The sequence below is a fragment of the Oncorhynchus clarkii genome, chromosome 6 (genome assembly GCF_045791955.1).
Source record: "Oncorhynchus clarkii lewisi isolate Uvic-CL-2024 chromosome 6, UVic_Ocla_1.0, whole genome shotgun sequence".
Taxonomy (NCBI): Eukaryota; Metazoa; Chordata; class Actinopteri; order Salmoniformes; family Salmonidae; genus Oncorhynchus; species Oncorhynchus clarkii.
In genome coordinates, this window is record NC_092152.1 from 27,779,038 (window position 1) to 27,839,985 (window position 60,948).

General features: G+C 42.0%; 1 protein-coding gene across 1 annotated transcript; it reads right to left on the reverse strand.

Moving 5' to 3' along the window:
- Nucleotides 1–8,865: 8,865 nt before the first annotated feature.
- Nucleotides 8,866–60,258, reverse strand: LOC139410896 (bone morphogenetic protein 1-like). The gene is made up of 20 exons (XM_071156543.1): nt 59,903–60,258; nt 36,138–36,251; nt 35,369–35,512; nt 34,973–35,090; nt 33,399–33,577; nt 33,135–33,240; nt 25,643–25,767; nt 22,328–22,443; nt 18,459–18,561; nt 18,189–18,305; nt 17,274–17,419; nt 16,920–17,115; nt 16,455–16,580; nt 15,508–15,668; nt 15,106–15,286; nt 14,812–14,937; nt 14,254–14,381; nt 13,598–13,811; nt 12,003–12,253; nt 8,866–11,110 (listed from the first exon to the last, which is right to left on the reverse strand). The coding sequence occupies exons 1-20, from the start codon at nt 60,045–60,047 to the stop codon at nt 10,976–10,978; spliced, it is 2,931 nt and encodes a 976-aa protein (XP_071012644.1). The 5' UTR covers nt 60,048–60,258; the 3' UTR covers nt 8,866–10,975.
- Between the last annotated feature and the right edge of the window lie 690 nt (nt 60,259–60,948).

A 60,948-nucleotide genomic window follows, 5' to 3' on the forward strand; every position in this document is an offset into this window, starting at 1 on the left:
CATTGCATTGGTGTTTACAGTGTACTTGTTACCCCTCTCAGCAGATTACTTTCACTGTAGAACATTGTATTGAAATGTAGATATAATCCTATGAAAGACCAAAGAACTTTAGATTTAGAACAACAGTGTTTACAAGGTATATCCAAAAATTTACTATTATGAAAGCAATGTTTGCCATTTGATGCAAATGCTTCATTCTGACATGTGTTTTATGGCATTTTGAATGCAGTGTTACATTTTGAAGGAGATGTGAGGCATTTTGTGTGTGCAGTTTTGGGAATTGTGTGTAGAGTTTTGAAAAAAAGGAGACCGTTTTGAAAACTTGTGTAAGCAGTTGGAAAAAACTGTATTAGCAACTACTTCCAATTTTTAGCTACTTTGCAACTACTTAGCATGTTAGCTAACCCTTCCCCTAATGTTAACCCTTTTAGCTAAACCTAACCCTAAACCTTTAACCTAACTAATAACCTTAACCTTAACCCTAACCCCTAGTCTAGCTAATGTTAGCCAGCTAGCTAATGTTAGCATTAGCCAACTAGCTAACATTAGCTAGCTGGCTAATGTTAGCTAGGCTATGGGTTAGGGATAAGGTTAGGGTTAAGGGAAGGTTTAGCTAACACATTGGAATTTGTAAAAATCATAGGTTTTGCAAATTTGTGATTTTTTTTTTACATATCAAACTAGTTGTAATTCATAACATATCAAACGAAATGGATGATGGTCATCCACAAATTATTACATAACATACGAAACAAAACATATCACACTAAATGGAGTGTCTCGGATTGGCCCACAATACAGAATTCTACAAATTATTCACACATCGGCTGTTTTAAATGCCTCAATCCTGAACCAATGCTAAGATATGAGCATTTGAGAGCCTCTCGGGTGAAGGCACTCAATGCCCTTTGCAAAGCACTTGACAGCACTTACTAAAAGTCTAGTGGCGGCCGCAGCATGACAGAAGTATATGATGCCACGTTTTCGAACTACTGGTAGTTTCTTTGAGAAGATCTAAAAAGCGATCTGTGCATTTGAACAACAGCATAAATACAGTTGAAGTCGGAAGATACACCGTAGCCAAATAATTTAAACTCAGTTTTTCACAATCCCTCACATTTAATCCTAGTAAAAATTCCCTGCCATAGGTCAGTTAGAATCACTACTTTATTTTAATGTGAAATGTCAGAATAATATTAGAGAGAGTGATTTATTTCAGCTTTTAATTCATTCATCACATTCTCAGTGGGTCAGAAGTTTACATACACTTAATTAGTATTTGGTAGCATTGTCTTTAAATTGTTGAACTTGGGTCAAACGTTTCGGATAGCTTCCCACAATAAGTTGAGTGAATTTTGGCCAATTCCTCCTGACAGAGCTGGTGTAACTGAGACAGATTTGTAGGCCTCCTTGCTCGCACACGCTTTTTCAGTTCTGCCCACAAAATTGCTAGGGTTTTGTGATGGCCACTCCAATACCTTGACTTTGTTGTCCTTAAGCCATTTTGCCACAACTTTGGAAGAATGCTTGGGTTCATTGTTAATTTGGAAGACCCATTTGCGACCAAACTTTAACTTCCTCACTGATGTCTTGAGATGCTGTGATCTGATTTGCCGAAGGGGGGCGGGGGAGGGCCTTGTAGGCATCCCTGAAGGTCTACTTTATTGTCCAGAGACTGAACATTAGCGAGTAATATACTCGGAAGCGGTGGATGGTGTACCCGCCTCCTGAGTCGGACTAGAAGTCCACTCCGAAGTCCACTCCGAATACAAATGAGTCATAGTAGGCAGGACAGGCAAGGAGGCGGTAGAGCCAAGCACGAGCTAGCGAGATCCTATTGGCGCGTTCTAGCATGTATTTGCATATTTCCATTGGGGATCACCTACTCGGTGAAGTGTGCGTGTGCAATCATGCAAATTGTGTGTTGTATGGATTGAAACAACATAGGACCTTATGTTTCACAAAGCATGATCGAATTAAGTAGCTAGCTACAATAATTTTGAGAAACACAGACATTTTTTGGTTGATTTTTGGGTCAAATTAACCAGTTACCCACCTTTGATAAGCAGCTTGCTAGCTAGTTAGCTCCCATGGCAATTTCAAGTCTTTCTAAACTAATATCTGACTAACTCGTACATGTGAAGTTATTTTAGAATAAAAGTTAACTGGCTAGCGCATCATGCTTCGTGATATTATGTTAGCTATCTATCACCAGTTAGATTATGTGTTTTCACTTATTGCATCCGCATGCTTGTTGCGTTCTCCCTTGTGCACGCACTCATGATGTAAGCTCATTCTAAATAGTAGAATCTAATCTGTTCAAAACAGTGGATGCATGTCAGAGGTGATTTTATTTTTTTGCCATGCAAAAGTGAAATATAGGTGTACAGTTGAAGTCGGAAGTTTACATACACTTAGGTTGGAGTCATTAAAGCTAGTTTTTCAACCACTCCACAAATTTATTGTTAACTATAGTTTTGGCAAGTCGGTTAGGACATCTACTTTGTGTATGAAACAAGTCATTTTCCCAACAGATTATAGCACCTATAATTCACTGTATCACAATTACACAAAGTTTACATACACTAAGTTGACTGTGCCTTTAAACAGCTTGGAAAATCCCAGAAAATGAGGTCATGGCTTTAGAAGCTTCTGGTAGGATAATTGACATAATTTGAGTCAATTGGAGGTGTATCTGTGGATGTATTTCAAGGCCTACCTTCAAACTCAGTGCCTCTTTGCTTGACATCATGGGAAAATCAAAATAAATCAAAAATGTGTAGACCTCCACAAGTCTGGTTCATCCTTGAGAGCAATTTCCAAACACCTGAAGGTAGCACATTCATCTGTACAAACAATGGTACGCAAGTATAAACACCATGGGACCACGCAGCCGTCATACCACTCAGGAAGGAGATGCGTTCTGTCTCTTAGAGATGAACGTACTTTGGTGTGAAAAGTGCAAATCAATCCCAGAACAACAGCAAAGGGCCTTGTGAAGATGCTGGAGGAAACAGGTACAAAAGTATCTATATCAGTAAAACGAGTCCTATACCAACAGAACCTGAAAGGCCGCTCAGCAAGGAAGAAGCCACTACTCCAAAACCACCTTAAAAAAAGCTAGACTATGGTTTGCAACTACACATGGGGACAAATGTTGTACTTTTTGTAGAAATGTCCTCTGATGAAACAAAATTAGAACTGTTTGGCCATAATGACTATCGTTGTGTTTGGAGGAAAAAGGGGGAGGCTTGCCAGCCGAAGAACACCATCCCAACCGTGAAGCACGGGGGTGGCAGCATCATGTTGTATGGGTTCTTTGCTGCAGGTGGGACTGGTGCACTTCACAAAATAGATGGCATCATAAGGATGGAAAATTATGTGGATATATTGAAGCAACATCTCAAGACAGTTAAAGCTTGGTCGCAAATGGGTCTTCCAAATGGACAATGACCCCAAGCACACTTCCAAATTTGCGTCAAAATGGCTTAAGGACAACAGTGTTAAGGTATTGGAGGGGCCATCCCAAAGCCCTGACCTCAACCCTATAGAGAATTTGTGGGCAGAACTGAAAAAGTGTGTGCGAGCAAGGAAGCCTGCAAACCTGACTCAGTTACACCAGCTCTGTCAGGAGGAATGGGCCAAAATTCACCCAACTTATGGAAGCTTGTGGAAGGCTACCTGAAACATTTGACCCAAGATCAACAATTTAAAGGCAATGCATACCCACTGGGAATGTGATGAAATAAATAAAGTAAAGTGGTGATCCTAACTGACCTAAGACAGGGAATTTTTACTCTGATTAAATGTCAGGAAATGTGAATAACTGAGTTTAAATGTATTTGGCTAAGGTATATGTAAACTTCCGACTTCAACTGTATATACTGTATTCTATTCTACTGTATTTCAGTCAATGCCACTCTGACATTGCTCATCCTAATATTTATACGTTTCTTTATTTTACTTTTAGATGTGTGTATTGTTAGATATTACTGCACTGTTGGACTTAGGAACACAATTTTGCTACTCCCGCTAAATATGTGACCATTGGAAATGACAGTCTGTGGTCTACTAACTAGGCAAGACAGTTAAGAACACATTCATAATGACGGCCTACCCCAGATGACACTGGGACAATTGTGCTCCGCCCTGTGACTCCCAATCACGACCAGATGTGATGCAGCCTGGATTTGAACCAATGACTGCAGTTTAGCCTCTTGCACTGAGATGTAATACCTTAGACCGCTGCACCACTCGGGAGCCTAAACATCTTTGCTACCACTTTACAGATCCACCAAAGATTTGTATGATTAACCCATATAGACCAGAGCCTGTCGTTTCCAATGGGAGCAAATGAATCATAGTGGGCAGAACAATAAACGACGTGGGCAGAACCAAGCACCAGCTAGCGAGATCCAATTGGCGCGTTCTAGCAGTTATGTTCTTCCACTGCCGGTTAGTGGGCTTCCTCTTATCACCATATTTGGTGAGTGGAAAAGCCAAAGGGATGCTTCACATTTATATGCTATCCAGTGAAATATCTGTCTCATTGTTCTTGCGCATGCACACCATTTATTTATGGGCCTAATAATGACGTAATTTAAAAATGAATGACCTTTTAATGTGGCATGAGCACAACTAATTAGGAATTGCCATTGATTAGGCCTACATTAATTGATGCGTCTTGCTGACAAATGTACCTTTTTTGTAGTCTGAAAAGTTGGGGCTGAAACTGTCCAGGGAAAATGGGATGGTCACTAACACACTATTTACTATACTAGGCTACAATGCGTCTCACCATGAACTTCAAATAGGCCTACCAGTAGCCTCTGATGTAGTGGTAAAAAAAAAAAATGGGTAAACTCTGATTGTGGTAAATAAAAGTAAAGCCCCCTATACTTTTAATGCATTTTTCTGCTAAATGTGGTAAAACAGCGTTAACTTGCTTTTACTCTCCACTAGACCTATCCTCTCAGCCAAGGCAATTTTACACATGAACACACGCAGGACAGGTAGCCAACATTCAATAGAATATGAGTTGAATCAAAACATGTTTTACACCCTAGTTCATGAGTTGTCCATAATTCAAGAGTTAATGCTAGGCGTCTTCACAGATCATGTGATATAAAATACTACCTTTCCTTACGTTAATGTTATTTGTCATTATTGAGCATTTAACAATTGAATTAGGACACTGAATTTAAACCCTGTACCAACTATGGATAGTTGGTACAGTAATAGTTATCTAGTGATATTGTCGACCATCATCAGCTGATCACGGAAAGAAAACAAATATTGATTAAAAAAACAATAAAGGTAAATAAATGGTCTACTACTGGCCAAGTATGGCACGAAGAACAACAGTACCCTCGCACGCCTGGGAAAAAAAGCAATGAGCGCTCTAAACAACTGACTGACAAAAGCAAACAATGATAAATCAACAGATACATCTAATGCATTGCAATAAAGGCATAGGTTATTTTTTGTCAAGGACGCATGGAAAACAAATAGCGACAATTAGGAAGTACAGAGCAAAATGTATGCATAAAGAACTCAGTTGAGGCTGAAATTCAACACTACTAAGTGTACAGTGCTCCACATAGAAATGCATGCCTTAATCCATAACAGAGAAGTGGGGGTGTTCGTTTAATTTAGAAGCTTTTATTTTCATATTTACCAATGTAAAACATACACTATATATACAAAAGTATGGTGGATTCGGCTATTTCAGCCACACCTGTTGCTGGCAGGTGTATAAAATCGAGCACACAGCCATGCAATCTCTATAGACAAACATTGCAGTAGAATGGCCATACTGAAGAGCTCAGTGACTTTCAATCGCACCTTCATAGGAAGCCACCTTTCCAACAAGTCAGTTGGTTAAATTTCTGCCCTGCTATAGCTGCCCCAGTCAACAATAAATTCTGTTATTGTGAAGTGGAAACACCTAGGAGAAACAAGGCTCAGCCTCAAAGTGGTAGGCCACACAAGCTCACAGAACGGGACCGCCGAGTGCCGAAGCGCATAAAAATTGTCCTTGGGTTGTAACACTCACTACAGAATTCCAAACTCCCTCTGGAAGCAACGTCAGCACAATAACTGTTAGTCGGGAGCTTCATGAAATTGGTTTCCATGGCCGAGCAGCTGCACACAAGCCTAAGATCAACACGTGCTATGCCAAGCGTCGGCTGGAGTGTTGTAAAGCTCACCGCCACTGGACTTTGGAGCAATGGAAACACATTCTCTGGAGTGATGAATCACGCTTCACCATCTGGCAGTCCAACAGACTAATCTGGGTTTGGTGGATGCCAGAACACTACCTGCCCCAATGCATAGTGCCAACTGTAAAGTTTGGTGGAACAGGAATAATGTTTTTTCATGGTTTGGGCTACAGCATAAAATTACATTCTAGACGATTCTGTGCTTCCAAATTTGTGGCAACAGTTAGGGGGAGGCCATTTCCTTTTTCAGCATGACAATGCCCTCCCTCGTGCACAAACCGAGGTTCATGCAGAAATGGTTTGTCAAGAGCAGTGTGGAAGAACTTGACTGGCCTGTACAGAGCCCTGACCTCAAACCCATCAAACACCTTTGGGATGAATTGGATGCCGACTGTGAGCCAGGCCTAATCAGTACCCAACCTTACTAATGCTCTTGTGGCTGAATGGAAGCAAGTCCCATCAGCAATGTTCCAACATCTAGTGGAAAGCCTTCCCAGAAGAGTGGAGGCTGTTATAGCAGCAAAGGGGGACCAACTCCATATTAATGCTCATGATTTTGGAAGTTGTTCGACGAGCAGGTGTCCACATACGTTTGGTCATGTAGTGCATTTACCACTACATTTTAAAGAATGGTTAAATTAGCATATTTTTAAAGCCCCCCCCCCCCCCCCCCTAAATGTTGACTTCTGTTGCATTTAGGGGAGCTAACATCTCATTCAGGGGAGCTTGGGACTGTAAGTTTATATCTACAAAACGATGATTCTGAGATAATTGGCTTTAAAGTTCCAAACCCTCATTGGTTTATCAACATCAATTGGGGTTATTTAGAGTATTATATAACTAGAGACCATTTAACAAAACAAGGCTTTGTCTATAACTCAAATTTGACAAAAATGCAGATAGAGCCTTAGTCAAAAACTCTCTAAATATCCTACCAAAATGTCGGAAATTATAAGCAGGAACATTTCCAAATTCGGCAAAAAAACAAAAATGTTCAGTCTTTGACTGTAGACTACAGTGTATTTTCTATATTTGCGGGTTAGGGTCGGGTGCGGGCCTCAGATTTTCACTTAATCATATAGTCTAGTGGTTACGGAGAGGTTAGGCTATTAGCAATTGTGGGAGGGTGTGAGTGAACAAACAGCTAGACCGCACAACATTAGTCTATGCCATGAGGCGAATGACCAGATCACAGCCATGATAAAAATGTCATAACACATGGCCTCATGTTATTATTGCTTAAATAATGTTTTTTAAGTTAGCCTACATGATGAATCTGTAACTGGATTAAGGACTCTAATCAATCCACATTGCTGAAATTTCAGCTTTCCAGCGTGCTGGAATTTTACAGGCAATATTCCGCCTTCAATGGCGACTGCATTCACTGTAAACGTTCCACGTCTGCTCAATTGGAATTGACCTTATGTCGATTGTGGAATCTTTAACACTGCAGTACATTTATGTGTGTAGACCTGTTGCTGTAATCGTTAAATAAAAAAGGTATGAGAGATGATACTGATGATAGTGGTTATTTTAATTCCCTTAATTTCAAACTGATTTAAGAGTGATACTTGAAATTATATAGGTTTATGTTGCATATCTAAGGTTCTAAGGCACATTTCAACTGCACTGCTAATGCACTACCCACTTACTCTATCTGAGGAAATTATAGACGTTCTTGAAGGGCAAACATCCAAAAGAGATGTTATTTCACTGTTATTTTGATTGCAAGTATACTGCTCTTAACTACGGCTCAAATTTTTACAATCACACCTGTGTGTGTCCTTGTCCTTGGTTTGCAGCCCTTGCCTCCGATTTTGCTTGGTAACACCATATCTCAGGGGAGCAGAGATACTAAGAGAGATGTCACAATCAGTTTAGTGTGACGCTTAGTGAATTCGAGTGTCACACTAAGTCGATTGTGACAGCTGGGACATGTCTTCTCCTCTGGTGACAGTTAATAATTAATGACAAATAGCTCGAGCGCAATTCATTTTTCATGTAAATCATTAGGAAAACAAAGAACTGTTATTGACATAGATATCCACAAGCCACCTACTGTCTGATGACGAGTGTCTCTATTCAATCCAGACCGCGGAAGTTCAGCTTTACAGCGCGATTAAAATTGAAAGACAATGTTCCCGCTTTAGCGAGGCTGCATTTACCGTAAACGCTGCATATGTCGGCTCAATCTGAAATTACCTTTACATTTCTATTGCATATCTGTAAAGCAATTCAATAGAGCACTAAAGCACACAGCACCCTGACAGCTTATGTTCAACATTGTTTTGTACCTTTATTTAACTAGGCAAGTCAGTTAAGAACAAATTCTTATTTACAATGATGGCCTATCCCGGCCAAACCTTGGCCAACGCTGGGCCAATTGTGCGCCTCCCTATGGGACTCCCAATCACGGCCGGATGTGATACAGCCTGGATTCAAACCAGGGACTGTAGTGACACACTGAATTTCAGTGCCTTAGACCGCTGTACCACTTGCGAGCTCAATATGGAATATGATTAGATGTCTGTGCTTATATATCCTACTAGAGCTGTATGAGACAAGCTGATGTGATCATTTCAGAATGTGTAATTACTGTCCATCAACCATGGCAGAGAATATAATATTTAGTTAATTAAATGGATTCCAAGAATAATTGCTTTTTAATTTTACTGAACAGAACCATGTATTTCCTGCTGAGCAAGAAAAAAAAATACAGAAATACTTTTCATATTAGCAGATTTAAAATGCACAAAGACAGGCTATGCTATTTGTTACTGTTAAATGTACAGATTTGGTTTCCAGTGAGCACAGCTAGTGTGAGCTCACAGTCTATTTGGTGCCACCCTGAGGATTATTGCTTGATAACATTATCACTCATGCAACATGAATAATAAGGCAGTATTGTACAGAGCAAAACAGTGGCTGAACCATTATGTCAGAGGTCACTGGATATGTTCACAGGTCATCATCATTACAGATATGTTGAAACCAAATGTAGCCTGAAACTCAAACTAAACCCAGGAAATCATTTCAGAAGATGAAATGGTTAGCCTTTTTGCGGAGCTAAGAGTGTGTGATTGAATAACTGAAAATGCTTGGTCTTCATTGGTTTGTGGAGCTTGGCAGTCTCAGACCAATGTGCTTCAGGCTATTAGAAAACAATCAGTTCTGACTCCTGTGGAAGTATTCTCTCTCTACAGTGCCCAGGACTCTCACCTAACCAGCACATGCTAAACACAGACAGCTGAAAAGAGACAGGAGCATATGGCAGCATACATAGCACTTACTTTGTTATCACAAGCACATCCATTGGTTTTTACAAATCCAACCATGCTAAACATCTGCATTGATTGGTTATAAAGGCAAAGACATTAAGTGACACAACTGGAATTGTCAGTCAAATGAAAAATAACCTGAAAATAGAGTGGGATAACAGTAATTGACATGTATTCAACATCAGTCTTGCTGCAAAATACCAACACTTTCATACTAGCATGGACTTCTGCAGTGCTCCACCATAAACAGATGATTATATTGTGCAATGGTTGCTATGACAATGACTACTCAGACTTGCCAGCACCCAGAGCCTTCTATTACAAGAAAGGAGGCTCTGGCTTGCACCTGGATATTGTACTATCTATGGAGAGTTTTAGTCTAGTGGGAGAAAATCCTGCACATTAAACCTGTAGATCAACACTGAAACAGAAACCATATCTTTATTCCCCAATGTTACAGGGTACAAACAGATCTCCAGCACGCCTGAGAAACTAAATGGAGCAATGAAAAAATAAATCAGGGAATAGAGGTGATTTGCATAACAATGCATAAAAAATAAGTGAACTTGCATTTGACAAAATCTCATTAGTTCATGATTTGGAACAATTCACTGTAAAGTGCTTACTGATTTGAGTTGAGGAAAGCATGTCACTTCCCTTTGAATAATCATACTCATTACAATTACACAGAGAGGTACAGCAATAGTCGCTCAATGGGCAAGCAATTACCAACCAGAAGACATGGGTCACATTTTATTTATTAGATAACTGCTTCCTTAATTTCCTTGTTAATGGTAATAATGAGAATCCTGTACTGGTTGCCAGGACAATTCCAATTACACTTGCAATTCTCTGACATACAGTATCAAAACCTCAAGTCAAAGGTATTCCTCTAATCCTCTTATGGATTGGAATCCTTGAACAATAGGGATGGGAATGTGAGGAGAGGAGCTCTAGTATTCCGGAGGAGTGCGGCCAGGAGGTTGGGGTTGGCTAATCCCTCTGGAACTCCCTCCGGTCTCCTCCTCTTCTCCTTCTTCCCCCCTGGCATGGTGGGCTGGCCTGACAAAAGCAGGGATCTGTCCAGCTGATGCCTGCCTTCCTACAGGTCCTGAGAATCCACTGTTGTTCATTTAGCTCTCATTAGGAGGCATTTGTTTTTAAAATAAAATAAAAAACCTGGGGATAGATAAACTTTCCCCCTGAATCCGCCTAAACCGAATATCCACCCACCCACCCCAATCATAACCATAAAAAAGGTAAAAACAAGGTCTACTGCAGAATGGCTTTACTCCTCACAGTCTGTCGGGAGCTTGAGCCCCTGGGAACTGAGGTGCGGTTGGTGGTCTTGCGGCTGTTCTGTCGTTTCTGAATGATCTTGGTGGCCGAAGGTTTCCGAGTGTCAGGCTGGCGCCTCCCCTGTGGGCCCCTCCGCTTGCCCCTCTTCCCCACCCGGCCCTTTCCGGCCCCCGCTGGTCACTTGCGCGAGTGCAGTGTGTCCTGGAACTTAGTGCTGGTGTAGCGGACATGGAAGCCTTTCTTGTTGATGGTGTCGTCAGAGCGGAACTTGATTACAATGGAGTCGCCGGCAGAGTAGATCTCCTCAGGAGGCTGGGGGAACAGAGGAAAAAAACACACAGATTGAGTTAACGGCTGTCGGTTTCTGGCACTCTGACTGCACTTCAATTAAAACCAAATGATATCTCACAGATATAGACTGAGGGAATTGTAGCGTAAGGGAGGGGGAGGGCTGTTGGCGTGAATAACTTATTCTCCAATAAAACCCATAATGAGCTTTCCACCTTACTTTACAATCTCAGTTTGCAGTTTAGTCCAACATGTCTAAAAATGACTTGATGGAGGAAGTGGTAATTTTGGTACTGTGAGCATTATGTGCCCTCCAGTTCCTGCTAGAACTGATTTACAGTACCAGGCATCAGTAAAGTAGCTAGAGAGAAAGGCTTATTATTAAGTATGTTAAATGAAATCAAGGGTGTTCCATGGCCTATGGAGCTAACGTTTCAACTCCCCAGTGGCCTCATTGTTCCAGTTACCCCCCACCCGCTGTAGCCTCAGCACTGGCTGATTCATTCTCAGTTACAGCTCAGTGCTGGAGACCATGATAGCCTATCACAAGCCAGCCAGGGCCCACTCTTATTGAGCTCAGCTGCTACTGAAGCAATATTGTCCAACCCAGAAGAACACATCAACTTTAACAAAGTGATTAAAGCTGGAGAGCGGAGTGGAAATCTTTACAACACTGGGGCCATTCTTTAACGCTCAAACACAGACACACAGTGTAAAAGGTTATTCGACTGCAGAGGTAATTTTACACTGCCTCTGAAAGTGTTGTTTTAACACAGCTGCAGTCGTTCAATAAAACTAGACCTGAACGAGAGAAAAATTATATTATGAAATTATATTATGACAGTGTACTGTTGGTGCTAAAAAATACTTTGGCCAGAAAAAGTCTTTCAATAAATGAGGTTATCGGTGAGTTTACCCCAGAGCCACAGTAGCGTCCTAGCCTTGGGGACTTGGTGTCAGCACCATCAAAGAGCTCCATGTAGTCGTAGCCACAGTCAGCCTCCTCCTCGATTTCAAAGGTCTGGAAGATGAGCTCCACCCCATAGCCTTTCTCAGCAGCGATCACCCACTGGCAGTCAGATGCACCGGGGTAGTTATTGTCACCAAATTGAGCATGGGAGTACAGGTCTTTGGTCTTGACCTCAGCCTTGAGACGACCTCCACACTCTGGAGATAAAATAAATAGACATCATTTAGAAGGAACTAACCAATGACAATTTATGAGAAACCACTGCAGTATTTCTATTCACAAAGCGGGCTAGAGTCTAAGTTGTGATGGCAGTAATATACAGTGGGGCAAAAAAGTATTTAGTCAGCCACCAATTGTGCAAGTTCTCCTACTTAAAAAGATGAGGCCTGTAATTTTCATCATAGGTACACTTCAACTATGACAGACAAAATGAGAAAAAAAATCCAGAAAATCACATTGTAGGATTTTTAATGCAATTATTAGGAAATGGAAGACATACAAGACCATTGATAATCTCCCTCGATCTGGGGCTCCTCGCAAGATCTCACCCCGTGGGGTCAAAATTATCACAAGAACGGTGAGCAAAAATCCCAGAACCACACGGGTGGTTCAGTAACACACTACGCCGCCAGGGACTCAAATCCTGCAGTGCCAGACGTGTCCCCCTGCTTAAGCCAGTACATGTCCAGGCCCGTCTGAAGTTTGCTAGAGAGCATTTGGATGATCCAGAAGAAGATTGGGAGAATGTCATATGGTCAGATGAAACCAAAATATAACTTTTTGGTAAAAACTCAACTCGTCGTGTTTGGAGGACAAAGAATGCTGAGTTGCATCCAAAGAACACCATACCTCCTGTGAAGCATGGGGGTGGAAACATCATGCTTTGGTGCTGTTTTTCTGCAAAGGGACCAGGACGACTGATCCGTGTAAAGGAAAGAATGAATGGGGCCATGTATCGTGAGATTTTGAGTGAAAACCTCCTTCCATCAGCAAGGGCATTGAAGATGAAACATGGCTGGGTCTTTCAGCATGACAATGATCCCAAACACACCGCCCAGGCAACGAAGGAGTGGCTTCGTAAGAAGCATTTCAAGGTCCTGGAGTGGCCTAGCCAGTCTCCAGATCTCAACCCCATAGAAAATCTTTGGAGGGAGTTGAAAGTCCGTGTTGCCCAGCAACATCCCCAAAACATCACTGCTCTAGAGGAGATCTGCATGGAGGAAGGGGCCAAAATACCAGCAACAGTGTGTGAAAACCTTGTGAAGACTTACAGAAAACGTTTGACCTCTGTCATTGCCAACAAAGGGTATCTAACAAAGTATTGAGATAAACTTTTGTTATTGACCAAATACTTATTTTCCACCATAATTTGCAAATAAATTCATAAAAAATCCTACAATGTGATTTTCTGGATTTTTTTTCTCATTTTGTCTGTCATAGTTGAAGTGTACCTACGATGAAAATTACAGGCCTCTCATCTTTTTAAGAGGGAGAACTTGCACAATTGGTGGCTGACTAAATAATTTTTTGCCCCACTGTACCTGCTGTGTGGGAGGCCTCGAAGCCCTTCTTCTGAACAGAGTTATCAGAGAAGAAGCGGATGAACATCTTGTTGGCGCTGGACATGATGGGAGGAGGCTCCTTAGTGCCACAGAAGCGACCCAGACTGGGGGCTTTGCTGTCGCGCCCGTCGTAGATCTCAATGTGGTCGTAGGCACACTCTAGATGGGCCTCCATGTCAATTGCATTGAAGGCCTGAGACAAAGCATGAGGGGAGAGAAATAAGGAAAGAAGGTGGCAGGTATACAGCCTGTTTTACAAAAGCTAGAAGAGCTGAGTATGAAATAGAATGGTTCCCTATCAGGGTAATAACCTTAAGAAACCAATTGGAATAAAGAGCATAGACACATGCAATCACTTTTCATTGGCCAAGTTAACCATATTCAAAAAGCTGAGATATGTACAGTCTGCCATGGATTAAGACAAAACGGTATGATTGTGACAGAAGGGGGAGACATTTGTGGTTAGGGTTTGTTTCAATCAAGCAGAGGCTGTGGTGCTCAGTACGGTACAGTGCAAAGTCCTCAATGGTTTCCACAGTTCACCCAAACCCCCCCTTCCCACAAACACATGCATACCCATACCTACACACATCTGTATGTTAAGACTGTAGAGAGAGTTGGAGGGGGACACATACGATTTTGATGCGATGGCCTGCGGTGGTGGAGAGTGCCCAGGTGCATGCCTTCTTGCTGGGGTATTTATCTGGCCAATTGGGGCTTGTGATGGTGCCAGTCACACTGTTCACAACGTGATCACAGCCGGCTGCGAAAATACATCCACAAGATCAACATCGCTCCCTTGTATCATTACTGCTCCACACAGACCAATGTTCAAACTCCACTCAGGAGCTGCACTGTTGTATTTGGCACAAGGGAGTGTGTACTTGCTCACCTCCAATCATTGCATTAGAAAGGCATCCACTGGAGGCTGTTGAGGGGAGGACAGCTAATAATGTCTGGAACGGAGCCAATGGAATGGCATCAAACACATGAAAACCATGTGACTGATGCATTTGATACCATTCCACTTATTCCACTCCAACCATTATCTCCCCAATTAAGGTGCCACCAACCTCCTGTTAAGTCATCCCCCTAAAAATAACCTCCAGAGCTCCAACCCGCATAAAATACATAAACCCAGAATCAATGTGCCAGTGGGTCTCAGTTTCAGTGTGCGGGTGGCCGATCGGTACCTTCTTTGCAGTCGTGTTTGTTCTCGTGCAGCACAAAGCCACTGCGGCACTGACAGCTGTAGCTTCCGAAGGTGTTGACACACTCGTGTTGGCAGCCTCCATTCTCCTTTGAGCACTCGTCTTTGTCTGGGGACACAAAGGGACACTACCTTCATGAACGTTCCTCCCACACTACCACCCTGCCATTAGCACTCAAACACACTTGTGGGGTCAAATTGATTAACCTTCACTCATACACACAGAAACAGACTCTTGGAGGGAAAGACACACACACACACAGTGCCAAAGGCTCACCTGAGAAGAACTGAGCTTTGAATCCCTTCTTGGAGACGGTGTTGTCTGACTTAAACTCAATGCGCATGTTGTTGTACTGAGAGGTGATGGCCTCAGGTTTCTCTGCTCCACAGAATTTCCCATGTAGCCTTGAGTCTGCTGAGAGCCCACTGCGCACCTCCACATAGTCATATTTACACACCTGGCCAGAGAAGCATCAGCAACATGAAACATTTGGGAATGCAATTACAATTTGTACACAAATACGATGCACAGGAATATATACTATTACAAAGTACAATATAAGGACAACATTCTGTACTCTATGACAGACAGGAGGACAGATCCATGATGACACCATTAAGGCCCATGGAGATAGAACAAACCCAACCCGTGCCCAGTCATAATAACCCCGGTGCTCACGTCATTGCCCTCCGTCTCAAAGACGTCAAAGAGCAGGGTGATGCGGTACTGTGTGGGCGCCACCAGCTGCCAGATACAGTTCTTGTTGGGGGGGTACTCTCTAGGCCAGCCTGGACTGGTGATGGAGCCGTTCAGTTTGGTGATGAAACCTCCACATGCAGCTACACACACAGACAGACAGATGTCCATATGAGAGAAGACCAGGACAATAGTTAAGATGTGCCTAAACTTCATATGGTTATAAGGATAAAATGGTGTATATAAAAATGTGTATCAATGACAATTTGTGCAAAACATCTATCTATATTGGTGGGATTTTATCCCCCCAAAAGCTTAAAAGCACAATGTATGTCATCCAAAAAGGTTAAGCTGGGTATTATTTAACAATTGAGGATTGTTTTCTAACAGACAACCTGCTATATTTTTACCAAAAGCTTAGGGAGGGTTAGGGTTAGCCCTAACCCTACATGCAGAAATGTATGTCACCCAAAAGGGTTAAGTTGGATAATTTTTCAACGTTTGAAGAACATGTCATAGCAGAACTCCTCCTCTAGAGGCAGACAGTGGTCAGGTTTGGAAAACGAAAAGGTAAAACAATAAACCCCTGCATCAGCAGCACTTCTGTCTGTTTCTAATTTACAGATGATGGTCGTAATAGTCAGGATGTTTTCAACACTTGCTTTGTGCTCTGATTACCTGTGAAGTTGGAGTTGAAGTTTGGTAGGGTGAGGGCAACAAATACAACCCCATTGGGTGGCAATAAATCCAAATGACGAACTGTTGAGTACACACATCTCTGGAGGTATTTTATCTAGCTACTGTATGTGGGGAAATTGGTGTATTTGGGGGGCAGTGACTAAAGAACAGCACTGAACTGCATTACTGTGTGACCTGCAGTAGAGGAGGCATTATTGAGCAGGCTCTGGTCAGTATTCTACTGTACTCACCCTCACAGCTGCGCTTGTCGGCAGCCAGCTCATAGCCCGGGTCACAGGCACACTTGTAGCTGCCCAGTGTGTTGACACAGCGTTGCTCACAGCGACCATTGTCTGGCTTGGAGCACTCGTCCATCTCTACAACCAGCACAACAACAACAACAGGTTAGCGCCCTTTACATAGCCTCACAACTCAACAGCCTACAAGTGCACCCCTCCAAAACTAAACCAAAGATAAACATTAAAAGGTCACAAATGATGAATGATGAAATTGTCTCCCCTGAATTATATATAATTTAACACAACCAATCATGACAGAATTATCAAATTACTCAAAATGTCACCTTGTAATGACATGATGCTGAGAGATTCATTACTATGAAACTTAGGCTGGTAATTTCTACAACAAGGGCATATGCAATCAGCAATGACTCTCTGGGTGTTTATTTATACAGTACAAAACCCTTGAGATCTGACCTTTGAAAAAGTTGGCAGCGAAGCCAGCCTTATTGACAGAGCCATCAGACACAAACTTCATCCAGAGCTGGTTGGAACTGGTCTTAATGTCATCTGGCTTGTCGTAACCACAGAAGCGTCCCACCAGTGGGCTGTTCTCGGAGTTCCCATCCCTCACCTCCAGGTAGTCATAGGCACAGCTGTCATGCCTCTCAATCTAAGGAAGGGATGGGTAAAAGGGACAAGGTTAGAACTTCCAAGTCATTTTCATTCCTCATACACAAAGGTTGCAGAGGATAATGATGTAGTGGTATGGAAAAATGTGATAATGGATAAAGGGGGTGAAAGGAACAAGTAGAGGCCCGTATCTCTTACCTCAAAGGACTGGAAGGTCAGGCCGACGTGGTAGCCCTGAGACACACTGATCTTCCATATGCACACCTTGTTGGGCCGATAGTCGTCTGGGTAGTTAGGAGACTGGATCTGTCCGTTATCCTTCTTCACCTCCCCTCCACAGATGGCTGAATGGCAGAGAACATGCAGTGACGTCATAGCTATCTATCATCATCACCACATTTACCCATTTTTCATGGTATAAAATTGTTAGTTACAATCTTGTCGCATCGCTGCAACTTCTGTACGGACTCGGGAGAGGAGAAGGTTGAGAGCCAGCCAAGTCGCACTGCTTCTTGACACAATGCCCGCTTAACCTGGAAGCCAGCCGCACCAATGTTACGAAGGAAACACTGTACACCTGGCGTCCTTGTCAGTGTGCATGCGCCCAGCCCGCCACAGGAGTCACTAGAGTGCGATGGGACAAGGAAACCTGCCAAACCCTCTCCTAACCCGGACGACGCTGGGCCAATTGTGCGCCGCCTCATGGGTCTTCCAGTCACGGCCAGCTGTTACACAGCCTGGGATCGAACCCGGGTCTGTAGTGAGACCTCAAGCATTGTGATGCAGTATCTTAAACCCCTGCGCCACTCAGGAGGCCCCCGCAAATTGATTTGAACGAACAATTGGTCCCCCAAAAAATGCGTCCCTCCGTTGAATTTCAAAATCCCGATGTGGCCCTCGAGCCATAAAGTTTGCCCAACCCTGCTTTACAGTCTGGATACAATGTTACAATGAGCCATGCTGATGTGCTGGATACATCAGCATGGAGGCAGTCATACTGACAGAATCACTGAACTGCTTTCAGGCATGTTGTTCAATCTGTGACCGATGTGGCCAGTCAGTCAGCTGAGTTGTGTTGTTATGGGGCTGCTGGGGATTGGGCTCTGGCCTTACCTTCATACACAGCGGAGAAGCCCTTCCCCACCCAGTTACTGCTGCTGCGGAACTCGATCCACAGGCGGCTGTCGGTGGAGATGATTGGTTCAGGCAGCTTATCCCCACAGAAACGACCTGGAACACACACACACACACCAGACCACCTTATTACACTCAGAACTACCTTTTTGTCCAGACACCCTTGTGTTACATTTAAGTTTATTTTCAGCATCACTTTACCATAGTGTATAGTGCATGTATGGGACTAAGACATTCTTAAATCCTAACCTTTCAGAGGGGCTTTCCTGGAGTATCCATCTCTGATCTCAACATGGTCATACCAACACAGGTGACTCCTGTACAGATCCATGGAGGTGAAGTTCAGAATGATCTTAATAACCAAGAGAGCATGATTATTAATGAACAAAATACAGTCCAAACAGTTTCAACATGAGAAGAAAACAAAAATCCAATGCTGACTTTAAAATCGAGATTTTATCATCCTTAGGAAAACTTAGTTATGAATATAACTACTGTTCCCTGAAGGAGGGAATGAGGTATAACATACTGTGGGGAGTCAACAACCAATCATATTCACCTGAAGAAAATTGAAATCACACCCAACGGGCCAATGAATGCCGAGCCCGCCCTCGGAAGCCCTACCTTCCTGGTAATAATACTCGCATTAATTTCTCAATTCAGTACTGCTCTTCAGTGATCCCAAACCCCCTGACGGCATGTGGCCAAAATATGTTATACCTCATTCCCGCCTTCAGGGAACTGTAGTTATATTCATAACTGTAGCTTCCCGTTCAGTCGGTCACTCCGTATAACATTCTATGGGGACATACAATCACACCCCAAGCCAGCTCAGTTGGTACCAAACTAGCAGGCCCACATCTCCAAAAAAGGGGTTACAGAAGCCACTTTTTTCCCTAATACTGAACTGGGCGCTGAACTGTCAGCCCAATATAGGGAACCAGAACCTACTACAAATTGGCCATGCGCACTGACACGCTGCCACTGCAGCCCAAGTTCATAGACCCCATGGTTCCAATAATAATACTTACCTTGCCATCCTGAAATATCAGTACTCGTGCAAGAAACAGCAAGTCCAAAACAGAACACCTGTCGTGATTTGGTAAAGCGCACATTCATGCTGCATAGCATCAACCAGATGAACCATGGCAGCCTGAGGCTCAAACCCACAGCAAACCAGCAGTAACCTGGAAACTGTGTACTCGCCGCTGCCATGGCAGACCAAGGCTCAAATCCACAGAAAACTGTGGTAAACATGATAATGCCCTCTTTACGCACTGCCGCACCCTAAGGCTGAAACCCATAGGGAACTGTAGAAACCTGGATAAATGTGCAACCTGTGCACTGCATTGCACACACTCCTGGACCCAGCCATAAGAACACTATGAGCCACACTGGGACAGTTACATCCATATGATAAAACCCAGTAACTGAATGCGCTGAGCCAGAGTCAAACAACTTTTTTTGTGATTGCCTATGAACCCCAGAGAGAAATATGGGAAACCAGCGTGGCAGTGTGGAGCTCCACCTGTTTACTCGAGTCCGCTACGACCAGCCAATACTCTGATCCCTCAGGACAAGTCTCCGAATGTCCTTGAGTGGCCCAGCAAGAGCCCGGACTTGAACCTGATCAAACATTTCTGGAGAGACTTGCAAATAGCTGTGCAGCGACGCTCCCCATCCAACCTGACAGAGCTTGAGTGGATCTGCAGAAATGAACGGGAGAAACTCCCCAAATACAGGTGTGCCAAGCTTGTAGCCTCATACGCAAAAAGACTCAAGGCTCTAATCACTGCCAAATGTGCTTCAACAAAGTACTGAGTAAAGGGTCTGGATACTTATTTAAATGTGATATTTCAGTTATTTATTTGTAATACATTTGCAAAAATGTAATTATGGGGTATTGTGTGTAGATTGATGAGGGAAAAACTATTTAATACATTTTAGAAAAAGGCCGTAACGTAACCAAATGGAAAAAGGCAAGTGGTCTGAATACTTCCCGAATGCACTGTAAATCTGCAGCATTGTGACCATATTCAATGACTAGGCCGCCGCACCCTTAGCCTGGTACACTTTGTCCAGCTAATCCGCTGAGAACTGGCTCTGTTTATTTGGAAGCACCGTTCTAGGATTAGCCCCATTGTTAGCCCCAGAGGCTAAGAACACTACATGACCAAAAGTATGTGGACACGTGCTCGTCGAACATCTCATTCCAAAATGATGGGCATTAACATGGAGTTGGTCCCCCCTTTGCTGCTATAACAGCCTCCACTCTTCTGGGAAAGCTTTCCACTAGATGTGGGGACTTGCTTCCATTCAGCCACAAGAGCATTAGTGAGGTCAGGCACTGATGTTGGGCGATTAGACCTGGCTTGCAGTCGGCGTTCAGATTCATCCCAAAGGGGTTCGATGGGGTTCAGGTCAGGGCTCTGTGCAGGCCAGTCAGTTCTTCCACACCGATCTCAACAAACCATTTCTGTATGAACTTCACTTTGTGCAAGGGGGCATTGTCATGCTAAAAAGGGAAAGGGCCTTCCCCAAACTGTTGCCACAAAGTTGGAAGCACAGAATAGTCTAGAATGTCATTGTATGCTGTAGCGTTAAGATTTCCCTTCACTGGAACTAAGGGGTCTAGCCCAAACAATGAAAAACAGCCCCAGACCATTATTCCTCATCCACCAAACTGTACAGTTGGCACTATGCATTGGGATAGGTAGCGTTCTCCTGGCATCCACCAAACCCAGATTTGTCCATCGGACTGCCAGATGGTGAAGTGTGATTCATCAGTCCAGTGAATGCATTTCTACTGCTCCAGAGGACACTTGGCATTGCGCATGGTAATCTTAGGCTTCTGTGCAGCTGCTCGGCCATGGAAACCCATTTCATTAAGCTCCCGACGAACAGTTCTTGTGCTGACCATGCTTCCAGAGGCCGTTTGGAACTTGGTAGTGAGTGTTGCAACCGAGGACAGACACTTTTTATGCACTACCACTTTACGACTGAGCCGTTCTTGCTCCTAGACATTTCCACTTCACAGTAACAGAACTTACAGTTGACTGGGGCAGCTCTAGCAGGGCAGAAATTTGACAAACTGACTTGTTGGAACAGTGGCATCCTATGACGGTGCCCACGTTCAAAGTCACTGAGCTTTTCAGTAAGGCCATTCTACTGCCAATGCTTGTCTATGGAGATTGCATGACTATGTGCTTGATTGTATATACCTGTCAGCAACGGGTGTGGCTGAAATGGCCGAATCCACTAATTTGAAGGGTTTCCACATACACTATATATACAAAAGTAACTCGCCAGCTTTCCATCCATCAGCACTGTGCAAAAAAGCCCAGCTTTCTCCATATCCTCTACACTCATGATCCAGCCTGGCTGAATGAGGGGAATCCCAGGTCGCCTTTAGCTCATCTGCGAAATCTTTAAATAGGGGTAAGCAACGCTTCACTGCTGCAGGGACAGGAGGTAAATACGCCCAATGGAAGTTGAACCAAGCCAGATAAAATGTCACACAAACTGGTCTGAGCCAAAGCGTGTTTCCACCCCAGGCAACAGGACAGCACTCATGAGTATCTTTAATTTTCATTGTGAAACCACATGCCCTAGGGCATGATCGGTGGTTCAAACTCAACTGATTAGACTTTTTGAACTTACTCTTACCACTGGCCATCTTATTCAAGCAAGGAAGCATTAGCTACACAAGCAGAGCAGAAAGTAGTGGGGTTTTAGCAAACGCAAAAACCAATGCCAAGACCCAAAACTCGCAACATCTACAGGGACGAGTACTGTCTCCCCACTAACAGACACGTAAGTCGGAGCCGAATCTCGTAGTCTTCGTTTGCTTGAAAAGTTTGTAAATTGCGTGACACGTTCCCCGGTATTCCACGAACCCCGGTATTATAGCCAGGAAGGCGGGGCTTCCAATGGCAGGCTTGGCATCTATCTATTGGCCCGTTGGGCATGATTTCAGTTTTCAGTGAATATGATTGGTCGTTGACTCCCCATGGTATGTTATACAGAGTGTCTGACAAAGGGAACAGAGTTATCACTAAGTCACAATAAATAAAGCACTTCTTCAAGTTTTTATCTCAGTCAGTTTTCCATGGCCCCACCTTTTCCCCAGGTGTGACCGATATTCTCCAGATGCAGTGCATGTAGGCTGAGTATCCATTGGGGAAGCCAGGAGAGGAGAAGTTCCCACTGCTTTCCTGCAGACTGTCTCCACATCCTATCAACAGAGAAAGAGAGAGACACATTAACATGAGGACCACGTCAACCAATGGAGAATCTAGCAATTCGTTTCTTTCTGATAAGGGCTAAAATACTGATTAGAGAAACAGAAATGAAGTAGCCAAGTTCCACTAAAGGCAGAATGTAGAAGACAGCAGTTTGATGCTACAACTATAATCCTGAATCTTAAGAGGGCAACTCTTTCATTTTCAAAATATCATCTGCTGATGGTGATGATTATCAACCTCTTCCAGTTGATGAGAAGCAATAGAAGACCGTATGAGACACATTCTATGTGCATCGTCTCAAAATAAATCTGTAAATAAATACTGTAAATAACCAAATCCTCTAGGAGACCTAATACATTATGAACATGCTGGTAGTTCAATCCTCCCTCTGGCCCACTGTGCTACAGGGGATAATTTCAACCAGCATGCATGCACAGTGCTCTAGGGGAACTTCTTACTGAGTTTTTCTTACTCAGCGGGAGTAAGAAAAACATCTCCCACAACTGGTTACGTTCATTGGCTCCCTCCCTCCAGGCCATAAAGCGTCAAATAACGCTTGGCAGAAGTCTGCTGATGCTAAACCATTAACAATCACTCTGAGGGGATGACAAATGCTCCCAGGAATGCTGTGTGAATAAGGATCCACTGCGCTGCGCTCGTACAATCTGTTTTCCATGAAAACAGAGAGAGACTCCTTCCTAGCTGCATCCTCTGTGCGCCACATCATCCACTAGCCCCTGTTCCACTGAGAGAGAGTTTATCACTGTGAAGAACACATAACACACCCACTTAAACAGCCCCACCTCTCTAAACCATCTATGGTGAAGAAAGATGATTCCCCCCACTAAAACCACATTCAGTGGTCCAGTTCTGGCCAGCAGTATGCTGTTTATTCACTGAGCTTTAATGTGGTTCTGACAAACCCAGTTTTCCCTGTCTGACCCACAATTAACGCTCTGACATCACTTTTGTTTTATGAATTACTATTTTAAACTTGTCGGTTTATGCTATAAATCGACCTTGCGCCTGTAGTCGTTGTCCCTTCAGCCTTAACCTTATTAAACCTTTAAGTCTTTCTAAAGACCAACATAACTACTGGTAAAGTGTCAGGGCAGGATGTTTTCCTTTAGAACACATATGTTCAGTTTACATTGAAAATATCTTGATCTCTGGACTCTAAGAATAGAGTATGTTGATTCCCAGCCATCATTCTAGTCATTGTTCTCTTGAGACCAGCCTTTCTTTTGAGTCTATCTGGGAAAGAGTGATGACACTTCCTGTTCTAGGGCACTGTTTACACTCCTTCCCCTAGCCAGGGAGTCACGGCAACTGTAGCCAGGGAACCACGTCACATCAATGGTAGATGCTCAACTATTTCCACACGTAAACTACATCTAGGAAAATAAGGAGCGTTTGAGTATTCACGCTGTGATATTGAGAGACACGAAAAAGTAGAATAACATTTCTCACTTTCAGAGGTAAGCAAAAGCAACAAAAGCACTATATAATGTCCATTGTGCATTATTATGTCAACTTCCTAGACCTATTGTTTAATATATACCTTATGCTATGTACAAACTACAGTGGCAAGAAAAGTATGTGAACACTTCGGAATGATCTGGATTTCTGCATAAATTGGTCATAGAGGAAGATTAGATAAAATTTGAAGTCACAACAATAGACGAACACAGTCTGGTTAAACTAATAACACACAAACAATGATACGTTTTCATGTCTTTATTGAACACACCATGTAAACATTCACAGTGCAGGGTGGAAAAAGTATGTGAACCCTTGGATTTAATAACTGGTTGACCCTCCTTTGGCAGCAATAACCTCAGCCAAACATTTTCTGTAGTTTGGGATCAGACCTGCACAATGGTCAGGAAGACTTTTGGACCATTCCTCATTCCACAAAACTGTTTCAGTTCAGCAATATTCTTGGGATGTCTGGTGTGAACCACTCTCGAGGTCATGCCATAGCATCTCAAATTTGGTTGAGGTCAGGACTGGGCCACTCCAGAAGGAGTATTGTTTTCTGTTGAAGCCATTCTGTTGTTGATTTACTTCTGTGTTTTGGGTCATTGTCCTGTTGCATCACCCAACTTCTGCTGAGCTTCAATTGGCAGACAGATAGCCTTACATTCTCCTCCAAAATGTCTTGATAAACTTGGGAATTCATTTTTCCGTCGATGAGAGCAAGCTGTCCATATCCTGAGGCAGCCCCAAACCATGATGCTCCCTCCACCATACTTCACAGTTGGGATAAGTTTTTGATGTTGGTGTGCCTTATTTTCTCCACACATAGTGTTGTGAGTTCCTTGCAAACAACTCAACTGTAGTTTCATCTGTCCACAGAATATTTTGCCAGTAGCACTTTGGAAAATCCAGCTGCACTATTGCAAACTTCAGACGTGCAGCAATTTTTTGGACAGCAGTGGATTCTTCTGTGGTGAACACATGAACACCATTCTTGTTTAGTGTTTTATGTATCATAGACTCATCAACAGAGATGTTAACATGCTCCTTATATTTCTGTTAGTCTTTAGCTCACACTCTAGGATCCTTCTTTACCACATTGAGCATTCTGCGCTGTGCTCTTGCAGTCATCTTTCCCTTACAACCACTCCTAGGGAGAGTAGCAACAGTGATGAACTTTCTCCATTTATAGACAATTTGTCTTACCGTGGACTGATGAACATCAAGGCTTTTAGAGATACTTTTGTAACCCTTTCCAGCTTTATGCAAGTCAACAATTCTTAATCTTAGGTCTTCTGAGATCTCTTTTGTTCAAGGCATGTTTCACATCAGGAAAACTCAAATTGTGTGAGTGTTTTTACAGGGCTAGACAGTTCTAACCAACATTTCCAATCTCGTCTCATTGATTGGACTCCAGGTTAGCGGACTCCTGACTCCAATTAGCTTTCGGAGAAGTCATTAGCCTAGGGGTTTGACATACTTTTTCCAACCTATACTGTGAATGTTTAAATTATGTATTCAATACAATAATTTGTGTATTATTAGTTTAAGCAGACTGTGTTTGTTATTGTTGTGACTTAGATGAAGATCAGATATAATTTTATGACCAATTTATGCAGAAATTCAGGTATTCAGGTATTCAGGTAACACATACTTTTTCTTGCCACTGCATACACCAATATGTGTTTGAAATAATTGTGCTGTTCTTACTGGAACACTTGTAGAGTTTGCGTGCCTGTGTGATATCCCCTTTGCTTAGCCTTGTCCTCTGGCCAATTGGCGGTCTCACTGCATTGACATCATAGCGTGGCAGGATGGTGTCCAAGAAGATTCCTCTGCATTTCAGGAGAAGAGACCGCTGTTAGATCAAAACACTGCATAACCGAGAAGGCACTTGCACATACACACTGGTACACACTTTCTCAGAAAAGACACCATTCAGGGGGAAGTGGTGAACCCTAAAGAGCCATCAGCCAGCGGCTGAACTGCTGACACTAACACTGACAGTAGGCATTATTCAGTGATATACTGAGGATGCTGACACAAGCCGTGCTGCCCAACAATGTGGTCTCAGGGCAATTTGTATTATTCTGAACATAAATCTGTGACACTCCTTTTAGTATGATATGATACGTTAGGTTACATTATAAATGGAATAACATACAATAACATACATACTAGAGGATGTGTAGTATCATACATCTTACTTGGTGGTATAATATAATACAAATTGGATGATGTACCTTCTCATACATCTTGGTTGACGTATAATATTGCACATCTTTATCGGAGACCAGGTTGCTTGTTGCGCCATAACAACAAAGGAGAATTGTGGAGAGAATTTACTTGGCGGTTAGGAGAACTAAAACAGCAAAGGTTAGGCGAATTTATGTAGAAGGTTAGGTGAATTGGATTAAGTTTAGAATATGGGTTAGGGGAAAGGTTAGCTAAAATGCTACAGTGGGCCCAGACGCAACTCGAACATTCAAGCTTTGGATTGCTAGACTGTCACAGATAACGCTCACCCATCCTCCACGACCAACCTCCCTACTTTCGTTTCTGTCTCAACTAAACCATTGGTAGATATCATACATCTTGGTGGTGCTCAGAAATACGTCAAGTATATTTTGTATGGCTCTGAGGCAAGGCGGTGCCCATTCAGTCTTTCTCATCAGTGAACTCAGCACAGAGAAGTGGAGCCACACCCATCAGCGGACCCTTGACCCTTATCAACACGGTCAAAAACAATGACCTAACTTCATATATTATTATATAAAAAACAACCAATGGACTGTTACTGGTCAGTGGTCCCCTCCAAGGCTGTAGGAATGTCCTCCTCAGAGAGAGGAGTTAGTTCAAACAGGTCTGGGGGTCAAAACTGACCTCCAACTGACCTCGTCATGTGTGCTGTGCAGATGGAAGAAAAACACTATCCAATTCCAATACTAAAAACCAAACGCCCTCCTCTGACAACTCTATAGGAAAATCTAAAACTTGATTGGTTTGTTGTATGGACAACAGCAATATTTAGCATAAGGATTAAAAGTCCAAAAGAACAAGAACAATTAGAAAGATGTATAAAAATCACATCATGGTGGCTTGCCTTTGGCTTGAAAAGGAGTCCAGAACAGTTGATGGCGAAAAACCAGACCTTTTCACACCACTTTCTCACTTGACACTTTGCTAGTTTATCATCTCCTTTTCTCTCTCTGCAATGGTGAGCAAAGCCTGGTTCCTGGCTGTTCCCATGGTGACGTACCCATCAACGCCAGGCATGTGCAAACAGAGCAGCCTGAGCTAACAGTTTAAGCACTGTCTGTCTGTCTGTCGGTCTGTCTGTCTGCCTGCCTCCAGGAGCCCGTAAGCTGGCTGTCGGTGAACAACGCCACTCCAGCCAGTGTCAGAGCAGACAAAGGGCATACTGGCAGGTCTTTATTTGAGTTGGCTCTGCTTTATGCACCAGGCCTGAAAAATGTCCCCAGCGCAGAGGGGCGGATAAAGCCCAGGGTTGGGTAACATGCCCCAGACAAAAAGCATGGGGAGCTGCCTTACTTGTCCCCAGGAGACACTTCAAAACATGAGGGCTCCCCATGAAATCTTGCCAACAACAATCTCGGCAAAGGCCCTGGCTTCCCACGGTGATTTACAGTAAAAACGCTGTGCAAACACACAGGCTAATAATGGGGAAACAAAGTTAGACATTGGGACAGGTACATCAACATCAGAGGAGGTTGGTAACACCGTAATTGGGGAGACGGGCTCATGGTAATGGCTGCAGTGGAATGAGTGGAACAAACACATTATTTCCATGTGTTTGATGCCAATCTATTTGCTCCGTTCCAGCCATTATTATGAGTAGTCCTGCCCTCAGAAGCCTCCACTGATCAGCATGCAGGGGAAGTGTAAACTGTAAACTGAGAAAAGCTAACAGGAGCCCCTTGTCTCCTAACAAGGTGCTCTGAAAACACACTGACCACGCTCTCAATACATTACTTTTTCATCTCTAAAGAGTGAAATAATTAAATAAGGCTGGCTATACTCAGGGAAAATAGGACATGCTCAGAGAGGTTGAATGACAATAGAGCAGAAAGCATCAGCAATCAAAAACCTACTTCATTGTCATCCCCTGGCAAGCACATTGCCTGTACAGTTAGAAAAATAAAGGGCTAGACAGCCCATTCTGTGCAGTGGCCTGAAAGAGTGTTTGTATCCAATCTCAGCCTCCTTGTAGAGAAAGAATCTCTCCCGGTTTCCCAGAATCCAGTTGCCACGAGCACATGGCAGGTTATTTGGGACAGGCTGCAATAGGAGGTATTGAGGAAAGGGCCAGCCTCGGTGAAAAAAAGGGAAGAACATTTTGAACAAAAGGAGAGCCAACAGCTGGTTCTCATACCAGAGAGCTGTGTAGTAATGATTACAGTCTGGTCACCCTCTCCTCCAGCTCTCACTCGCCTTGCATGTGCCCAGGCTCACATTACATTCACACTGGGAAGCTGGGGCATGCCAAACCCCTTCCTGCAATTGGGAAAGAGGCATTGAATTGGAACAACAATCACTGCTGCCGATGTTTGTAGCGCTAGACAATTTCACATTTTGTTTATGTAAAAGATCTTTTGAAGAAAGTACGCATCGAGATGCACAGCAGGTACCAAAAATGTATCACACACACATGGCTGAGGGAGGAAACTGCATGTTACCGGTATGTTAAACTCAGTGCCAGGGTATCCCCCCCATTGTCATGCAATCCCCTATAGACTGCACACTTCCTGACAAGGATGTCAGGCAACCTTTATCCATTGGCTTGTATGACTTATGTAATGACACCAAATTTACAGCTCAATCTCCAACTCAGTCCCAAGTGGACCTTTTGGCTTTGCTTTGATCCAACCGAAACAGACAGAAACAGTGCCAAACTGCAGCCTAAAAAGCAAGGAGATGGGTAAAACCCAAATAAGCATGCAGTCGTCATAGAAGCTGGGCTGGTCCAAATCTCAAACCGCCACTATGACACCACGGTCTCTGTCTGTGACTAACAGGACAGCATCTGGAGAGATTTCCAGATGCATCCGACAGGGAGTCTGGGAGAAATAAAGAGGTCAGCTGGCACAGAGGGACGCACTGGCACAGTGGAGTATCAAAAACCATGACACATGCACTGCTCTCCTTTTCAAGCATACTTCAAGGACAAGAAGCAATTTTGTGAAATATGAATTTCAAATCGCAGCAGCATGTACTACAACAGCACTTAAAGAGTTTGGTTTGAGTGGATAGCGGTTTTCCTGCTGTTTAGTATTACATAGATTCTACTGAAAAAAAAATCTTAGAGGGCAAAGTGTGACAAAAATAGAATCTTAACAGATTTAATCTCCGTGGCCATGAAAATAAAAAAGCTGTGGGATATTTTACACTCCTTTTGTCCTTTATAAAAGCTGCACAAACCATATATGACGCCTTGATCACAAAGGCCAATATAGATCAATCATATCAACAATTTATTGAAAAATCTATAGCTTGCAGTCAGAACGCACCTGGAAAAAGGATCCGTTTGATTCTGTACTCTCAGAGATTTGACTTGTCAAGTCAATGTCGGGGAAATGACATTGAATGGTCTCCAAGTTTATGTGATCATTAGTGGTTGACCTAAATCATGCTAGCAAGTAGACCTGACTTTTTTTTTACACCAGGGAGCCATGAAGCTAGCCAGCAGACACCTCGGGAATAAAACCCTATAACCTCCTAAAGAAGCCTGGTATGTGGGATCATGTTGCTAATGACGATCAAAGCCACTTCAAAGGGGCTCTATGTGGCATAATGAGGCAGTTCACACTATGAGAGTAGAACTTTTACAAGGAGCTTCACAGAGGTATGAGTGTGCCATGTAGCCTGATGTGCTGCAGCAGGGCCACTGGCGCTAGCGGCTCTACCTGAACCTGGGGTTGGATGTGGAGGTTTACTGGGCTGCTGCTACACACTCAGGCAGCTTGAGCCAACCAGGGGAGGGATAATTGGAACAACCTGTGGCTGTGGGTAAAAGCTGGCTCATCAAAAGGTAGACACAATCAAACCTTATGGGTAATTCCATGGAAACGGAATTACACTGAGACTCAGATTTTTCCACTTAAAATGTACGCCAAACAAAAACCATTGATTTCAAAGTTTAACAAACCATATAACTCTACGCACAAAAACTTTTTTTTACACTGACATTTTTACAACAAAAAAACATTTCCTGGATGAACTTTGCAGATACAAAGTTCGGTAACAGAATTTTGGTGAAATCTCCCTCAGTTCTTTGTGTCCAAGTTTTCCAAAAACTCTTAAATATCTGCTCTGAATTAAGATTCAAAGACGTCTGCAGAAAGAATGGGGTGTCAGCTATGACATGACACATTAACTTTTAAAAAAATCTACTTTGGTTATTGAACTACAGTAAGTAGAGTGGATTTACACCTGGTAACGGAATTGCGGTAATGGAATATCATCTTGGCTTCATGATCTGCACTACACAGACATGCATACTTATGGATATGAATCTCATTCTCTTCATGGTGATGTATCCTGAACAGGTACACAAAAGGTATCCTCTTTTGCATATTTGGGTATTATTCTACACACTGGCTATTATTTTAATGAGTTCTGCCCCGAAACAAGACCCAATTTGGTTGGTCCAGACCGTACCAAATCTGAACCAATCATTTACAAGTTTGGACATTAAAGTACAGCACAGTAGCCCTCAGTAGAGTAGAGGTCAGTACAGTACATTATAGTGTACTCAACTCTAGTGTACTAGAGTATGTACTGTATTTTTTGGAAATTCCTTTACCGATTTGTTAACAGAATTGAGTTTTAATCACTTAATAATTAATAAACAAAATTAATTAACTAATTGATAGGTCTACCTTTACTTGTGAACTTTCATTATCCTCCCTCCAAATGAGGGAGCGAAATGTAAAAAATATATTTTGGTAACAGGTATTTGGTAACAAGGCAGTTTCTTATGCTGTGCATACACTACATGACTTCTAAAATCGTAACAATTTGGACATGCTCACATTTCGCGATTTCCTTTCACAGATCTTTTCATTCCATCCACATTACGATGATTGATCCTGCCCTGCATATCTCGGTTTTCGTTGGAAAAAAATTCCGACATGCAAATAGTGAGAGCTGCTTTGTTAGTGTGCACATTATTATGTGCAGAAACATTAAAACACGAGACAGAGGCGCAGAATAGAAGATATGAATAATATTTTGGGTTTCTGTCATGGTAGGACATAGACGTAATATTGCTGGATTTCGTTTTACATGACCCGGTGCCCGGGTGGGTGGGGATTTCACTTAAGCACCCATGGAATGTTCTAAAATATTCAAACGCCACCCAACTGGGGCACCGGGCCACAGAAAACAAACTTGTCCGTTGAAAAGGCAGCTGTGTTCTCTCCACTGCTCCATCAACGTCTTCCATCACCTCCGCCCACAAGGTGCGTGTTGTTGTTGCTTTCCTCTTCACCATCATTGTTTTGGACTCACATGCTGAATACTCATTGGCTATTGGCAGCAGCCCTTGCCCAATGTCGTCGCAGCACTGCTACTACAAGATGACCGACCAAAATTTCAGACATGTCCAAAAATTCTCGGGACGTCCGACAGGGGTATGGAACAGCCATCATTGGTGCGGTCTTGATCCGCACGAACTATGCCAGTCCCGACCTACTGATCCTAGCCCAAATTCATAGGATTTCACCCCAATCATCAACATTAATCTGGGATGTCCAAAACATGGCATGGAAAAATTGTGTAGTGTATGCCTGGCATTAAACTTACAGATGGCTGAACCATTTCTCCTAAACTAAATATGTGTTGATATTAGTTGGTAGGCGTCTTTATTTCAACATTAGTATTTAAGACTGTTTCTGGTAGATGTTTTCTAAGACCCCTTTTCCATCTGTTTGACCAGAAATCAAAGCCTTCACTTAATTCAACATTTTAGGATGGAAAATGGTTGAAAAATGTATATATGCCTTAATTTATCAAAAATATAGATTTTTAGCTTTCATTTTCATTCATTTTCATTTGACACCCAATTTGATATGCTTCTATGAACTTCGCATGTTGGTGCTCATGGATCCTTTTACATGGAAATAGCCTTATCTAACAAATACCCCCCCTTAATACATAGCTGCCACTGGACAGCATCCCCACTGAGAGACGCAGCTACTTGAAAGACTGGAAGCAATCAATATGATATATGCCTAACCCCATAATACAAAACAGATAGGCATGGTATTACATGGGGTTGGTAAAGCATGCTGCAGTTTGTGTGCATTGATTTTTGTAGGTGCCCTTCTACTACTAGACTACAGATGGACTGGGTAAGGTGGACTACACAAGATCAAAAAGTTGGTGTTGTCTAGGAAAACGTATAAAACATTCACCAGGATTGAAAGTGAAATCTCTATAATCCTGCTCTTTCTGGGCTCCAAAAAGCTAAATGGGCCAGATGTGTCAACTCTAATGACACGTTACTCCAGGCATCCTGGTGGATTACACTTTTTTTACCCTCAGAAATCTCATTACAAGGACAAGCAATATAATCCTTTCTGCATCTCACAGAAACCACATCAGTTCACCCCTGAGCATTTCCACTGCACGCTCAAATGTAAGCGGTGACCATTGAGAGAGTTAAAAGATCCAAGCCAAAATAAATTTGCGGAAGAGAGAGAAAGAGTAGACACTCCCAAAAAGTAGTATATTCTGCAGATGTTCTTCCTTTAAGCCAAGGCACTGACACGTTCATGAGGTCCATCACTGAGTTGTGTCTTTGTCCTGCTTCCCTGTACTTTAAATTCATCAGACCAACCATCATACAGGCTAAGTAACAGTGACAAGTCAGCAGTATATTTGTCCCCCAGGCTATGAATGTCAGCAGGTCATTAACTGAGTAGTATCTAAGCTTCAATTTGCGCCACCTTTCCTAAGCCTTGAAGTCAGCCCCTGGCTCTAAAATTAAACAAAATAATGTAGAGAAAAAAAGAGACATTGACACATTGTAGAACTATGAAGTGACTCACATGGTAAAGACCTGAAGTGAGACATGAGAGCAAAAGTGACAGTCTGGGAAACTGCTCTCTGGCCTAAACTGTAACTGATTTCCACGATGTCTGTTCTGCTCTGCTGAAGTGGAACTTGGCCCATCTCCTACCTTGAGAATGTATTCCTGGCATAGTGCATGATGCTGTCAAAGTCATACACTTCTCCCAGAGAGTCCACCTCCCCTGGCTCCATCTTCAAGAAGTTGTACTCCTGTCCTGTGAATGGAAGCAAGAAAACAGATACTGAAACCTGCAACCCACCCCTACCTCAAATACTGTACCAGAATACTAAATACAAAAGTGAGAGGCTATCTCCTAGAAAGGGAAAGATGAGTGCGCTGTTCCATACACAGCAGTCTACAAAGCAGTCTTACCTGGCTGGATGTTGTCCCTGATGATGCTGACGTGTTCGTCTCTGTCGGGCCGGGTGTGCTCGTGCCAGAAACCAATCACGTGGCCCAGCTCATGCACCACTATTCCAAACTTGTCACAGTTCTTTCCTATGGAGATGGCCTGGGGACCGCCACCCCTGCGGCCCACATAGGAACAGCACCTGCAGGGTCCAACACACAGAACAAAGATCAGGGGCAGGTCAACAGGCAGTGTAACAAGCTAGTTCAAAGACTTTGGTAACTGGCTACATATTAGACTAAACTAAGTCACTTTTAACTTGGCAGACACAAAGATGAGAGCATTAGCTCAAGATTGGCCATCGTGCTTACCATAGTACTATGTAAATGCTACATTTCTGTGTACATCTCAATCATGTAACAAGAACTTCGTGAACTTCGTGTTACACCGGATATATAGAACTTTACTTCAACAAACATGAAAGTGTTAACCAGAAGGAGTGAACAAATAACGAATAAGCCAAGTGAAGTAGTCTATGGAAGGAATCCCTGTTCCTGGAGAGACGCAGGGTCTGACCTCAAAAGTTTGTGGTTCATCTCACATCTCTAATGCATATATACAGTATTAGGAACAGCATTCTTAACAGCCTTTCTAGCACGTCATAGGAAAACTAGCGGAGGTGAGGTGACCCTACATCCTAATACAGTGGTGACATTCATTGATGCGTGCTTCACTGTAGATGGAGGGTTACAATGTGTGACAGTGAAGGATGGCTAACTTTAGACTGCAGGGCTCTCCATCTCTCCCTCCCTGACATGAAAGGGTCAGTGTGGAACCCCGGTCCATGGACACACACCGCGCCCCTGTGGGCCAACCAGCCTCTCTCTAATTACTGTGAGCCAGGCTTTCCTGAGACGGGCCTTGAACTTTGCACAGGACAGATGGGGCCTGCAGCAGGCCAGCCCAGAGCCCAGGCATTCCCACTAATTGCGGCCGCCTGAGTGGATAATGTCATCCCTGTTACTCTGGAGGACAGTTACCAGGCTAAAAATGGCTATCAACAGCTGGGTGGAAAAGGTCAGTTTATGCTCCATATCCGCTCTTTAATATGTTCTTCTTGGTAACAGATTTAGTCTACATGCAGAGCCAGAGTATAACATCATCAACGTGGCTACAGTTTTTGTGTGAAATCTTTTGAACTTAAAAACATGCATAGCTGGGAAAAGGACAAAATATATAATGTGCAATTACGGGTTATGGTTAAGCTGAGGTCTCCCTTGTGTGTCATTAAAAAACAACGTGACACCAGTGCTCAGTGAAAGATGTGTCAGAACTATGAGGCACAGCATGCATTCCTTGGGCATGAATGGTCGTTTTTCTCAGGACTTGCAGGGGGCTTCAATTAGCACAACTCCCGCAGACAGACTGCGGACAGAGGGGATGAGCCAGCACTAAAGGACAATGGAGGAGTGGTAAGGAAAAGTACTTAAGCGATAACTCATTATGGCTGTGTGGATAAAGGACTGTCATGTCTGAGCAGGCTGACCAGCTACACTTCCTTCCTGAGGGAGGCGAGCCCTGGCCTGCATGGACTTACCCACATGGCCGGTAAGTGAACACAATGTAGCTCTCCTCTGTTGTCCTGTCGATAAAGGTCACGCAGGTATGCTTCTCCCAGTGACGCATGGCCTGGCGGAATATCGCCCGCTGGCTGCCTGAATGTGATGGGAAGAAGGGAGGAGATCAGTGAGGCTGACATCCATAAGTCACGTAAAAAGGAGGATAAAATACCAATGCTAACAGCTTGCTCGTAGTGCCAAATTCATTCCAAGTAAAGTTAATAAAAATGGTATGTCCAATAGCTGCCAAGACATTCATTTTAATGTAGTGGATGCAAGTATGCTGAAGTATGCTTAATGGACACCAGCTACCACCTTTTAGTAGGAAACTATGTTATAGGGCAAGTAAACAGCAGTGATGATGTGGGACTTACCACTGAAGTTCCCACTGATGACATAGGGAATGACACCTTCTGGCCACACCCTCTCAGGTCTGGATGTTGCCGCCCTTTTCCTGCGGTGTGATCCTTGCCGGTTTGGCAATGCTCTGTTTCGACTGGTCTCATTGGCAGAAGACCCTGTCATTCCCAATTACCAGCCAAAGATGAGGTTTGTACAATATAAATCACAGAAAACCATCCAATTAAAAAGTTCAACTCTGGTGAGAACATGGTAAAAACCATGATGAGATTACAACATTTCAGCTGTTCCTAAATGGTAAAGAGATGATAATGACAATGAAGCATGCTTTATATGCTGGTTGAGCATTTTCTTTACATAAACACTTTGAGAGTGCTGGTGATAAACATGCTGTTTGTTTACAACAGGTGTCTTGGCCAACCCAGTGTTGGAGAGGAGTCATCACCTGGTGCTGAGTGGTTCATGCATCGTATACATCTTCCTGGCAGATGCACTGGGAGAGAGTTACAAAGCCTCCTTGCATAATTGGCCTTGAGGTGGGAAAATGTGGGAACTATTTAACTGAATGCAATTTTTTTTTCTTGGACTGGTTTGTATTGTATCATTAAGGAGACATTTTAGTCAGCACTATATAATAGCACATGCATAAATGGAGTCAGACTTTTAGAATTGATGACAGGCACGTTTATAAGAAAATGCACGCTTTTAGGCTATGGCGATAGGCCTTAGTCTTTATTCCCAGTAACCATGACTTGGTCAGCCAGCCTCACAGCTCTTGCTCACCTGTAGTTGTCTCATTGAAGGTCTGGACGGTCCGTTGGGCCATGTTTATAATCCGGTCCACCTTAAACATGCGCATGTCCTCCTCATCCAGAGCAATGTCTCCCCAAAAGGCAACTGAAACAGACACACAAAGAGAGAAAGCAAGTCAGACATATTTAAGGCATCTTTACAATATTGTTTTGCACCGTTCAATAGCCTCAAGGTTTTCCTGCTCTGCGGTCCGACAAACCCTGTCGATCACATAGGCATCCATTAAAACAGAGGGTGAAAAAGCTAGACATTCTCTCCCTCTCACACTCCATCTCTCCCATCTCTTTGGCCCCCTCTCGCAAACAGACACACAGAGTTGTGAAACATCAGTTATGTGAATGTTTGAATAACAGGAGAGGAATGCGGTCTGAGTCTCAGAGCTCTATAAGCTCCAAGCTAAATAAGTCATACCATCAGGGGAGGGAACATCTCTTTATGACATTCAGTGGAGGACATAGGAAATCAATTAATGAGAGCTACATTCAAAAGCTTTCAGATCAGCATACCCCAGATGTGCTGGGTCAATCCAGTTGCCGTTGAGAAAACTCTGGGGGAATATTTCATGTCCTGATATCTTTGTACCATTAATGAGTCCTCGAGCAGACCTAATACTGTAGGATGCTGCCTCAATACTGTATATAGGGCACCTTGAACAAGTAATACGTTCTTAATGAGGCCAAGGAGAAGGAAAAATAACCAAGCAGTCACCCTTTATGAAGAATGGTATTCCTTGCTTAATGCCCTATTTCTTCGGCAGGAGTCCTCTCCACAGATACAGGCCGCTCTGTTTTAAAAGCTTTTAAACCAGCACGTTTGCTGAATTACGCCCTGTCCTGTGTGCAGGAGTGGACCATACAACTCTATGTACAAGTACTGCTTTTAACAATTTCCACAAAAAAATGTTACAAAAACACATTTAGTTGAAGAATAGTGCAGATGCAAAGGGCCGTAGCAGAATGACGGTTTGTGCTGTTGTCACCTAACTTTGCATCTGCATTGTTTTTGTAAATGTGTTTTGTAAAATGTTAGTCATCCTTGTGCATAGAGTTGCATGGGTTGTTTAACTTTGCAATCATTGGTTTTTGTTTGTCATACATTTTAAAGTGATAAATCGAGTCTCAGCATCATTCTGTTCCTGTGGAATTGCCCTTCTGGGAACTGCTTTACTGGGAAAAACAACATCAACTGCTATAGTGAAATATGGATAACTAAGAACTGACAAACTGTGGTCTGGGAATCAAAGTGAATGCATCTTTTCAGGGCTTAAGGTTGTTTTTAGAACTCAACAACAATCATCTAAGACTGTTATAACTGAGCAATCATTGGCCCGACCATTAATAACAGTCAGATTGTGGTGTGCGTTTGTGTCAGAGAGAAAAGACAACGAAGGAAAACAATAGAGGAAAAAACGTTTTAGCTTGCGTCCCTTATCCACCAGAGGATAATTATTTAGACAATATGTAGCTGGCTGAGATGTAGCCACAGTCTCACACAAGCAACAGAGGGTCGGAGAGGGCATGTTGTGGGCTAGCAAGATTACAAGCTAATGACAGCAATAAGAAAAGGTGTAGATCCTTGGCTGCAAGATAGGGCATGCTCAGAGCTCAGTATGCAGGTTGAAAATACCATAAGTCAAAGGGATCCTATCATTTGCACTCAGAAAAACACTCAATCACTGTGAGTGTCACCAAATCCCCAAAACATTAAAATAGACTATTCGTACTCAGCTCAAATACAGACACTCTGTGCCAAGAGAATACAGTGGCCTTCAGAAAGTGTTCATACCCCTTGACTTATTCCACATTTTGTTGTGTTACAGCCTGAATTCAAAAACAATTAAATCATTTTTTTTTTTTTAATCGCTCACTCATCTACACGCAATACCCCATAATGAGAAAGCAAAAACATGTTTTTCAAATGCTTTGCTAATTTATTGAAAATGAAATATAGAAATAGCTCATATACATAATTATTCACACCGGAGTCAATACTTTGTAGAAGCACCTTCGGCAGCGATTTCAGCTGAGTCTTTCTGGGTTAGTCTAAGAGCGTTGCACACCTGGATTGTACAATATTTGCACACTTTTTACAATTCTTCAAGCTCGGCCAAGTTGGTTGTTGATCACTGCTAGACAGCTATTTTCATGTCTTGCCATATATTTTCAAGACGATTTAAGTCAAAACCGTAACTAGGCCACTCAGGAAAAGTCAATGTCGTCTTGGTAAGCAACTCCACCATAGGCTTTATTTGGCATTGTGCTTTAGCTTAAGTTCCTGCTGAAAGGTGAATTTGTTTTATTCCGTTACTTTTTATCCCAAAATAACTCCCTGGTCTTTGCCGATGACAAGCATACCCATAACACGATGCATGCAGATGCTTGGAAATAGGCCTCATTGGTCTCATTGTGAAATCCCTGAGTAGTTTCCTTCCTCTCCGGCAACTGAGTTAGGAAGGACGCCTGTATCTTTGTAGTGACTGGGTGTATTGATACACCATCCAAAGTGTAATTAATAACTTCACCATGCTCAAAGGGATCTTCAATATCTTCTTTCTAAAAAAAACTCCATGGTCTTTGGTCTTTGTGGTTGAATCTGTGTTTGAAATTCACTGCTCATCTGAGGTACCTTACATATAATTGTAAGTGTGGGGTACAGAGATTAGGTAGTCATTCAAAAATCATGTCCTGAACTTATTAAGGCTTTCCATAACAAAGTGTTTGAATACTTATTGACTCAAGACATTTCAGCTTTCTTTTAAAAATGTATTTACCAAACACTTCACTTTGACGACATGGGGTAGTGTGTAGGCCAGTGACACAAAATCGTAATTTAATCCATTTTATATTGAGTAACACATTTGCATAAAGTTTATTATTTCAATTCATAAGATTCTTACAATACATTTAGAGATTTTTTTAAATACTTTCAGACATTCAATTTGAACGGACTCCTCAGTTTCCAGGATATCCGCCAGTGTTTTAATGTCCCAGGCCCATCATTTTGTCTTTACTTTCAACTCCACCTATCCATGCAAGCCTACGGGGTCCCCTGGGGAGCAGCACTAGCAGAACACCCATTGGTCAAACTTCTAATGGACAGACCCCCCTCAAAGGGAGTTGTTTTTAATATCTATTGTTAATTAATTCTAGCAGGAGAAAAATCATTAACTCTTGCTGACAGACAAATAAATTGGGAGACAGAATGGAAAAAATATATCTGGATCATCTAGAAACCCCAATCACCAATTAATTAATAAAAACATTTGCTATAGAACCTACCTGGCGGTTAGAGCATTGGGCCAGTAACCGAAAGATTGCTGGATCGAATCCCGAGCTGATAAGGTAAAAATATGTCGTTCTGTCCCTGAGCAAGGCAGTTAACCCACTGTTCCCCGGGCGCCGAAGACGTGGATGTCGTTTAAGGCAGCCCTCCGCACCACTCTGATTCAGAGGGGTTGGGTTAAATGCGGAAGACACATTTCAGTTGAAGGCATTCAGTTGTACAATTGACTAGGTATCTAACACCTCAAAGAATACATCACATGGGCATTCGTCCATCGCCATTATGTGAGTTCTGCACCACAGGGGACCTTGGTACTTTTCAGCATGTGCTGTGGAAATGCCAGGGGGTGGTTGAATTCTGGGGGAAAGTTAACAATGTCATCTCTGTACTTATAGATAAAATAATGCCATTAGATCCAATAGTGATGTTGCTTTGTGATGACTCTGATTGGCACTTGTCAGAACGCCAAGGGAGAGTGTGGTTGGCAGGAACCACAGCTGCTAAGAAGATTATTTTACAAAGGTGGATTCCACCTCATCAGTTACCATTGCAACAATGGTTGCTCACATTTAAGGAAATTGTACTTATGAAGCTCTCCACGGCCAGGATCCACCAGGGCCAAGGTGTCCACTCTCCACGGCCAGGATCCACCAGGGCCAAGGTGTCCACTCTGGACACATGGATAAAAGCAGCAGCGGACATTTCTGAACTCTTAACCACCGGGCCTTTACATCCATGAAATTACTAGGTAATATAAATGTATTTGTTTTTATTTCATGATTTATTTGACTTTTTATTTTTAAAAGTGGTGTGAATGCTTTCTGAAGACTTTGTATCTGATCACTACAAGCTACCAGCTGTCCATACAGTATGCAATGGATACAAACTGACTGTCACAATGCTCTTTTATCCTCTTGTTCTTACTTTTGATTCCAAGAACTGACAGCATTAAAGGATGAGAGAATAGAAAGCACTTCGACAAAACCAACATCAATTTGGGTCTGTCACCGAGAGGACAGGGAGCACTCTTTCCACAGTGGAAGATAAAAATGTAGCTGCAATTAGATGACTTAATTTATGAGAGTAACCCTGCTTTACCTAATACGTAATGCTACAGTAATACTAAACTGAGTTACACAGTTATTAACATTGATTTATTGGCCTAATGCTAGAACCAACTAACCACACAACAAGTTGCAGGATTGTCCCCACCCCCACCCCGCTGCCGTGCACAGAGGGCTAATGTACTTTCCGTCCATGGCTGAGACCCACTCAGCCACAAAACATTCTGGGGACAAGCTCTTAATCCAGCGTATAATTGTTCCCTGACAACAGCTAAGATTGAAGTGAGCAAATGCACAGCCCCGGCGGCATTAGGATTCATTTCCCCCGGGCTTCCCAGTCGTCCTGGAGACGCTGCAGGTTTAGGGAAAGTCTCCCAGGGATTGAAAATTAATCCCCATGTCTACTGGCTTTAATTATCCACGGACAGAGACAGAATCTCTGGATTCTTCAATATGGAGCACCGGGCAGAGGACAGGATGGCAGTCATTGCACTGGCCAGTTGATTTTTAAAACAGAGAAACCCCACTGCATGTGCACGACTGTCAAAACAGACTGAGCAGAGAAAGACTAGTAATGAAGATTAAAACCCAGAGAAAGAAAGAGGCAGATGGGAGCAGATCACTATTGAGCACAGCATTGCCGCCACTCTCTTTCCAGCAACATTCATTACCTAAATGACAACAGCTGCAGCCATGGTATTAATTTCAACAGAAATGTAAAGGTTGAACAATTTGATCATTTCCGCTCTAAGAGATTGTTCCATTCCAGTTTAAAGATGATATGGTTCTCAGTGTCCTAACATAAACATCTATTGTGGAGAGACACAAACAGGCATTTTCATTTACGTGCCACACTTAGTGGCTGGGACAGAGATGCTGTTCATCACTGTATGGGACATACTGATTGTATGGGACATACTGACATAATATTGATTGCACTTTGTGTGTTACACTTTCTCCCTCTCCTCCCCCATCGCTGGAATGTGTCTTTAGATCATCTTAACCATCATAATACCTTTCATCTCAGACCACCCCCATCAATCAGTTTGGCCCGTCAGATTACGCACGAGATCTCTATCAAATTAAACACCATTTGATTCAGGGAATTCCCAGGACACGGCCTCCTTGGTGTAAGACACACACCATGACTGAATTGCAGATTTGCGCAAACAAAAACCATACAACTTTATGTACAATGACTACTTTTAAGAATTTTCACTGAAAATTTTACAAAAATACATTTACTGGTAGAATTGTGCAGATGCAAAGTGTGGTAACCGAATTTTGGTAAAATCTCCCTCGGTTTTTTTATGTGACCATGTTTTAAAAAAACTCAGAAAAATTTGTTTCCCGAATTAAGATTCAAAGATGTCTGCAGAAAGAATCGCCTGTCAGCTATGACTTGACACCTTGAGTTTGAAAATAATCTCTTGTGGTTATTGAACTACAGTAAGTGAAGTGTATTTACACCTGGTAACAGAATTTCCCTGCAGCGGAGTATAGTTCAGTTCATTATAGTGTAGGGCTGTGACGCTACCAGTATCGCAATATTTTTTCCATGGCAAACATGAAAACGCGATGTAGGTCTCCTTGGTCCTGCTGTATGTAAAATAGTGTGCTAAAACTTGGAAAATAAATGTGACTCTGGATCACAACATAATGATGTTTGTTTCCAACATCATGGCTGTTTTGCTAAATTAGTTAAATCCGCTTCGTGTTTTGTTTCCGTGCCACGATACTAACGAGTATTGCGATACTGGTATCGTCCCGGCACTATTAGTGTACTTTTTAATTTGATTTCTTTTTTATTTCACCTTTATTTAACCAGGTAAGCTAGTTCAGAACAAGTTCTCATTTACAACTGCGATCTGGCCAAGATAAAGCAAAGCAGTGCGACACAAACAACAACACAAAGTTACACATGGAATAAACAAGTGTACAGTCAATAACACAATAGAAAAAAAATAGGTCTATATACAGTGTGTGCAAATGGCGTGAGGAGGTAAGGCAACAAATAGGCCATAGTAGCGAAGTAATTACAATTACAAGCAAATTAACACTGGGGTGATAGATGAGCAGATGGTGATGTGCACGTAGAAATACTGGTGTGCAAAACAGCAGAAAAGTCAATAAAAACAATATGGGGATGAGGTAGGTAGATTGGGTGGGCTATTTACAGATGGGCTATGTACAGCTGCAGCGATCGGTTAGCTGCTCAGATAGCTGATGTTTAAAAGTTAGTGAGGGAAATATAAGTCTCCAGCTTCAGCAATTTTTGCAATTCGTTCCAGTCATTGGCAGCAGATAACTGGAAGGAAAGGCGGCCAAAGGTAGTGTTGGCTTTGGGGATGACCAGTGAGATATACCTGCTGGAGTGCGTGCTATGGGTGGGTGTTGTTATCGTGACCAGTGAACTGAGATAAGGCAGAGCTTTACCTAGCATAGACTTATAGATAACCTGGAGCCAGTGGGTCTGATGATATGTAGCGAGGGCCAGACGAGTAGAGCATACAGGTCACAGTGGTGGGTGGTATAAGGGGCTTTGGTGACAAAATGGATGGCACTGTGATAGACTGCATCCAATTTGCTGAGTAGAGTATTGGAAGCCATTTTGTAAATGACATCGCCGAAGTCGAAATTCGGTTAGATAGTCAGTTTCACGAGGGTATGTTTGGTGGCGTGAGTGAACGAGGCTTTGTTGAGAAATAGGAAGCCGATTCTAGATATAATATAACCGGATTGCGCAGCAGAGAAGGTACAGTGGGATTCGAAATTATCAGTGATCTGTTTATTAACTTGGCTTTCGAAGATTATAGAAAGACAGGGCAGGATGGATATAGATCTATAAAAGTTAGGGTCTAGAGTGTTACCCCCTTTGAAGGGCGGGATGACCGCGGCAGCTTCTCAATCTTTAGGAATCTCGGACGATACGAAAGAGAGGTTGAACAGACTGGTAATAGGGGTCGCAACAATGGCGGCAAATAATAATCGGGCAAGTATCTGCAGGGGTGCGGAGCTGTTGGCCGGGGTTGGGGTAGCCAGGAGGAAACATAGAGAAATACTTATTGAAATTCTCGATTATCGTGGATTAACGGTGGTGACAATGTTACCTAGCCTCAGTGCAGTGGGCAGCTGGGAGGAGGTGCTCTTATTCTCCATTGACTTTACAGTATCCTAGAACGTTTTGGAGTTAGAGCTACAGGATGCAAATTTTCTGTGTGAAAACGCCAGCCTTTGCTTTCCTGACTGACTGCGTGTATTGGTTCTTCCCTGAAAAGTTGCATATCGCGGGGACTATTCGATGCTAGTGCAGTCCGCCACAGGATGTTTTTGTGCTGGTCGAGGGCAGTCAGGTCTGGAGTGAACCAAGGGCTATATCTGTTCTTAGTTCTACATTTTTTGAAAGGGGCATGCTTATTTAAGATGGTGAGGAAAGCACTTTTAAAGAACGACCAGGCATCCTCAACTGACGGGATGAGGTCAATATCCTTCCAGGATACCCGGGCCAGGTCGATTAGAAAGGCCTGTTCTCTGAAGTGTTTTAGGGAGCGTTTGACAGTGATAAGGGGTGGTCGTTCGACCGCGGACCCACAACGACCCACAACGAGGCAGTGATTGCTGAGATCCTGATTGAAAACAGCAGAGGAATATTTGGAGGGCAAGTTGGTCAGGATAATATCTATGAGGGTGCCCATGTTTATGGAATTAGGGTTGTACCTGGTGGGTTCCTTGATAATTTGTGTGAGATTGAGGGCCTCTAGCTTAGATTGTAGGACTGCCGGGGTGTTAAGCATATCCCAGTTTAGGTCACCTAACAGAACATACTCTGAAGATAGATGGGGGGGCAATCAATTCACATATGGTGTCCAGGGCATAGCTGGGAGCTGAGGGGGTCTATAACAGGCAACAACAGTGAGACACTTTTTTTCTGTAGAAATTCATTTTTAAAATTAGAAACTCGAACTGTTTGGGCATAGACCCGGAAAGTATGACAGAACTTTGCAGGCCAACTCCTCCCCCTTTGGCAGTTCTATCTTGACAGAATTATTTTTAGTTGGGTATGGAAACCTCAGAATTTTTGGTGGCCTTCCTAAACCAGGATTCAGACACGGCAAGGACATCAGGGTTGGCGGAGTGTGCTAAAGCATTGAGCACTCAACTATAGTGTGCTCTACTGTGTACTCTATTCTACTGTACAATACAGGACTGTGCTGTACTATACTATTTTTCTTTACTGTACTCTACTTTACTGTCCAAACTTGTGAAACATAGACGTCTATGATTGGTTCAGATTTGGTCCAGACCAGACTAAATCTGAACCAATCATGGAAGTATATGTTTTGGCCAAATGAAGGCCGGTCCAGACGGCCAGGGCGGACTAACCAAATTGAAAACTACTTTTCAATGTCCATGGACTTCCGGTGTCGGACCGTGCACAGTGGGTGAGGATGTTGGTTACAGTAAATGCCTAAATCAGCGGTGGGCAACTCCAGTCCTCGAGGACATGATTGGTGTCACACTTTTTCTCCATCCCTAGCAAACACAGCTGATTAATCAAATTACATTCTAAACTGAAGATCATGATTAAGTGATTATTGGAGTCAGGTGTGTTAGCTGGGGCTGGGGCAAATCTGTGACACCAATCAGGCCCTCGAGGACTGTAATTGCTGTCAGTAAGAGCCGGGAGATGTGACATTCATTGGAGAGAGATAGAGGAGAGAGACAGGGATTGTCCAGATTTTTCACACTTGCTTTGACCATCAGATGACAGAAAGAGAAAGTTTCAGCTGAACATAACAGTACGCCAGTGGAAGGGAGGACAGTAGCAGGTGACTATGGTTTGTGAGTACTGTACTGTGCTGTCCAAACTTGTGAAACCTAGACGTCTGATTGGTTCAGCCAATTCAATTGCAGAAATTCTGTTACCAATTTTTCTGAAATTCTGTTACCGATTTGGTAACAGAATGAGTTTTAATCACTTAATAATTCAGAAACTAAATTGATTTCATTAAAAACTAACAAATTGATAGTTCTAACTTTACTTGCTAGTTATGTGAACTTTTATTGTCCTCCCTCAATTAGAAAATATCTTAAAGATGTGGGTTTTTGGTAACAAGGCTATGTTTCTTAAACTTACAGAAGGTGGACAACATTTTCCTTTACTTCTACTTCATTGTGTTTTGATGTATTTCTAATACATGTATTTCTAATACATAAATATTTTTTCTGGTAGATGTTTTCTAAGACCCTATTTCCCTCTGTTTGAAAATAAATCAAAGCCTTAGCTTATTCCTAATTTTTAGGATGGAAAGTGGTAGAAAAATGTATATAGGCCTTAATAATAAAATAAAATAAACAGACTCTTGGCTTCCATTTGACATGCTCCTATGAACTTCACATGTTGGTGCTCTTAGATCCTTTTACATGGAAATGACCCTTACTGACACTATTTACTGATTATTCTCCCTGTGTGACCACCAGGACACCACATCTGGTACAGTAAAACTACAAACAACCTCTAAAAACCAACACCACTATCACATAAAGGAAAGTAGGATCACTAGGAGACTTGGACTTCTGTAGTACTCAGTTTGCCTGAAAAAAGGGGATATTTTCCTATCAAAGACCCTGAGATGAGATGTGGAAAAGGACAGCTGACGTGGGCTTGAAATGCATTACAATGAAATGGCAATGCCTTTCACAGTGAGGGTGTTTTGAAAACAAACAAGCATTTGAATTCTAATGGCAGCCAATAGTGTATTGCGTTAAGATGATTACCATCTGATGACAGGGTAAGTATCACTTTTCAGGTTTCATTCTGTGAATGCCAACCCTATCTGACTTCACACATGTTGGCTACAGTGTGTCAGCAGGGTGATACCCTACACTCATGGCACATTTCCACACAGGATTTACCCAAAAGGCACAGACTTTTCTGTTTCCATCTATGCGGGCCGGCACCCGTGTCTCAATGGGCCATGGCTCCGGCAGACCTGCTCTCACTTGGGGCCAAAGCAAGGCCACTGGTACTTTTCAGATTTCATTTAAATAACAATGGCTAACTGTGAACTTTAACACCACAACGCAACTGTTTTGATTATGCAGAGGTTGTCGATTCTTATCTTGTCCTCACTGTTAGTCCTAGCTATGGAAACACACATTTTTCTAATATTGTTACACTTAGTATAGGGTAACACTGGTTGTCGAGTTAAAATTGAGGCATCATTGTGCCTTCTGTGGCTGTATCTTTAAAATTCCAGAGAGAAAAATACAAACAAAACATCCAGGCACCACGAATAGTGAGGCAAACAGTGTTACAGTCTATGAAAAGCTTATAGTAAGAGGTGATTGGTGGGATTATGGAAGGTGGGAGTCTTGTAAATATTGTGCCCCTCTCCTTCTGGAAAAACAACTCCAGCTGTTTTTCTTGAGCAAATGCTTACCTTGATACTTCCTCACACTGCAATTTGAGCCCAAGGCAGGAGGGGAAAAAAAACACAACTAAGGTGTAATTCGGAGAGATTCCGGAGAAGCCTCAGGCTAAAGCCCCAGATTCTAAGAGGGGATTACGCTCCAATAAAAGCCTAGAAGTCTCATCAGGCACCACAGCAGAGATCAGTCCAGAGTCTTATTATTGACACCATGAAGGCAGCCACACGTCCAGAGCCACACGCCCAGAGCCTGTCTCTTCTAACGTATTTCAAACTCCATCAGGCCCATTAGCAGGATCTGATTTCCCATATTTATCCATGTCTAAAATGTCATCTTAAAATCATGACTGACATAGTGTTCTCCAATAGCTCCCATATCGTATAGCCATAACATTTTCAAATAATCATTAGAGTTTTATGGGATCATCATGTAACCATTATGTCTGTTATTACTCATATGCCATATCTTTGCGATGCATTTTTATGGCTAGTGGCTAGTGAAGAGTGGTAGCTACATAAAGTACAAATCAGAGATTAGAGAATTTACTTTAGAATTGTCATAGTCATTAGTCAAGCTGAGATAGGCTTAAATATGCACTGTGTCATGAAGAGACATCCAAGCTTCTTTAAATACATTTAAAAGGAGACTTTTAAAGAAACTACAGGTGGGGAAAACACTATTTCCAGTAATGGAGCTCAAATGAATAATTCAGACAAGACAAAATGAATGACAAATGGGACTGAACTGTAAAGAAGTGCCCTCTTTGCTTGTTTAGCTTCTCATTATTGTTGCTTAATTAGGCATGCTTTGAGTCATTTAAATGAGCACTCCCAGAGCATTTGTTATTTCTTAGCATTGACAACAAACATATTGTTCCCACTAATGCACCCAGATTATGACCACACCATGGCACCCTAATCACCTGAAAACTACAGGAGCAAACCTGTTGATATAAACTACATTATGTGTGGGCTGGTTTGTATACGTTCCATCTACCATGCATGGCTGCATACCCTGTAGATAACTAATTGCCTTGGGAGCTTTCTAGAAGCAGGTCCCAATAGTAAATAAATGGAGAAGTTCTACTTATTATTATTTATTTCTTTTTTTGTATTTTGGGGGGAGGGGGGTAGATCATTCATATTGCAGATTCCATCCATGTGATTGTCTGCATCATTTCCAAGAGTGTGCAAAGCTGTCATCAAGGCAAAGGGTGGCTACTTTGAAGAATCTAATATATATAATATATTTGTTTAACACTTTTTGGGTTATTACATGATTCCATATGTGTTATATCATTGTTTTGATGTCTTTGATGTCTTCACTATTATTCTACAATGTAGAAAATAGAACAAATAAAGAAAAACCCGGGAATGAGTAGGTGTGTCCAACCCTTTGACTGGAACTGTATATATTGAGAAACAGAAGCCCAGCATCCCGGAATCGCCTCTTCACTGTTGACGTTGAGACTGGTGTTTTGCAGGTACTATTTAATGAAGTTGCCAGTTGAGGACTTGAGGCGTCTGTTTCTCAAACTAGACACTCTAATGTACTTGTCCTCTTGCTCAGTTGTGCACCGGGACCTCCCACTCCTCTTTCTATTCTGGTTAGAGCCAGTTTGCGCTGTTCTGTGAAGGGAGTAGTATACAGCGTTGTACGAGATCTTCAGTTTGTTGGCAATTTCTCGCATGGAATAGACTTCATTTTTCAGAACAAGAATAGACTGACGAATTTCAGAAGAAAGTTCTTTGTTTCTTGGCCATTTTGAGCCTGTAATCGAACCCACAAATGCTTATGCTCCAGATACTCAACGAGTCTAAAGGCCAGTTTTATTGCTTCTTTAAAATCAGCACAACAGTTTTAAGCTGTGATAAAATTATTGCAAAAGGGTTTTCTAATGATCAATTAGCCTTTTAAAATGATAAACTTGGATTAGCTAACACAACGTGCCATTGGAACACAGGAGTGACGGTTGCTGATAATGAACCTCTGTACGCCTATGTAGATATTCCATTAATAAAAATCTGCCGTTTCCAGCTACAATAGTCATTTACAACATTAACAATGTCTACACTGTATTTCTGATCAATTTTATGTCATTTTAAATGGACAAATCTTTTTTGCTTTTCTTTCAAAAACAAGGACATTTCTAAGTGACCCCAAACTTTGAACGGTAACGTTAGTATATAACATTCTATTGGTTGCAAGAATGTTGTATAATAATTTAAATGCAAAAAACAAAAGTGTTGAATCCAGCGTTATTTTGTGCATTAGTTCATAATCCATGTGCCATGGAATCGGTACATCAAAAATCTCTTCCCAACTATTTTGTAATATATGGCACAGCTGTTAATTGTTTGGTCCTTAAATTAAACTGGTATACTTTAACCATTTTTCTTTAACCAATTTCGGTCTTTAATGCAGTTCTTTACTTTCCCCCCCTTTCACTTGCCTCTTCCATTTTTGCGGTAATGCTGCAATAAGCACACATTTCCATATGTCTGTGTTAGCTGCATGTATGACATAACTCCACCAGTCCTATTTATGATATCATTTACAAAGACTATACCGTTTAAATGTAGTTTTCTCCAAAAATAAGAGATGGAGAGTTTAGTTCTAAATCAACAAACCATATAACAGACATTAAAAAATTGGTTTACAACAACGCTGATATTTTAGATGTTTTTGTTTTGTTGACTAATATAATCACCCATCAAATTCTCTCCCAATGACAAACATCTGGCTCTTGCTGTCTAAATCACACAAGTAATATTTCACTAGATCTGTTTGAGAATAACCTTACCCGCTCGGATCCCATTTTTTGAGGAGTGATTTGTATTCTGTGATTTAAATATCCAGGTTTCGAACCATTGAGTAGCACGTGAGGTCTCTTAGAGAACATGGCCTCAAGATACAAGCTCCCTCTGGGTCACACTATCAACAACTCAGGACACCTGAAATTAATTAGGGAATTATCCAACTAGACTCTTCAGATGACAAAGACATCAGAGTAGACAGCTGCCTTCCAAACATCCCCTATCACCCAGGATCCATTGTTTATTATCAAGTCAGAGACTAGCTCATAGTCAAATGCATAAGTAACGGTGGGGATGATTAAAGGTTGACTGCATGCATGCAATCCTCAGGGCCAGTTATCAGCTCCCAGATAAGCTGCCAATGGGCTTCACTCACCTTACGCTGGCGTGGCCAGTCTGCCCTCCACCTTCCAGCAGCTCTGGCCTGGCATGGTGTGAATGACCTACAGTACAGTCTGTGGGAACTGCCAGGGACAGTCAGAGGAGAGAGGAGGGGGGTGGGGAAGACAGGAAAACCACTTGCATAAGCGAGGGCAGGGGGTTGCTTGAGGCTGGTCTCCTCCTCACCCTCCCTATAGGCTACAGCACGTCTCTTGGTAACGCTTACAGCAGAGGAGCTCAAACGGAGGGCAAAGCCTGTTGTAGCCCACAGACTTCAAATGAAATGATGTCAGAATACAAATTAGAAGGATATATGATTTCAAATCCAACAGACTCAACCCTTGAAAGAAGCTCCTTGGTAGATTAAGTCATCTACCCCACAATGCAAACTCAAATGTCAAGTCAGTTTCGGCTCTCTTGAAGATCTATCATGATTTAAATACAGGTGGCATTGAGCGTGACTTGCATTTTCTATATAGAATTATAGAATGCACTCTTTTTGTTATATATAAAATGAGTGGACCTAATCTTAATAGGTTCTTACAGTAAACAAGTTGCTGGGATGCTGCCATGGTTGGAGCTCTGAACTAAGGCATTTTCTATCAGATAACTATCGGCTTAAAATTGATTTTCTCCATTTACAATTTATATTCATCCATTTGTAATGTTAGCAATTATATTTTGCTCAAGTAAACAATTTATTAATCTTGTAAGCTTGCAAGTGCACTAACCACTGTTGACCTAAAGCTAACCTTGAAAGCAGCAGACTGCTATCAAATTGACTAAATGCAATGGTATCCTTTAGTAAAAATCGATACAGGCACTAGCGAAGGAACACAACACCACTGTCGATTGCTGACAGTGGTTGTCACCTTTTGCGAGAGAGCGTGAGTAAGTCAGTGAGCGAGTCATTGAGTGAAGAAGTTTGAGTGAGACAGCTGAAATGGGGCGGAGGCTAGAAATGGGTGGGAGTTGTACTTAACCGTCTTTTCAGAACCTGTCCTTAACATTGCCCACGGGTACATGTGAACACATTAACCCACTGTTCAAATTATGATGGGACTGGTCTACCATCACTACTAAAATATGTCAAGAAATGACTTCCTGACATTTGTTTGTTTGATTTTGGTCATTTGCTCCATCTAGACAAGTTAAAGATATCATGTTAGGTCAATGGAATAAGCAACGAGCAAAAACTGACACCTCGGACCTTTGATCTTCAGAAAACACTGCACATTTTTGTTCATGTTGCATCCTTAATTCCAGCCCATGATGAAGACATACTTGTTTACATTTAGGAATCCCACTTGGAGCACTTGTACTGATTGATTTACTCTGCTTCCAGGGGGCTCCTAACCATGAGTCAGATCCCACATGTTCCTATTTGTAAGTTAAACCATTTGCATGGACAACTGAGATGACAAATACTGATAACGTTGCTCCTCTAAACAGATCTGTGTAGATAGTAGAGGAAGCAACCTCTTGAACCCCCTGTAAAAAACATCACGTAATCCCGCCTTCCTACATACAAGAAAAGTATAAACAAGCTATATGAAATTAGAGCAGTGTGTGTGTGTGTGTGATGGATTCTGTATTGCAAAACACCACTTTTATTATGTTCTGCCTCTGGTCATTTCCATGTAAAAGGACCTATGACCACCAACATGTGGGGTTCATAGGAGCATGTCAAATTGGGTGTCAAATGAAAGCTAAGAGTTTATATATATATATTTTATATAGAGTTGAAGTTGGAAGTTTACATACACCTTAGCCAAATACATTTCAACTTGGTTTTTCACAATTCCTGACAATTAATCCCTGACATTTAATCCTAGGTCAGTTAGGATCACCACTTAATTTTAAGAATGTGAAATGTCAGAATAATAGTAGAGAGAATGATTTATTTCAGCTTTTATTTCTTTCATCACATTCCCAGTGGGTCAGAAGTTCAAATTCACTCAATTAGTATTTGGTAGCATTGCATTTAAATTGTTTAACTTTGGTCAAACGTTTCAGGTAGCCTTCCACAAGCATCCACAATAAGTTGGGTGAATTTTGGCCAATTCCTCCTGACAGAGCTGGTGTATCTGAGTCAGGTTTGTAGGCCTCCTTGCTCGCACACAATATTTCAGTTGTGCCCACACATTTTCGATAGTATTGAGGTCAGGGCTTTGTGATGGCCACTCCAATACCTTGACATTGCTGTCCTTAAGCCATTTTACCACAACTTTGGAAGTATGCTTGGTGTTTATGCTTGCGTACTATTGTTTGTACAGATTGTTTGTACAGATGAACGTGGAACCTTCAGGCGTTTGGAAATTGCTCCCAAGGATGAACCAGACTTGTGGAGGTCTACAATTATTTTCTGATGTCTTGGCAGATTTCTTTTAATTTTCCCATGATGTCAAGCAAAGAGGCACTGAGTGTGAAGGTTGGCCTTGAAATACGTACACAGGTACACCTCCAATTGACTCAAATTATGTAAATTAGCCTATCAGAAGCTTCTAAAGCCTTGACATCATTTTCTGGAATTGTCCATGGCTGTTTAAAAGGCACAGTCAACTTAATGTATGTAAACTTTGGATCCACTGGAATTGTGATAGTGAATTATAACTGAAATAAGTGAAATAATCTGTCTGTAAACAATTGTTGTAAAAATGACTTGTGTCATGCAAAGTCTATGTCCTAACTGACTTGCCAAAACTATAGTTTGTTTTAACAAGAAATTTGTGGAGTGGTTGAAAAACTAGTTTTAATGACTCCAACCTAAGTGTATGTAGACTTCAACTGTATGTATGTATGTATGTATATATTTTTTAATTAAGGCATATATAAATTTACACAATGTTGAACTAATATCAATATTTAGTTTAGGATAATTTTATCTGCCTTCTGTAAATTTAAGAAACATTGCCTTGTGTTTTGAAATTCATATCTTTAAGATATTTTCTAATTTCTCTTTCCCATATGAGGAGGGAGGATAATGAAAGTTCACAGAAGTAACAAGTAAAGGTGGACCTATCAGTTAGTTTGTGTTTTCACTGATATACATTTTGTTTATGAATTATTAAGTGATTAAAACTCTAGTCTGGAACCCTCTCTCCATCTCTTTCCTTCTACCTCATCCCCATATTATTACTTACGCTCTTGCTCTTTTGCACCCAAGTATTTCTACTTGCACATCTATCACTCCAGTATTAATGCTAAATTGTAATTATTTTCACCTCTAGGGCCTATTTATTGCCTACCTCCCTACATTTGCACACACTGCACATAGATTTTTGTGTTATTGACTGTACGTTTGTTTATGTGTAACTCTGTTGTTGATTTTGTCGCGCTGCTTTGCTTGATCTTGGCCAGGTCGCAGTTGTAATGAGAACTTGTTCTCAACTGGCCTACCTGGTTAAAAATAAAGGTTAAATAAAATAAAAAAATAAAAATGAACGCGACCTCTCCCGGCTCTTAATGACACTTACCCATGAGCCCCATCTCTTTCCTACGTAATTCTATAACCAGCATCCTCCACCAAATCAGAACCAATCATAGATGGCTATGCTTGGACAGCACAGTAAAAAAAACTAAAGTAGAGCTTATTACAATACAGTTGAGCACACTATAATGTGCTGTACTGAATCCTATTTAGGATACATCACCATGAAGGGAATGACATGCAACAAATCCATAACTATGCATTTCTGTGTAGTATTGATCAGGGACCCATGATGAATATCCGTTACCACAATTATGTTACCAAGTGTAAATCCACTTCACTTACTGTAGTTCAATAACCAAAATATATATATTTTTAAACGCAAGGTGTCATGTCATAGCTGACACTCAATCATTTCTGCAGACATCTTTGAAACTTAATTCGGAGCAGATATTTAAGAGTTTTGGAAAACGTGGTCACATAAAAAAACAGAGGGAGATATTACCGAAATTCTGTCCCAACTTTGCATCTGCACAGCTCTTCCAGTAAATGTGTTTTTGACAAATGTTCATTGTACATTTTTAAAAGTAGTCCTTGATCATAGAGTTATATGGTTTGTTAAACTTTGAAATCATTGGTTTTGGTTTGGCATACATTGTAAGTGAAAAAACTTAGTCTCAGCGCAATTCCGTTATCGTGGAATTGCCCAAATAGAGTGGCTGGGATCATGCTCAACCCAGCTTCTTCTCAGTAGAAAAACAGGACAAAGAATCCAGGCCACTGGGCTGAGGATAAATGAAGACAGAGGAGGAGAAGTAGGAGGAGGAGGACTGAACTAACAGGGACATGAAGGACTTTACACATACCATTCATCTGCATGATGCTGTCAAGCGAGAATGAGACAGACACAAGCGCCAAACAATTTAAGTACCAGGAGACATGTCTCTTGTCTGTACCCTAAATGCCTTCAGCAGATGGGGAAAATAATCTCTAGAAATTCACCAGACACTTTGGGAGACAGTGAATTCACAGCACATTGTTTATTACGATGACAACTGAGATATGCTCTTCCACACAAAATATATATGCCTATTCTGTTCTGAATGTTGTCATATTTGTAGAAGTAAACTAGCCAGAGGATGGTGTAATCAGATCTTGATGTAATCAGAATATATTGATTGGATTTAATTAGGCTACACATCTTGCCTGGGTTATAAATGAAGGACCCCTACAACCATAGCCAAAGTTTGGGGGGTGGGGGTAGTGCAGCTCAGCTAAACCTAGGGTATGGCAAAGCGGGGTGTGTTGAAATACACCCGCCAGTTGAAGCTCATTTACTGTACTTATACACAATTTTAAAACAATATAATGCTATTTGGAGAACAGCAAAAAAAAAAAAAAAATGTCCCCGACATTATCACGTCAATATTAGGTTTTAATGTCTGTGTACAATGCACTACTCAACCTCATACATATGCTCCACAGACTGGGGAACAGCGCAACATGAAAAAATAGATGCATAATACACGCTATCAAGGCCGACATTGACACTATGCCAGAAAAATCCTGCAAATGCATTGAAATAAAAGGCATACATAAAAGGAATTACTTAGGCCTACAATCGACAAGGACAAAGACAAACAACTCGACCAGGGAATTACGAAAAACCTAGACATTAAGGCAGTGTTCGTGATTCAGCACCGCTGAATGGACAGTGCCTCGGTACAGGTAGGCATAGTGGAGCTCCGTGGGGTGTGGCTGAATGGACAGCGTCTCTGTCTATTAGCCAGGTAGAATTAGGCTATTCAGTTTGTGGGCAGTTAGACATTTCCTGGGCAGAGTTGAGTAGCCTACAATGCTTATATGAAAATCATAACTGGCACGCAGATCTTTAGAAATTGTAGGATCAATTGTAAATTGTCACTCATATGAAAAAGATTGCAGACCCCCTGCTATATGAAGTCACCCTTGCTCGCACACGCTTTTTCAGTTCTGACAACACATTTTCTATAGGATTGAGGTCAGGGCTTTTTGATGGCCTCTCCAATACCGTGACTGTGTTGTCCTTAAGCCATTTTGCCACAACTTTGGAAGTATGCTTGGGGTCACTGTCCATTTGGAAGACCCATTTGCAACCAAGCATAAACTTCCTGACTGATGTCTTAAGATGTTGCTTTCCACATAATTTTCCATCCTCATGATGCCATCTATTTTGTGAAGTGCACCAGTCCCTCCCTCCTGCAGCAAAGCAGACATGATGCTGCCACCCCTGTGCTTCAAGGTAGGGATGGTGTTCTTTGGCTTGCAAGTCTCCCCTTTTTTACTTCTTAACATAATGATGTTAATTATGGCCAAGCAGTTCTATTTTTATTTCATCAGACCAGAGGACATTTCTCCAAAAAGTACGATCTTTGTCCCCATGTGCAGTTGCAAACCGTAGTCTGGCTTTTTTATGGCGGTTTTGGAGCAGTGGCTTCTTCCTTGCTGAGCGGCCTTTCAGGTTATGTCGTTATAGGACTCGTTTTACTGTGGATATAGATACTTTTGTACCTGTACCTTTTTTACATCATTTTCTGGAATTTTCCAAGCTGTTTAAAGGCACAGTCAACTTAGTGTATGTACACTTCTGACCCACTGGAATTGTGATACAGTGATTTATAAGTGAAATAATATGTCTGTAAACAATTCTTGGAAAAAATACTTCGGACATCTACTTTGTGCATGACACAACAAACTTGCAAAAACTATAGTAGGTTAATAAGAAATTTGTGGAGTGGTTGAAAAAAAGTTTTAATGACTCCAACCTAAGTGTATGTAAACTTCCCACTTCAACTGTAGGTACTGGCAGCTATAGCGATAAGTAAAAAAAAAGTTAGCCCAACTAGGTAATCATTTGCATGATCTCAATTATCATTCTGTCACTGCATGACAATGCACATTGTTATAGCCTGCAATTGTTATTGTCTTCGATAGGCCTACATGAAACCAAAATTGCACTAGCCTGCTGGGTGAAAAAATGAAAATAATAAATTAGGCTTACAGCTATCACAACCTATATTTTAATAGCAATAAAACAGCTTTTGGTTTCAAAAAAGGAGGACTCCCCTCCTCCCAATTAAAATGAACCTCTAGCTATCAGATTACAACAAGGCTTACAAGACCAAGTTCAAATGCCAACATCAAATTCAAAGCAATCAGTGTAACCGATGTGAAATGGCTAGCTAGTTAGCAGTGGTGCACGCCAATAGCGTATCAATCGGCAACGTCAGTCGCTTTGAAACCTTGAAGTAGTGGTTCCACTTGCTCTGCAAGGGCCGCGGCTTTTGTGGAGCGATGGGTAACGATGCTTCGTGGGTGTCAGTTGTTGATGTGTGCAGAGGGTCCCTGGTTTGAGCCCGGGTCAGGGCGAGGGGACGGACTAAAGTTATACTGTTACATTGATGCTGTTGACCCGGATTACTGGTTGCTGCGGAAAAGGAGGAAGTCAAATGTGGGGTGAGTGTAACCGATGTGAAATGGCTAGCTAGTTAGCGGTGGTGCGCGCTAATAGTGTTTCAATCGGTGACGTCACTTGCTCTGAGACCTTGAAGTAGTGGTTCCCCAAGGGCCATGGCTTTTGTGGAGCAACGGGTAACGATGCTTCGTGGGTGTCAGTTGTCTGCGTGCAGAGGGTCCCTGGTTCGCACCCAGGTAGGGGCGAGGGGACGGACTAAAGTTATACTGTTACATCAGCACACTGTCTAAACAGCTTATCGGCAAAGGAAATGGCACTGTCTCTGCCCTCTGCTTTCTAAAAGTGACAGAAAAAGGCGCACAGGCTGCTCTCCAATGCTCTGCATGGTCCTAAAGCCAGCCTTTACAGGTAAACAGCCATTGCAATTTTAAATCAGGATTGGAATGATTTTAGTCTACGTTTCTTGTTGTTGCCTCTGCTGGAGGGGGGTGCTGAGATTTTCCGGCACGCTAGAGACGGCTATATCGAATCGCTAATGCAGAACTGGTTAAGGCACAGTGTATAATATTGTTTTCTTTTTATTCTGGTTTTCAGGGGGTGCTGCAGCACCCTCAGCACCCCTACTTCCCGCGGCTATGCCTACAACCTAGGCTATGGGAGAATATCCATATGATAAGAGAAATACCACGTAAACAAACAACAGCCAAGATATATACACAGTACCAGTCAAAGGTTTGGACACACCTACTCATTCAAGAGTTTTTCTTGATTTTTACTATTTTCTACATTGTAGAATAGAAGTGAAGACTTCCCAACTATGAAATAAAACATATGGAGTCATGTAGTGACCAAAAAAAAGTGTTACATCAAAACATTGCATTTTATACATTCTTCAAAGTAGCCACCCTTTGAACTTGACAGCTTTGCAAACTCTTGGCATTCTCTCAACCAGCTTCACCTGGAATGCATTTCCAACAGTCTTGAAGGAGTTCCCACATATGGTGAGCACTTGTTGGCTGCTTTTTAAAATAATATATACAGTTGAATTCGGAAGTTTGCATAGACTTAGGTTGGAGTCATTAAAACTTGTTTTTCAACCACTCCACATATTTCTTGTAAGCAAACTATAGTTTTGGTAAGTCGGTTAGGACATCTACTTTGTGCATGACACAAGGAATTTTGCCAACAATTGTTTACAGGCAGATTATTTCACTGTATCACAATTCCAGTGGGTCAGAGGTTTACATACACTAAGTTGACTGTGCCTATAAAAAGCTTGGGAAATTCCAGAAAATTATATCATGGCTTTAGAAGCTTCTGATAGGCTAATTGACATCATTTGAGTCAATTGGAGGTGTACCTGTGGATGTATTTCAAGGTCTACCTTCAAACTCAGTGCCTCTTTGCTTGACATCATGGGAAAATCAAAAGAAATCAGCCAAGACCTCAGGAAAAAAATTGTAGACCTCCACAAGTCTGGTTCATCCTTGGGAGAAATTTCCCTGCTAGAGCTGCCTCGGTCAACTGTAAGTGCTGTTATTGTGAAGTGGAAACGTCTAGGAGCAACAACGGCTCAGCCACGAAGTGGTTGGCTACACAAGCTCACGGAACGGGACCGCCGAGTGCTGAAACGCAAAAACATCCACTGTCCTCGGTTGCAACACAAACGACTGAGTTCCAAACGGTCTATGGAAGCAACGTCACCACAAGAACTGCTCATCGGGAGCTTCATGAAATGGGTTTCCATGGCCGAGCAGGTTCACACAAGCCAAAGATCACTATGTGCAATGCCAAGCGTCAGCTGTAAAGCTGGCCATTAGATTCATGAGCAGTGGAAACGCGTTCTCTGGAGTGATGAATCACACTTCAGCATCTGGCAGTCCGATGGACAAATCTGTGTTTGCCAGAAGAACGCTACCTACCTTAATGCATAGTGCCAATTGTAAAGTTTGGTGGTGGAGGAGGAATAATGGTGTGGGCCTGTTTTTCATTCTAGTGTCCACATATTTTTGGTAATGTAGTGTATATTTAGAAGATCACATAGGCTCCCATTGAATGTAAACAGAATTGGGATTTAGAGTGGTCAGAACTGGAGATCATACATGAGGATAAATTAGACCAGGTGTGGACTACATTACAGCACCCCCTCCAGCTGCTTGTTTTCAGTGGTCACATGAACAGCCGGTGAAGTATTAAATGCACGTCATTTTGCTTAATGACAAAACCAAGTGGGTAACACTGGAGCCTCATAACATACTAAAATGCAGCGTTTTTCTTCACGATCAAGGCCTACTTAATAAGTGAACGTAAGATCGGTAGAAAGGATTATAATAGTTTCAACTGACAGTTCAATAGGTAGTTATTTAGTGCTCTCCAATGGATCTTTATTCTTCCAAGTTAGGCTATAACTCCTTAAAATCTCTTTAAATAGGCTATTCTAAAAATGCCATATTTTTTTAACTACACAGAAAGATCATACATCAAAAATACTTTCTATAAAGACATGACACAACTTTTAAACTAATAACATGTTTGCATTATGTTCCAGTTAAAATTAAAAACTTTTTTTTCTTTCATGCCTTTAACATTATACCCTGAGAAATGACATTGTCCTTATTTTATTTCAACGAGTGCCAGCTTTCCACCACTAGCTATGTCAACAGTAGGTTATGTTCAACGCGTGAATCAGCTAAACTATGACAATAGGTCAAAAATAAAGAAATATAAAATATCCTTATACCTTTTAAAACTCGATTCACCGCTGTCATTTCCAAATGCATTTCCTTCACTGACCACAAGCTTCCAGACACACAAAAGCATTTCGTGGCATGTTTGAGGTCCACATAAACGAGGTAAATAGCGTTCCAAAATCTTACCAGCTTTACAGGGATCCTTATAGTCGATAACATCTGAAGTGGCAGTAGGCTCCACATAGTAGCTTGTGTCTATTGCTTCTAAATCGATCGCAGATATCATGCAAAGGCAGGGTAGAAGAAACAAACATCTCGTTGTGAGATCCATGATTCGTGAGTAGGTTACAGCGAAAGACGAAAAATAAGAGATAAAGAAAAAGGGACAGAAGGAGAGAGAGAAAATGGGAGGTTTTGGGGAAATTAGATCTCTCCAGAGGGCGGGTTTAAAATCAGAGCTCAGCCTCTCCACAAAGTCTTGATTATGGGGCAGTGATTCGCTCCCTAGTCGTGCTCCGGGCTAGTGCATTTGCCTGCAAACTTCGGTGATCGTGGCACATCATCACGTTGGGATCTATGGAGAGGAGCCACAGCGATGGGGCCCCGTACCTACTCGTCTGTAAAATAGTTATTTATCTTAGTCTTTAATGAATTATAATCCCCAAATTTAACAAACATTATTGAATTGTGTAAACACATTTCATTTCAACAGCACAAGATCGGAATGTGCATGGTCAATACTGGAAAATTAAGAGCAACCAGTCTTATGTTTTTGTGTCCCATGTGTTCCTGTGCATATGAGAAATAAACTTGACTTGATTTGTGTAATTTGAAAGTAAGTAAATCGAAAACCTATCATTACAAAGTTACAAATAACATTTTGTGTTTCATCATCCCAAATGATCACACCCCTCTGCTCCCATAGTCGATATAAAGAAAGGCCAATGGAGAGGGATTGACACACACGCACACTTGCACACACACACTTTTATTCCTGGCTGGCATTGTCATCACTATTCTACTCAGGTGATTTATAAGTCACACAGTTCATCATGTATTTTGTCTGGTTGTAAAGAAACATGAAGCTGTTTATCAGACAGGCTTCCCCCTACTCCAGACACAAGGAAAAACCCCTCCATAGATGTGACTAAGATACCACAACACTTATCAATCTATAAATCAGATATCAAACTAACTATGCAATTAGAGACAAAAGGAAATATTAATTTAGA

What these genes read in the sequence shown, in the direction of transcription:
- LOC139410896 (XM_071156543.1), bottom strand. Translation starts at nt 60,047, where the DNA reads ATGGATCTCACAACGAGATGTTTGTTTCTTCTACCCTGCCTTTGCATG. An exon ending in CGAGGCCTCCCACACAGCAG is followed by an intron (nt 12,254 to 13,597) that starts GTACAGTGGGGC and finishes TTTTATCTCCAG; the next exon opens with AGTGTGGAGGTCGTCTCAAG. An exon ending in GACGCTACTGTGGCTCTGGG is followed by an intron (nt 11,111 to 12,002) that starts GTAAACTCACCG and finishes CTGTTCCCCCAG; the next exon opens with CCTCCTGAGGAGATCTACTC.